The following is a 72,089-nucleotide window of genomic DNA, read 5'->3' as shown; positions in this document are numbered from 1 at the left end:
GTGGCCTCTCCCGTTGCGGAGCACAGACTCTGGACGCGCAGGCTCAGCGGCCACGGCTCACGGGCCCAGCCGCTCCGCGGCATGTGGGATCTTCCCGGACCGGGGCGTGAACCCGTGTCCCCTGCATCGGCAGGCAGACTCTCAACCACTGCGCCACCAGGGAAGCCCGAGACTTCATTTTTTTGATTTTTTTCTTAATTTACAGTAAGTTATATGTTTGTTGTAAGTTTATGTAGTCTTTGCACCTCATCTCTGATTCATATAGCATTTTACATTAAATCAGAAACAGACAGGATTTTTTTTAAAATATGTTGTTATTCTATGTAATAAAAAACCTAGCAAAAGTAATCCAACCAAAAATATAGCTTTAATTTTGATTCACTATAAACTCATATTATTTCTAGAAATCTCTATCATCAAGAAAAAGGATGTTATTTGAATTATTAAAGTTAATTAGCTCTGGGTCTATGATTCATTTTTGTATGTCAAAAAATAATCAATTGTTTAAACAGAACAACCTGGTATCTCCCATTGTGTCAGTGAATATATTTATTATTGAGATCATAAGAAAACTGTTTTTATAAATCCAGCATCATTGTATGAGCTATATAAACTTACTAGTCTCTGAGGTAAGGTTGCAAAACCAAAAAAGGAATAAAATGATATTTCTAAAAACCTTATGGGTTTTTGCCTTGCTGCATCATTTAAAGTGGCTTGCATTTACATGCTCAGGACATCCCAAGATAATTGCAATTCTCTCAGTTACAATTAAGTTCTCACTTTGGGCTCTAACATCTTTCTTTTATGCCTTTTATATTTCTTAACTTTTCAAAAAAATTTTTAAAGGAAGAATCAGTACAGACTATGAATTACCTTATTCCTGATCAACTAAAGGAATCAGCAGGTAGTGATCTTTTCAATCCAACAAAAAAGATATATGATTTGTGTGTGTGTGTATGTGTGTGTTGTGTGTGTGTGTGTGTGTGTGTGTGTGTGTGTGTTGACATGCCATTATGCCTCTATTTAGGTCATGTTACATGGATCATTTCATTTGAAATATTCTGTAAAAGTATTTTAAGTAGCAATTATAATAAAATAAAGCTTTAGAAATGTGTCTAAATACACATATTGCCCCTTACAATTGAAGTTTCACATTATTCAAGCTGCAAATTAATATGTTTATTCTCAAATTGAAGGCCATAAAATGTTCCTAAGCATGGGGATAAAGTAACATTTTCTGCTTTTAAATGTTTTTGTTTTCTTTGTTTTTTTAATGTTGTTGTTTAGTAAATTTTTTTTGTATAATATTCTTCTCATACAATTCTCAACAGCCTCAGTTGGGAAACTTTATTTTTTGTTTTCAGTTGTTTATAAATCCTTGCCATCGGCAGTTTTCTTAGTCTTAATCTTACTTGTCCAAAGCACAGTCTCATTTCTGAGCCTATCATCATGAGTGTTTATTTTAACTAGATCATTCAACACTCACTGTACTGATGTCAAAAATATTAGGCCATTTATATGGACCTTCAATCAAATACCATGAAATATTGATTTTTACATTCGTTTCATCATTCTGGAAATTTTTGATGTTCAGCCTAGAATCCCAATAGTGTTACCAATTAGTCACATTAAAGTTTTATGTCATTTGAAGAAAAGCAGATTTATAATTTTTGAAAACATAGTCAACACTTATCTACTTAATCTCTTAATTTTCTTAACGAGGAAAAAAAATAGAGACAAGGGGATAAACAAAGGAGGTTTTTTTTTTTGTTTCTTTTTAAAGGCTGTAAACCATCTTTTCTGACTCGTAAGGACAAATTGACAGGACCCTTTGCTTCTTTTTTTTTTTTAAATACATTTATTTATGTATTTATTTTTGGCTGCGTTGGGTCTTCATTGCTGCACGCAGGCTTTCTCTAGTTGCGGGGAGCAGGGGCTACTCTTCATTGGGGTGCCCCGGTTTCTCACTGAGATGGCCTCTCTTGTTGTGGAGCACGGGCTGTAGAGCGCAGGCTCAGTAGTTGTGGTGTACAGGCTTAGTTGCTCCACAGCATGTGGGATCTTCCTGGACCAAGGCTCGAACCCATGTCCCCTGCATTGGCAGGTGGATTCTTAACCACTGTGCCACCAGGGAAGCCCAAAGTAGGTTTTTGAAATGTGAATATATTTCATACTCCAGGAATCAGACTAAAAGAAATATATTTATATAATTCTTGGAATCTGCACAAATATTCATATCTCAGTGTGTCATTTCCACTATATTATCAATACTATGCTCCACTGAATATGCTTTTTCCTCTCACTTGGATCATCACAGAATACTTGATTGCATGAGCTTTGTTTCAGGTGACTCTCTTGTCTTAGTGATCCTCAGAAATTCAAATGCTTCAGATTAACTACCTTGGGGTTAAACTGAATCCTGTTTTATTGGCTGTCTTCAGGCCAAGGCAACACCCCTACCAAAAGCCTCCACTTAATCCTCAGGTCATTATATTCTCCATTCTCCTCCCAGAAGGAGAATGCCAAGACACCTTGGTCACCACCTGTTTGGGGAAGAGCTCAGCTTGCTATTCTTCTGGGAGGATTTGGCATTCTGAGAAAATTTTCACCTAAACCTGCCTCCTCTCTGTCCTCTTTGTGGCATCCACTTCTGCTTAGAAGCAAGGGATGCACAGCTTAATTTTACTTATTTGCACCTAATTAATTTTCTCATCTGTTAAGTTGCTTTTGTCATCTCAGCTTGGTTTTGATTGCACTCTGCTAAGGATAAGGATTCAAAGCCTGAATGTAAGCATGGGTACTCCTATGATCTTTACCACAGCAGCTCCTTTCCCATGCTCTTGGTGCCAAAACTTCTAAACTTACTTTGATATTTCTCCTTCTAATATAATGGCATTTCTTTCTGCTGACTCCTTTTCACTTAATACCCTTACTTCAACATATGCTTCTCTGCCTTAAGCATTTTCCCACATATTGCTAAAGGGAATGTTGCAGGTACTGCTCCAGCATTGTTGCTGCTGTGTATCCCAGGTTGGAAATCACAGAAACTGTGGATACCCCCAAGATACCAAAACTTATCCAAATACATACACATACACACATGTCTATGTATATAACTAAATGTTTTCCTGCTAGATTTATAATGCTAAGAGGTAAACTCTCAACCTCTTTCATTTATGTCACAGGCCAGAACATAATCTTCTAGAAGAAAAGAACTATTTGGTTATTTAACATTCTAAGTATTCACTTAATTTTTAATACCTGGGAATTAAGGATGGTCCTGGAAATGAAGAAATATTTAGCTCTTTATATTTTCACACATCCAAACAAATATCCAACAATTCCATTAGGTCAGGCATATTTAACACATCTGTTTCAGGACAAAATGTCTAAAGGAAACCAGTAGAAATACTATACTGTTACTTAAGAAACTCCTAAGTAGCTTAATACTAATTTTAACCAAAAATGATTTATGCTACTATTACAAAAATTAGTACCTGAGACCAACTCTCTTATACATAAGAAAGTATTTATCACAGAATTTTTGCAGTAATACGCTCGCTTGGCATCGTTCTCTTCTTTAGCTTTCTCAGGGAAGATTAATAGAAACTAGAATTTTTCTTAACTCTGCTGTCATCTTTTCCATGTCTTCATCTTTGACTTTTATCTATTTTTCTGTTATAGAATCCCTATATTGCTGACAACTTTAGAGAGATGTCCCTATTTTTTATGAAGGCAGTTTCTTGTAAAAGTGATAGTCTATTTCCCAGCTGCCCTTTTGCATCCTCCTCAGTCAAGAATAGTTGTCCTGGGAAGTAGGATTCCAACAACCTACTAGAGATTCTGACATTTAGGTTTGTATATTACCTTCCTAGTGAAAATGAACTCTACCTTCCTGGCATAACCTGTTTTCAAGTTCCAACTTCCTAAGTATTCACATTGGCTGAAACCTGCAGAGGGATCTCCTTACCTGAATTTTTTTAAAATTTATTTTATCAAGTCTAGTTGATTTACACTGTTGTGTTAATTTCTGCTGTACAGCAAAGTGATTCAGTTATATATATACACACACACACACACACACACACAGAGTCTTTTTCATATTCTTTTCTGTTATGGTTTATCTCAGGGTATTGAATAAAGTTCCCTGTGCTATACAGTAGGACATTGTTGTTTATTCACTCTATATATAATAGTTTGCATCTGACAATTGCAAACTCCCAGTCCATCCCTCCCCCACCCTCCCTCCCCCTTGGCAACCAAAAATCTGTTCTCTATGTCTGTGAGTCTGTTTCGTAGATAAATTCATCTGGGTCATATTTTTGATTCCTCATATAGGTGCTATCATACGGTATCTGTCTTTCTCTGTCTGACTTACTTCACTTAGTATGATAATCTCTAGGTCCACCCATGTTTCTGCAAATGGCATTATTTCATTCTTTTTTATGACTGAGTAATATTCCATTGTATATATATACACCACATTTTCTTTATCCATTCATCTGTCAATGGACATTTAGGTTATTTCCATGTCTTGACTCTGGATGTTTGATTTCTACATTTTCTTCCCAGCCGTTGCTAGAGCCAAACACTTGACAAGAATGTTTCTCCCCTGAACAATAAATGTCATAAAGATTAACTTTTTCTCCTCTAGAATAACTCTATTTCATCATTTAGATTAATGACCCTCAGGGACCATTTGGGGCATTAAAAGCACACCTACTCCATTTTTTTTAATGTGGCACTATTAAAGAATCAAACATGTATTGTCCTAAAATGTTAGAAATTGATGAGCTTTTCCAGAAATTCCTTCCCAGCTGTCATGCTTAACACTATTTTTCAGTCTAGCTGAATGTCCTTTTTGTCAGAGTCCCCACAGAAACTTGCTCACACTTCCTGCTGCTTTCTGGGCCAAATTCTTGACTCCCTATCTATAATCCCATTCTGCAGAGAGCATACCCCTCTGACATGAGTGTAATGAGAGAAGGAAAGGTAAATACCAGCTGCCTATGTTGTTCTGAACCACAATACGGAGTACGAGGTGAAGAGGATGCACTTTTTTCCTGTTTTGGGTCCTTGAATTCTAGGCTTTCTTTCCATGCATTGATGTCTATTAAGTTAGCCAAAGCAACATGTGCATTAACAATTACATGTTTATTACTTAGCACTGACCTAGTACAAAAAGATGAGCTGCGTTCCTGGCAGGGTGGTAGAGAGGTGGGTGTGGAGGGGTGGGTTTGGAGAGGTAGGCGGTCTCTCTCTTTCTTTAATATATATTAGTTATGTTTTTCCTACATGACCTTTAACAGAAAATCATCCCAAATCTCCATGAACACTCTCCAGGGAACAACTAACCAGCCTAGTATGGGTCTTATTTGCTGTTTACTTCATTTAGCTGTGTTTTTATCACCATGATATTACTAGCATAAAGTGGTGGTTCTGTTGCCAAGGTAACTGAGATGTTTAACTCCACTTGTTATAATCTCTACTGAGTTCTTGGCTGTCCTCACTTTTTTTTTTTTTTTTTGAGCAAAGAATGAGATCCATTTCTTATTTCTCCATACTTTCTTTGCTGATTATCTCTTCACCAAGGTGTTGTTCTCACTCCCATTCAAGTCTAAATGAACTATACAGTTTCTCATATGCATACTAATTTATTTACTTTAATTATAATTGCTTACCTTAATGCCTTTTGTCTCCTCCAATAGCATAGATATTTCCTCCAATCATTATTTCTCACTCATAAAAAGCCACCCATTATTTATATTTAAGGAATTAACAAAAGAAGGTGAGAAAAAATATGGAATGAAAAAGGATGATCAGAGTTTTGGAAGGCAAATCAAAAAGGCAATGGATCTCAAAAGGCAAAGGACAGGATCAAGAAGGAGGGATGATCAAGCTTAGCAAATAATAGAGACCAGTGATATGCTTGTAGGGAGGAGGGAATTTTAGTAGAGCAATTTGAAAGTTTAAATCCAATATGCTATATTTTCCAAAAGTTTATTTCATATTGAATATTTCCCCACACATACTCAGTAAATGGTTATTTTATAACTGACAGTGACTGTAGCGGTATATGTTTCACTTCAAAACCAAACCAAACCAAACATATGTTTTGGGTACAGTGTTAAATCTTTATTTCTCCTGATGACATTTGATTACTAAAATATCAACTAATTAAAAATAAAGGAAACAAGAAATAGAAAAGCAAGTAGAAATGGTCAGAAAGCATTGCCACTAGGGAATGTAGATGGGACTGAAAACATCTGAGGTGATAATCAAATTTTGCAGATCCATTTAGTTTTGAGCATTATTTTCAGTGAGAACAGTATTTATTTTTAAGCAGTCAAATAACAAAAAAATTCAAATGGCCTGTGAGTTTTCTGACTGAGGTAACTACCTTCCAAAATGCCACTTTCTCCCATACCTTTTTCCCAATGATCCACTCCTGGTTTTCTCATCCTTCCGTAGCCCCCTTTCACTTTAAATCTGGGCTGGCCTGTGGAACCAAGAGTGTGCAGTGCAGATGACCATGTGGCATCTCTGAAGCTGCATCATGGAACTCTGTGGCTTCTGCCTGGAATATTTGGAATCTTCGGTTTTAGAACATAACATCTTGGAATCCAGTCACCATGTCTTAGGAAGCTCAGGCCACATGTAGCAATTGTGTGGGCATCTGTAATTGACAAATCCACTGAGCAGCCAGATAGACAGCATCAACTACCAGCCAACTGAGTGAGCCTCCTTGGGCTTCCAGCACTGTCAAGGCCTCAGATAATAGCAGTGTCATCTTACAACTGATTGCAATTGCTTGAAAAACCTCAAACAAAACTGACTCAAATAAGTTTAGCAATTCACCAGTCATGAAAGGTAAAAATGGACTGCAGTTTAAAGCCACTAAGTTTTGAGTGTTTTGTTATGCAGCAATAGATCACCAAAATAGATCTTAAGAAGATGCTTCACTGCAAACTGTCACTTCTCTCTAGCCTCCAAATTCCACACCCTGTTCCAAAAAAAAGTATTTAAGAAAACCTCAGAAAGCTGAAAGACACAATTGCACTTGCATGAAAGAGATATTCCAGGATTAAACCACCAATTACTTTAACTCTGACATAAATTGTCATCTCACTGAAATTAACTTTAGTCAAAGTGTGTTGGCTTACATGAAGACACATCTAGATGTATAAGAAATCAACTCAACTATGTTGAAATTACAAATGGTTACTTTTAAATGTTTTAGTATTTCTAAAGTTCCCATTGCTTGTCCTAAAATAATAAAAGTTGTATCTTTTTGTCTTGATGTTGGCTGTCAAATAGATAATATTTGAGTAAATTTCCTTTTGGAATTTTATGGGAGCAGAGTTTGAATAGTTTTGTTTCTTAGTATATGTTTTAAAAATTTATTATGTTGGTTTTATTTTGTTGTTTTAGTTTGCATCATCATAAAAGTGACATATCTTCATGGAAGAAAGTACAGATCCAAAATTAGATAAAAAAGACTCTACAGAATTTGACTTTTTATGAGAAAACACAAATTTTGAGTGTGTATGCATTATTATGTATTTTTGTAGAACATTTGATTCTGCTGATATTTTGTTATATCTGTGCTTTTTATACATATTAATAACTATGAACATATTTTTTGACATACTATTATATCATAATTTTATTGGCTTCATGATTTTTTATTTTATAGATATATGAGGATATATTTAGCAATTCCTATCTAAGTATTTTTATAATCATCAAAAAGGTTGGAAACGATCAACTTTTGTATTTTAAAACTAATTCCATACGTAAAATTAAATAATTAGCTAGAATACTTGTACTTTAGGAATAATTATTATATGGCTAGCCAGTCCCCATCCTCATTAAAAGAAAATACCAGAATATATACCTGTTCATTTGGATATAAATGCATTTATTCTCTTTTGTCTATTCTAAGAACACTTACTCTATTAATGAGTGTAGGACTTACAAAGGCATATTCTGTCTCACTTATTCAATCAAAACAAGAAAGAAATGTATTTATTCAATTGAAATAAATGGCAGAGAAGAGGACGATAAGTGAATTGGTGTATTACAAAGTCTTTTAGAATGAGAAATTAACATTGAATTGCATATGTATTTTACTTTTAGTATGCTAGAGAAATACTGAATTGAAATATATATCTCAAAAGGTCTGTAGGAATAGGAATTGAATCATTTACTAAATTATTAAATTGTGCTCTAAGAGTCATTAGCTTAAAAGTTTATTATTGGGTTAATCTATGCTGTCACAGGATTCTTTCCATATTTAATATTCTTTTCGGACTCTTCTACATTTTCTGAAGGTTATAAAGGGCTTAAGAATGACATCGTAAGAGGACGGTTTTTCTTTTCTTCAGGTTAGTTTATACACAGGACTGAACTACAGGCAAAGAAGGAAGGATATTTCAGAATTTCACATGTCCACATTACAGTGATTTTTTCCCCTATAGTTCCTCTGTGAAATGAAGCCTTGGAACATAAGCTCTGTGTGCCTGCTTTTAGATAGGAGGGTGTTCACTTTATTCTTTAACTTGTTTAATGTATTTATTTAACTATATTCCCTGGTTCTTTGGTTTGTAGGGAAGAGTTTAGCTTTACTGGATAGAAAACAGGCCAGATTTCTAGTCACTCTGTTGATATCTTTGCATACAAAGAATGTTGACTACTGGTTATCAGAATTTTCTTCTTGAGTCAGGAAAAGCTGTATAGCTCTTCTTGAATATCCCATGGATACTCACTTTCAAAATATCTAAAGCTGAGCTCATTACTTTTTTAAAAAATGTGCCCTTCTCCTTTATTTCTCATCCTGGTAAATGTTACTAGTCAATTAAAGACCTGGGATCTTCCTAGATACATTTACGTTATTTCACTGGCTTTTACACTGGTTTTCCCGTTTGCTGTCTGGTCACATCCTAATCCATTCTACTATTATTGCAAAATAGCTCTTAAATTCAAATCCATTCATAATATTCCCTTGTTTAAAAGTACTTAATAGTGCCCCAATATTCAGAAGTTACAGTTCAAAGTATTTTAACATATAAGAAGGGCCTTCATCATATGATTTTTGCTTAAAATTTCTCTTTACTACTCTTCATATACACTTGCACTAGTTTAAATTATGTTTAGCTGCTATTAACACGAACTCAAAAATAGATTTTTAAAGCAAATATCATTTTACTTCTCATAAGAAAAAATAAGCCCAACTACCTGTATCCCAGGCAGCAGGATAGAGAAAGGGTCAAAATAGGTTGTGCCCCCTTCCTTAAGGATTCTTCCAGAGGACATAAAACTGATCTTGCATATCTTTGGCCAAAACTTAATTATGTATCCCTACTTATGTTTAAAGAAGGACTAGATATTCACATGATTAAGAGTCAGAGAGCATTGATAGAGGAATAAAGATAAGTAATATTTGATAGGCAGCTAGAAATTTTTCTTCAGCCTGTCTAACCAAGATGTATGGAATGATTTGCTTTCTGAACATGTGATGTTTCTTGGAGACTCATGGTTCTCTGTCTAGAAGGCCTTATTCCTTCTTCTTTCAGCTAAATTCTATTCATTCCTCAGAGTCAATTGGGGTCTCTAGGAAATTTTCTGTGACACTTTCAGTCTTATTTACTAGGTTAGTACTCTATTTATACCTATATTATTATCACTTCTCACTCTAAATACTTTATAGAACTATTTAATTTTTAGAATACAAATATGAATTTTTTGTTATCATTGCTTGTTTTACCAAATTTTATATTTTTATACATTTAGGCCCAAAGTCAAGTCCTTACTGGAATTATATAAATATAAGGATATATGAGATACCAGAAAAGTTGATGAGGAGGGAATTTTTTACCCTTATTTGAATCTAAGAGAAGACAATAAAATTCTGGGAAGTGTTGTTTTACATATATGATCTTTTTAGTCTTGCCAGTTTTTTTAAGATGGCCTCTAAGAAAAAAGATGCCTTTTAGCCATGTTTCATTTTTTTTCTATATAAAATAATATCTAAACTCTTTTGTGTTTCATTTTGTTTTTTGGTCTGAAAATTGTGATGTAAAAAGATTAAAATTCTCTACTGCCCTTTTCTAAGTTAAAATGTATGGAAAACTTACAAACCTCAAAGAATAAGTGTTTATAGACACTGAACATTTTACATAGATGCTTTATTTAGATTCTCAAGCCCAACTAAAAAGAAATACTTGATTATGTGTGACTTCATAGTATATCTTCCTGGAGAGAAAGCTATTAGGCTGCTACCGATGGTCATCCACAAAATGGGGGATGTGTGCTGACCCTAAGAAAAAGACTCATTGGGTTAGACATACAGCAATAGATGTATAGTAAAAAGCAGAGTGCTTCTAAAAGACAAATGGGAGTTGGGTAGAAGTAATTTTAGTAGTATGGAATAGGAATGTGACCCTGTCCCAAATCTGTTACATTTAGACGGCAGCAAAACAAAGTTTGTACTAAATACTCAAATAAGAAAGAAAGACAACTACGAGCAAAGGAAATATTAAAGTTTTCTTACAAAATAAAAATGGCATTACCATAAAAAATACATTTCTACATGGCACTCAGTCTTAAGAAGATCGTTAATAACTGTATTTGAAAATTACTTTTTTCATGTGTAATACTGGAGTAATGTTCAAATATTTAAACACATGAAGAATGAATCACATTTAAATCCTTGGTAAAATATCCGGTACCTAGACATCCTCCAGCAAGTGCATTTTTATCATGGGAGGTGTGAGTTTCCCTAAATGTAAAGTTTTCCCTTTTAGTGGTTACCACCTTTCTTTTTCATTCTTACTGATGATCTTAATAGTCTCTGAGATGTGTGTAATAACTTTTTTCCTGTACATTTTAATTTCTTTTCATTTTGACTAGTTAAAATGAAAATGAGGAATTACTGATGTTAAATGATATCACAAAAAAGTGAAAAATAGCCTTTAGACATCTCTGTTAATGGCCAGGACAAAAGAAATAAGATGAAAATACCTGATTCAATATAAGAAAAATAATTATAAATATGAAGGGTATTATATACATCAAAACTTTTCTAAACTTCAGCAATTAAGATTTGGTAAAAAGTAAACCATAATAGGCCAATTTTAAGGTTAACTTAAAACTGAATTTTAGTGGGTGGAAAAATAATGTGTAAACAAATACCAAAATAAAGTATTTCGAGGAGAATGGTCCCATAACTTTAGAGATTAAGCCACTTTTATAGTATTTTATGTTTCCTTTTATATAAGCCATACTTGGAGAACATGTTAATAATAATCATTTTCATTAATTATTGAAGATTCCCTAAGATCATGGGGTGTATTGTGAGCTGAGAATTTTGCAGACTGAGGGCTGTGAATTGGACTGTCTGTGCTCACTTAGGGTCTACCACTTAATATGTGTGTGACTTCAAGCAAATTTTTCAACTCTCAATATTTTAACTAGAACAACTCTCAATAGTTAAAGTTACTATATGTAACTGAGAATACTTATATATATATATATTTCTAAGTTTTTCCATAATTTAGTTGCCCCTTAGTTTAATTTCTAGAATAGTAGTTTGTCTCAGCTATATGTTCTCTTTCTCCTTCCCCCCAAAGTCATTGATTATAATGCAGTTTTGAGCAAACCCAATATTTGCAAATTTTATCAGAATTTATTCCAACTTTATTTAATGATTTCAGTGATAAATTGCATAAATGATTGATATCAGTGCTTCCAATCTGACAACTATTTCTACCAACATATTAAACAGTCTATAGTTACTGTATAGGAAGGTATCATAATAGAGCTATAAGATTTCAAAAATAATAGGACAAACTAAGATGACTTCTGAAATTCAAATGAATACAAATCAATACATCTTAGATAAGACATTTGCTAAAGAGCCCACTGTTTTCCTTCCACACTCCCACACCTCTGTGAATAGCTCCTTTATTGAAACATCATCAAGTTATCTTAATTTGGTTATATCATTTATTATATGCTGTGATCCTCACTGATTCAATAATTAGCACCAGAAGTGGCCCCATGCAACAAATTATGAAAATGGAAGTATAACTTGTTTTTCTCATATATTTAAGCAGTCTTGTGATAATCTCTTTGTTGGGGAAATGTGACACACGTAGTCCCTGGCATGCAGTTTCATCATAATTATTCAAATCATTTCTGGTGTTATATAGAGTGAAATGCAGGAGGAGGGCAAGGTGGTAAGAATTCAAATGACTGTGACAATTAGGTGCCATAGTAACAAGGATAAATACAAAATTGGATAGGCACTTGGCTTCTTCTGACATTCCCAGAGAGCAAATATAGGGGAAAAGAAAATTGAAAAGTTATGAAGGTACAAATTGCAATCTGTGTCAAGAGCCAGAAGGCCTCCACGGCTTTGTAGGAGTTTCTATTCACCTGTAGTCACCAGGCAGTTACAGCTAAGGACAAAGCCAGTATCTTAATTGTAAGGGTAGAAAAGTTTCAGTTTCTATTAAAGGCTAAATTCTACTGAATCTCTTATGCTAAGGTAGGGATTGGCTATCTATGATTCTCAGGCTACCACCTCTTTTTGTAAATAAAGTGTTATTAGAACAGTAATAACATTGGTTTACATGATATCAATGGCAGAGTTTGACAGAGTTGAGTTTTTCCTACAGAGACTCTATGATCCACAATGCATAAACTATTTATTATCTTGCCCTTTAAAGAAAATGTGACCTTGAGACATGGGATGGAGTCTTTGAGCAAATGCTGAGTCTGAAAAAGGCTAACTTCCAAAATCTATGAACTACCATTACCTGTGAAGGCAATACCACTCCCACTTTTCAGGAAACCATCCCTTTTCTGTATAAGAAACTTAGGTTAGGGAAACAGTTGCCTTATAAGCACCTCTACCACCTGTCATGTAACAACAAGACTTAGGTAATCCTGAAAGAGGAGTGCAGGGAGATATCGACAACAAGCTTTTACACTAAAACCAAACCAAACAAACAAACAAAAAACCTAAAAGAACATTTCAATTTGTATTAGTAAGACCCTGAAGAGCATGTGAGGAAATGGGAGTTAGATAAAAGTAATAAAATATAGCATTCAGTTTGGACAAATTCACTGGCATGGGTATACTTATCCATGTTTGGGGATTTCACATGTTGGTTTGATCTACTGAGAGTTCTGTTAATAGTCTAGTACGTTAACTAATTAAAGACACGACTCAGTGGTGACCTATAATCAATAAAGTCAGACTCTTGGAGGTTCTCTTATACTCAAGGGAGTTTCAAGGCTCAAGAAATGAAAATGTTAGAATTAATCTATTTTGAGCAACCTAATCAGCCTCTTGATAACCATAACTCCTAAGAGGGCCCAGAGCATACACCCTTCTCCAAGGTATTCAAAAAGTATTGACCTGGAACAATCACCTTTTTTGAAGAATTCCGTGGTGTCTATTATCTAGAATGCTGTAGGAATTAAAGAAATTAATGCCACCATAAAGGAAGATGATGATTCCTACCACAGTTTCATTTAAATTGCTGACAACCTGTGAAACTGAGGCACAGGAAAGTATAGTAACTTGCCCACATTTACCCAGATGGTTTATAAACAGAGATAGGAGCCTAATTTTGGCAGTTTGAATCCAGACTTCTTGTTTGTAGCAAATACACAATATTGCCCTTCAGACAATGAGGAAGTTAACCAGTGGAAATGGAAAGTGAGTGTTTGTGTCAGAAGAAACAGCATTATTTCCTGTACAAGTGTCAAATTTTCTGGTGGGGGAGAGAGGATGTGTTGTCATGTTAAGAGAGAATGAAATATAAAAGAGATAATTAGGAATTTCAGAGAGTTAACATACTATTTGACCAAAAAAAAAAAAAAGAAGATAAACTTGTAAATCAATTTTTCTGAAAGAGGGAGAACAACTTTCTGGTTTCACTGGCATGTCAAAATTCAGTTTGGTTACTTGGGCATTTGCAGCAGAAAATTGTTGAAATGTTGTTTCTTTGAGTCATATACATTTCCATGAAATGCCAGTTACATCATGCATATGGAAAATTGGGGGTGCTGATGACTATTAGGAAATAAGAAATGAGATATTTTAGTATAAGAAATAATTGGGTATCTCAACTATAAAAATAAGCTACCAAGTTTAGGGGACTGAACTATAGCTGTGGAATTGCATGTAGAGTGCAAAGATTGTTTATCTGTTTATAACTTAGGTAATGAGTTTTGCTACCCAGGGGTGGGAAGAAATTCTGTAAAGGAATTAAAAATTCCGAGACCTTCCTTTATGATCTTCAGGAATAATGATCCGAGAGCAATCCAAGAGAGGCCTGTGGCCTCCGTTATCCTTGGAGTGAGGTTAGATGAACTGAGGAAAAAAGCAGTAGTGAAATGACTTTGTCTCAATCATTGAGAGCAGAATTACAGTAAGGATTTTGGATTACCATGATTGGGCATTGCTACAGGGCCTGAGCACACATTAATCTTTGAATGAAAATGGGAATTAACACTATATTTAGTCTGTAATACACTATGTAATACCTAAAAAAAGGAAATTACATGTTAATATTTGAAAGTAACTGGAAAAGCTATGGATCAGCCCAAGCATTAGTCAAAGCAAAGAAGGATGTTTTAACTGTGCTGGTTCAAAAGGACAATGGTGATTCAAAAAAAAAAAGGTTGCTCTTGATTTACACCTTTTGGAGTCCAGTATATCAATAAACTGGAAAGGACTTTACCAGATGGAAAGCTTCAGCTGCATGGTTACCGGCAGTCCTTATAGGAAGTTCCTGAGTTATCATATTTTATGCTTAGAATGAGTAGTTTTCTTAAGAAAGTAAGGCTAATCATGGTTAATTTATTCTCTCGATGGGTGACAGAGGTTATCAAACATACAGCAACAATTCCGTGCCAGATTTCCCTGACTCAGCAAGTCATTACTCTATATTCTATTACTGTCTGATTGATATATAATCATCAGTATCAATCCTTGAACTCAACTGACCACTTGGTTATTTTAAATGTCGATGGAAGCAGTTGAAATAAGAGTCTAATGAATGGCACATTGATACTTAGGTATGAGTTTAGTCATCCCAAATTAGTGGAAAAAGGCAATATAGCATAAAACCTTGCTCTTAGATTGTTTAACCATTTTTTTTTTATTTTTTAAAAAAATTTTAACATCTTTATTGGAGTATAAGTGCTTTACAATGGTGTGTTAGTTTCTGCTTTATAACAAAGTGAATCAGTTATACATATACATATATCCCCATATCTCTTGCCTCTTGCATCTCCCTCACTCCCACCCTCCCTATCCCACCCCTCTAGGTGGTCACAAAGCACAGAGCTGATCTCCCTGTGCTATGAAGCTGCTTCCAACTAGCTATCTGTTTTACATTTGGTAGTGTATATATGTCCATGCCACTCTCTCACTTTGTCCCAGCTTACCTTCCCCCTCCCTGTGTCCTCAAGTCCATTCTCTAGTAAGTCTGCATCTTTATTCCAGTCCTGCCCCTATGTTCTTCATAACCATTTTTTTTTCTTTTCAGATTCCATATATATGTGTTAGCATATGGTATTTGTTTTTCTCTTTCTAACTTACTTCACTCTGTATGACAGACTCTATGTCCATCCACCTCACTACAAAAAAATCAATTTTGTTTCTTTTTATGGCTGAGTAATATTCCATTGTATATATGTGCCACATCTTCTTTAGCCATTCATCTGTCAATGGACACTTAGGTTGCTTCCACGTCCTGGCTATTGTAAACGGAGCTGCAATGAACATTGTGATACATAACACATTTTGAATTATGGTTTTCTCAGGGTATATGCCCAGTAGTGGGATTGCTGGGTCATATGGTAGTTCTATTTGTAGTTTTTTAAGGAACCTCCATACTGTCCTCCATAGTGGCTGTACCAATGCACATTCCCACCAACAGTGCAAGAGGGTTCCCATTTCTCCACACCCTCTCCAGCATTTATTGTTTGCAGATTTTTTGATGATGGCCATTCTGACAGGTGTGAGGTCATACCTCATTGTAGATTTGATTTGCATTTCTCTAATGATTAGTGATGTTGAGCATCCTTTCATGTGTTTGTTGGCAATCTGTATATCTTTGGAGAAATCTCTATTTAGGTCTTCTGCCCATTTTTGGATTGGGTTGTTTGTTTCTTTGATATTGAGCTGCATGAGCTGCTTGTAAATTTTGGAGATTAATCCTTTGTCAGTTTCTTCATTTGCAAATATTTTCTCCCATTATGAGGGTTGTCTTTTTGTCTTGTTTATAGTTTCCTTAGCTGTGCAAAAGCTTTTAAGTTTAATTAGGTCCCATTTGTTTATTATTGTTTTTATTTCCATTACTCTAGGAGGTGGGTCAAAAAAGATCTTGCTGTGGTTTATGTCAAAGAAAGTTTTTTTCTATGTTTTCCTTTAAGGGTTTTATAGTGTTTGGTCTTACATTAAGGTCTTTCATCCATTTTGAGTTTATTTTTGTGTATGGTGTTAGGGAGTGTTCTAATTTCATTCTTTTACATGTAGCTATCCAGTTTTCCCAGTACCACTTATTGAAGAAGCCGTCTTTTCTCCATTGTATGTTCTTGCTTCCTTCATCAAAGATAAGGGGACCATATGTGCATGGTTATATCTCTGGGCTTTCTATCTTGTACCATTGATCTATCTTTCTGTTTTTGTGCCAGTACCATACTGCCTTGATTACTGTAGTTTTGTGGTATAGTCTGAATTCCGGGAGCCTGATTCCTCCAGCTCCTTTTTTTTTTCTCAGTTTGCTTTGGCCATTCAGGGTCCTTTGTGTTTCCATATGAATTGCAAAATTTTTTTGTTCTAGTTCTGTGAAGAATGCCATTGGTAGTTTGATAAGGATTGCATTGAATCTGTAGATTGTTTTGGGTAGTATAGTCATTTTCACAATGTTGATTCTTCCAATCCAAGAACATGGTATATCTCTCCATCTGTTTGTATCATCTTTAATTTCTTTCATCAGTGTCTTATAGTTTTCTGCATACAGGTCTTTTGTCTCCTTAGGTAGGTTTATTCCTAGGTATTTTATTCTTTTTGTTGCAATGGTAAATGGGAGTATTTCCTTAATTTCTCTTTCAGATTTTTCATTATTACTGTGTAAGAATATAACAGATTTCTATGCATTAATTTTGTATCCTGCTACTTTACCAAATTCATTGATTAGCTCTAGTAGTTTTCTGGTAGCATCTTTAGGATTCTCTAGTATCATGTCATCTGCAAACACTGACAGCTTTACTTCTTATTTGCCGATTTGGATTCCTTTTGTTTCTTTTTCTTCTCTGGTTACTGTGGCTAAAACTTCCAAAACAATGTTGAGTAATAGTGGTGAGAGTGGGTAACCTTGTCTTGTTCCTTATCTTAGTGGAAATGGTTTCAGTTTTTCACCATTGAGGACGATCTTGGCTGTGGGTTTGCCATATATGGCCTTTATTATGTTGAGATAAGTTCTCTCTATGCCTACTTTGTGGAGGGTTTTTATCATAACTGGGTGTTGAATTTTGTCAAAAGCTTTTTGTGCATCTACTAAGCTGATCAGATGGTTTTTATTCTTCAATTTCTTAATATGGTGTATCACGTTGATTGATTTGTGCATATTGAAGAATCCTTGCGTTCCTGGGGTAAACCCACTTGATCATGGTGTATGATCCTTTCAATGTGCTGTTGGATTCTGTTTGCTAGTGTTTTGTTGAGGATTTTTGCATCTATGTTCATCAGTGATATTGGCCTGTAATTTTCTTCCTTTGTGACATCTTTTTCTGGTTTTGGTGTGAGGGTGATGATGACCTTGTAGAATGAGTTTGGGAGTGTTCCTCCCTCTGCTATATTTTGGAAGAGTTTGAGAAGGATAGGTGTTAGCTCTTCTGTAAATGTTTGATAGAATTCACCTGTGAAGCCATCTGGTCCTGAGCCTTTGTTTGGTGGAAGATTTTTAATCACAGTTTCAATTTCAGTGCTTGTGATTGGTCTGTTTATATTTTCTATTTCTTCCTGGTTCAGTCTTGGATGGTTGTGCTTTTCTAAGAATTTGTCCATTTCTTCCAAATTGTCCATTTTATTGGCATAGAGTTGCTTGTCGTAATCTCTCATTATCCTTTGTATTTCTGCAGTGTCAGTTGTTCCTTCTCCTTTTTCATTTCTAAATCTATTGATTTGAGTACTTTCCTTTTTTTTCTTAATGAATTGGGCTAATGGTTTAGCAATTTTATTTATCTTCTCAAAGAACCAGCTTTTACTTTTATTGATCTTTGCTATTGTTTCCTTCATTTCTTTTTCATTTATTTCTGATCTGATCTTTATGATTTCATTCCTTCTGCTAACTTTGGGGGTTTCTGTTCTTTTTTCTCTAATTGCTTTATGTATAATGTTATGTTGTTTATTTCAAATGTTTCTTGTTTCTTGATGTAGGATTGTATTGGTATAAACTTCCCTCTTAGAACTGCTTTTGCTGCATACCATAGGTTTCGTTTCATCGTGTTTTCATTGTCATTTGTTTTTAGGTATTTTTTGATTTCCTCTTTGATTTCTTCAGTGAACTCTTTCTTGTTAAGTAGTGTATTGTTTAGCCTCCATGTGTTTGTATTTTTTACACGTTTTCTGTAATTGATACCTAGTCTTATAGTGTTGTGGTCAGAAAAGATACTTGATACAATTTCAAATTTCTTACACTTACCAAGCCTTGATTTTTGACCCAGATATGATCTATCCTGGAGAATGTGCCATGAGCACTTGAGAAGAAAGTGTATCCTGTTGTTTTTGGATGGAATGTCCTATAAATATCAATTAAGTCCATCTTGTATAATGTATCATTTAAATCTTGTGTTTCCTTATTTATTTTCATTCTGGATGATCCGTCCATTGGTGAAAGTGGGGTGTTAAAATCCCCTATTCTGATTGTGTTACTGTCAATTTCCCCTTTTATGGCTGTTAGCATTTGCCTTATGTGTTGAGGTGCTCCTCTTTTGGGTGCATAAATATTCACAATTGTTATATCTTCTTCTTGGATTGATCTCTTGATCATTATGTAGTGTCCTTATTTGTCTCTTGTAATAGTCTTTATTTTAAAGTCTATTTTGTCTGATATGAAAATTGCTACTCCAGCTTTCTTTTGATTTCCATTTGCATGGAATATCTTTTTCCTTCCCTTCACTTTCAGTCTGTATGTGTCCCTAGATCTGAAGTGGGTCTCTTGTAGACAGCATATGTATGTATCTTGTTTTTGTATGCATTCAGCCAGTCTGTGTCTTTTGGTTGGAGCATTTAATCCATTTATATTTAAGGTAGTTATTGATCTGTATGTTCCTATTACCATTTTCTTAATTGTTTTGTGTTTGTTATTGTGGGTCTTTCCATTCTCTTGTGTTTCTTGCCTAGAGAAGTTCCTTTAGTATTTATTGTAAAGCTGGTTTAGTGGTGCTGAATTCTCATAGCTTTTGCTTGTCTGTAAGGTTTCAATTTCTCTGACGAATCTGAATGAGATCCTTGCTGGCTAGTGTAATCTTGTTTGTAGGTTTTTCTTTTACATTACTTTAAATATGTCCTGCCTCTCCATTCTGGCTTGCATAATTTCTGCTGAAAGATCAGCTGTTAACCTTATGGGGATTCCCATGTATGTTATTTGTTGTTTTTCCCTTGCTGCTTTTAGTATGTTTTCTTTGTATTTAATTTTTGATAGTTTGATTAATATGTGTCTTGGCATGTTTTCCTTGGATTTATCCTGTCTGGGACTCTCTGTGCTTCCTGGACTTCACTGACTATTTCCTTTCTCATATTAGGGAAGTTTTCAACTATAATCTCTTCAGATATTTTCTCAGTCCCTTTCTTTTTCTCTTCTTCTTCTGGACCCCTGTAATTTGAATGTTGGTGAGTTTAATGTTGTCCCTCAGGTCTCTAGGCTCTTCTCAATTCTTTTCATTTTTTTTTCTTTGTTCTGCTCTCTGGTAGTTATTTCCTCTCTTTTATCTTCCAGGTCACTTATCCATTCTTCTGCCTCAGTTATTCTGCTATTGATTCCTTCTAGAGAATTTTTAATTTCGTTTATTGTGTTGTTCATCATTGTTTGTTTGCTCTTTAGTTCTTCTAGGTCCTTGTTAAACATTTCCTGTATTTTCTGCGTTCTATTTCCAAGATTTTGGATTATCTTCACTATTATTACTCTGAATTCTTTTTCAGATAGACTGCCTATTTCCTCTTCATTTGCTTGTTCTGGTGGGTTTTTGCCTTTCTCCTTCATCTGCTGTGTGTTTCTCTGTCTTCCCATTTTGCTTAACTTACTGTGTTTGGGGTCTCCTTTACACTGGCTGCAGGTTCTTACTTACCATAGTTTTTCAAAAACCATAGTTTTTGCCCCCAGTGGCTAAAGTTGGTTCAGTGGTTTGTGTAGGCTTCCTGTTGGAGGGGACTAGTGCCTGTGTTCTGATGGATAAGGCTGGATATTGTCTTTCTGGTAGGCAGGTCCATGTCCGGTGGTGTGTTTGTGGGTGTCTGTGACATTATTACGGTTTTCGGCAGGTTTTGTGTTAGTGGGTGGGGTTTTGTTCCTGTCTTGCTAGTTGATTGGCATAGGGTGTCCAGCACTGTAGCTTGCTGGTCATTGAGTGGAGCTGAGTCTTTGCGTTGAGATGGAGACCTGTGGAAGATTTTTGCCATTTGATATTACGTGGAGTTGGGACTTCTCTGGTGGACCAGTGTCCTGGACTCAGCTCTCCCACCGCAGAGGCACAGGCCTGATAGCCGGCCGGAGCACCAAGATCCTGTTATCCACATGGCTCAGAATAAATGGGAGAAAAAAAGAAAGAAGGAAGGAAAATAAATAAATAAATGAATGAATGAATAAGTTATTAAAATAAAAAATATTTAAATAAAAAATTAAAAAGTAATAATAAAAAAGAAACAAAGAAGAAACAAGAAAGCAACCAAAGCAAAAAACAAATCCACCAATGGTAACAAGTGCTAAAACTATATTAAAACAAACAGGCAAATGAACAAACGGACAGACAGAACCCTAGGACAAATGGTAAAAGCAAAGCTATACAGACAAAGTTACACACAGAAGCATACACATACACCCTCACAAAAAGAGAAAAAGGAAAAAAATATATATCATTGCTCCCAAAGCCTACTGCCTCAATTTGGGATGATTCGTTTTCTATCCACAGATGCAGGATACATCAAGTTAATTTTGGAGGTTTCATCCACTGCTCCTGAGGCTGCTGGGAGAGATTTCCCTTTCTCTTCTTTCTTTGCACATCTCCTGGGGTTCAGCTTTGGATTTTGCCCCGCCTCTGCGTGTAGGTCGCCTAATGGTGTCTGTTCCTGCCCAGACAGGATGGGGTTAAAGGAGCGGCTGATTAAGGGCCTCTGGCTCACTCAGGCCAGTGGGAGGGAGGGGCACGGAATGCGGGGAGAACCTGCAGTGGCAGAGGCCGGCATGACGTCGCACCAGCGTGAGGCGTGCCATGTATTCTCCCGGGAAAATTGTCCCTGGATTACGAGACCCTGGCAGTGGCGGGCTGCACAGGCTCCCCAGAAGGGAGGTGTGGAGCGTGACCTGTGCTCACACACAGGCTTCTTGGTGGCAGCAGCAGCAACCTTAGCATTTCTTGCCCATCTCTGGGGTCTGCACTGATAGCTGCGGCTTGTGCCCGTCTCTGGAGCTCGTTTAGACGGTGCTCTGAATCCCTTGTCCTCGTGCACCATGAAACAGAGGCAAGAAAAAGTCTCTTGCCTCTTCAGCAGTTCCAGACTTTCTCCCGGACTCCCTCCTGGCTAGCTGTGATGCACTAGCCCCCTTCAGGCTGTGTTCACAGAACCAACCCCAGTCCTCTCCCTGGAATCTGACCTCCGAAGCCTGAACCTCATCTCCCAGCCCCCACTCACCCCAGTGGGTGAGCAGACAAGCCTCTCAGGCTGGTGAGTGCTGGTTGGCACCGATCCTCTGTGCGGGAATCTCTCTGCTTTGCCCTCTGCACCCCTGTTGCTGCGCTCTCCTCCGTGGCGCTGAAGCTTCCCCGCTCTGACACCCACAAGTCTCTGCCCGTGAAGGAGCTTTCTAGTGTGTGGAAAACTTTCCTCCTTCACAGCTCCATCCCACTGGTGCAGATCCCGTCCCTATTCTTTTGTCTCTGTTTTTTCTTTTGCCCTACTCAGGTACGTGGGGAGTTTCTTGCCTTTTGGGAGGTCTGAGGTCTTATGCCAGCATTCAGTAGGTATTCTATAGGAGTTGTTCCACATGTAGATGTATTTCTGATGTATTTGTGGGGAGGAAGGTGATCTCCATGTCTTACTCCTCTGCCGTCTTGAAGGTCTCCATGTTTAACCTTTATAAACAGATACTGTGCAGCATGTACCTGACCATATTACCTAGACTATATTTGATTCTGTACATTTAAAATCATATGCCACTTATGGGCACATTTCTATGCAGCACCAATTGTATCAGACATGAGAGCCTCAGGGAAAAAACATGTTGGTATTTTAAGAAAAAATTGTATTTAAAGTAAAGTGATGATGTTGAGTTACTATGCCTATATATATGAACACCATAAGAATGGTTTGTATATAACAACTGTTGTCATATTTTTAGCATGTGAATCACAAAATAACCTCTTTCAAAATGTGTGAATAAAGGATTCATTTTGAAGTCTGTAGCAGTTTATGTCAATTAAGGCATATATGCTGTATTGTATATTAACTATTTTACTCTCTTCTTAGCTACTTTGTTGCAATTTTATGTTTTGATTAACTTACAATACACAGTATGCACACATTTTCTTGCCATTATAACTGGTTACATCATGCTAAGTCATTATTCAGAATAATGTATTATTCATTGTATTTGGTTACCTATGTTGAAGTGCTTTTACTCTCACCGTGCATCTTAGCTGACAGTAATGGTTATTTAAAGGGGAGCCTTTTTTCATCGCTGTGAGTAGGTTGAATGAAGAGCAATGCAAAATAATATTGTTTTGAATTTTCACATAAAGTTCACAAGAAACTGTGGTGAGTAAACTGGTTCAGTAAACTGAAATGGGGAGAAAATAAACAAAATATCAGGGTGATTTTTTGTTTTTTGGGTAAGAAGTGGATTTATATATTTATTTAATTCATTTATTTCTCTTTGGGCTGCATTGGGTCTTTATTGCTGTGAGTGGACTTTTTCTAGTTGTGGCGAGTGGGGGCTACTCTTCATTGTGGTGCACGGGTTTCTCATTGTGGTGGCTTCTCTTGTTGTGGAGCATGGGCTCTAGCCATGTGGGCTTCAGTTGTTGTAGCACGTGGGTTCAGTAGTTGTGGCACATCAGCCCTAGAGCATGCAGGCTTCAGTAGTTGTGGCATGTGGACTCAGTAGCTGCAGTGAGCAGGCTTTAGGGTGTGCAGGCTTCAGTTGTTGTGGCATGTAGACAGGCTCAGTAGTTGTGGCACATGGGCTCAATTGCTCCACGGCATGTGGGATCTTCCTGGACTAGGGATTGAACCCATGTTCCCTTCATTGGCAGGCAAATTCTTAACCACTGCACCACCAGGGAAGTCCCAAAGTGGATTTATTTAGAGAGAAACATGCTCCACAGACAGAGTGTGAGCCATCTCAGAAGGTGAGAAAGAGCAGGGTGACTGTTAATCTGTTTTCATCTACACTCAGAAGTCTAAGTCCAATACTGGGCATATTCATTTATGGAAAATGTGGCAGAGATTGAGAGAGAATCTGAGAAGAGTAACAAAGTGATAAATACTTTAAGTGCCTGAAAGATTTCCTCTTTCAGGAATACTTAGTATAAGAAGGAAAGCAGAACATAGGACTTAATTTTGGGATTCAGAATTATACAGAGAATGTTAAAAAATAAGCATTGTTCATTTACTGATTTATTCTGCCATGTGATTGTCAACAGAGACCCATGGAAATTCAGGAATCACACATTTTAAACCAATCAAAGAAACAGTTGCTTTATGCTTAGTCATCCTGTTTTCCTGGAAATAAACCTTCCACACAATCAGAGATAAGTTTTTACAGGACACACTTAGATTTTTCTCTCCTTGAAAAGATTTAGAGTGTAGTGGAGAAAAAAATAATTTCACCATATTATCTGAATTAAAACTAAGATAAAACCTTTCCTTGAAAAAAATAGTATGTGGGGAAGAAAGGAGAATAGGGTAAAAGTAGACATAACTCACGAAGGATTCAGGTTTTCTATTTAAAAATTTTTCATGGGTCTTCAGAATCTCAGGACCAATGTCAGCCTATCCACACATCTGTATGAATTACAATAATGAATCTCTTCTGAAATAAAATGCCTCCTTATAAGCCGAGTAAGTAGAGCAGAGACTGAATATATGTCCCCTCTAACCCTTGGCAGACAACCTGAAAAACAGCAGATTATTCCACCTCCAGGGCCACACATTTTTCTCCTGACCCAAGCATTTTATTCATTTGTTAACAGTTATATTTAGGTATAATTTCTCTTTTAATTTAGACTGAAATACCATAAACATAGGAACTAACTATGTCTTGGGTTGTAGTAGAAAGGCAAAAGAAGATCTTTAATTACATAGTAATTTATTGTTGTTGATTAAAAAATATCTTCTATCAATACAAATAAGCAAACCTGTTGTAAACCACAAAATCAGAACAAATGCCATTCATAGGCATCAAATCACACTATCCTTTTCCCACGTAACATAATTTTTTCTACATATTTGCTAATTAATTCCAGTGTCCAATGGGGTGTCCTGTTCAATAAGTATTCTTGATGGAAACAAAACAACACTTCATTTAATGAAGTAAGAAAGTATAAATATCTCTAAATTGGTTTTTGAATATTGGCATACACCAATTTCACTATTAAGTTATTTAACAAATCCATATTTGACAAGTGTGCATATTCTAATGCAATATTCAAGAAACAGTTTTTTAAATCAATTTGACTTGGTTTAAATAGGCAGTGATATGTAGCTCACTTTGAAAAATGCAGTTAAAAGTACAATAAAATATTTAATCAATTTCAATGAATTCAGTTTCCCAAACTCTCTTTCAACAAACTGATTATAATTCATATCTCAGTCCTGACCATGTATCAGGCATTAGGTTTGGCTTTTGATGTTAGGGATTAAAAAAGTGAATAAAAGTTAATCTCTGACCTTAAAGAACTAACAATTGGCTCATGACAACATAATTTTTACCAAAACGAGTTTTTGAGAGGAGTAAGAATGATCTTCGCTCTGCTTCCCTACAACAAATTAGTTAGTTACTCAGAGTGCCAAATCCAGCTTCAGAGGTACAAGAAGCTAAATTAGAGATCTGTTTATACAGTTCTCCTGATTTCTAAATCCTTACTACCATAATACATGTGTTCATTTCATTCCCCATGATCCACAGTAGTAGCTTTAAAAAGCAGATATGAATACTTTGTTTATGAGAAAACATTTTTTTCAAAAATAATCAAATAAGCAGCAAGAACAAAACCTAAAAACCTTTCTAACACTATTGTTAAACATGAAAATGAAAAATATCTGGTTGAAACAGCTTCTTTCATTAACTGAAAAAAATACTTAATAACTTCAAGCTGATTATTTTTTTTCCTTGAGCTTCATACCATCAAATCAGATTAAATAGTATTTGCAGAACTTCATGGTTCAAAAATCATGGTGCTTTACATTATATAATTTTCTTTTTGGAAATAGTTTAAAATGATGAAAAGGCCAGTAAAATACTTTCATAAATTAAAAAAAAAATTTGTCTCCTTTAAAAATGGAAGGGCACATCCATCATATGGATGATAATGAAGGAATGATGAAGAATTGAAACAGGAACTCTTTACTCTCTGTCTTTGGTCCCCTGCAATGTGCCTGTGAACAGCAGTGTTAAAGGCCTTGGAGATATTTCAGAGGGTAAACCTCAGAGAAATATTAAACCTGATATGTATTCACACCCCCAAATCACCACAGCCGTCATCCAAACCAAAGTCATCTTCAAAATTCTTAGATTTCAGTGTCACTTTCAGGCTTTTGCCCCTAGACTTTGGGTGGGATTTTTGGAATCTCACCCTGGGGCTATAATCTGGTTTTTGGACTAAAATTTATAACTCTAGAGTGATACCTTATCCTGATGCTGAATTGTCCTTGAATATAAGTTTGTAGAATCTGTATTTGTTATGTGATTCTACTTCTCTTTTCATATTCTCTTTGTAATCCAGGGGTAAACCCATATCAATGCTTTTTTATCTATATTTCTTTATAGTGTCAGTGAATAAAACTTTAGGTATTATAATTTCTACAATAATGAATTTTGTCAGGGCTTTTGACTCTCAAAGAATTAATAGCTTATCATGGAGTGTCTGATCTTGCCCAGTATACTTTGTCTTTCTACATAGAAAACTCCTCCTATTTCTACAATCACCCTTAATTCATTGAAGTTTCCAGGAGTATGGAGAAAATCATTTTGTAAAAGATTAAAAGATATAATAAAATACAAGTAAGAATAAATTTACTATCTGACCTCCTAAAGAAACAGGGAAAATCTAATCATCAAATCACTTTTTGGATGATTATAACCTAATTATAAATTCTAGTCTCGTTTGTGGGATTCTCAAAACTGAGAACTCTATGAAATCATATTTAGTATTGACCTAAGGAATAAATGGACCTTTCTACTGTGCAAAAGTAGAAATGCCAGGAGAAATACTGTTTCTAAAATTATTATGAAACTTTCTCTACATCCTTTGGAAACCTGTTGTGTAACTTGGCAAATTCTAATTACCTATTTCATTTTCTTTGTAATTTCAGGCCTCTCTTCTTAACTTTGCTCCATGTAAAGTTATTCTTGATTGTATGATATTTAATTTCCCCCAAATGTGTTCCAGAAATCAAAAAGTGATTGTAACCTATCCTAACTTAGTATGATCAGGTTTTCTATGTCCTCTTATAAATGCTTTGTTAATGTACCTGATAACTTCTGTTGACCTATTGGAATCTACAACAATTTTACCATAATTTTTAATTGAAAGTATAGTGAATGTTTGAGAATTATTTTTTTCTAGTTGTGTTAGAGGAAGAGTTATCACACACCCATGATCTTGAACGTGATTTTTACTTCTAGAGATCACAAAATAACTTGGTCATTTCTGTTGCCACATTGCATTGCAAGCTTGTATATAATTTGCCTTCTTTTATCACCCTGGGTCCCTTTTGGTACTGAATACAAGTTTTATCTGCCCATTGAATGTGCTAGGTTTTTTTCCCCAGGAGCTTTATGTGTTTTGCATTTTTACAAGCTGACTCTGAGTTCGTACAAACTTTTCTGCATTTCTACCCTGTTTTGGTGCAGTTGTATTACATTATTTTTGCTCTCTTCTCTTTGTTAACTTGTCCAGATTTAGAATCACCTGAAAAATTATGTTTATATCCTGATCGAGCCATTCTCGCTGAGTTCTAACAATTGATTTAATATTTTTGACTTGTATAATATAGAATAAGAATTGAAATTAGTGTCTAGAATAATGTAACGACAAAAATAACTTTACACCTTTAAAATAAGAATTTAATTTTAAAGTCATGGCTATGCAATTATTGTGTACTCACTTAAACATTTTTTACAATGTTTTTGAACATTTTATATTACGTAGTGAAATGGGAAGTTGTAAATTGTAGTTTGTAACCCTTTCTTACTAAATGAGAGAATTCTATTCTTGAATTTGCCAGAATGATCATTGTCAAGTTAGACAAAATACTCTGTTAAATGTAATAGGTTACACCATACAGATAGTTTTTTATAATTGTTATTACTATAAGTTCATACAGATGATATCTTTGATACCAATTTAAATCTATTGTAAGATGTTCCTAGTTTGAAGCAGTTTTTAAGGCCCCATCACATTTTGAGGCAGTTTTTAAAGCCCTGTCGCTGTTTTACAGCAAGATTCCTTTGTGGCTTCATTAGAATAATCTATATTTAGAAATATTGTTCATATGTATACTATTTAGCCATACTTTTGGCATTGCTTTGCTAAAGTCAGTGTTGGTGGATGAAGGAAATAATTTGAAGAAAGCCTTTATCCAGTTTCTGTGGAAAAATTAGAATGTTCAAAATCACACAATTCATTTTCTCAGGAAAAATTAAGTCAAGACCATGATATAACTATAATTAAAATGTTTTGATTCAATCTTGCAAATCATTTCCCCGAACTACTGGGTCTTCCAAAGTCTGTGTGTCCAAATGAATTTCCTAATGTCAGCCCTTTCAAAACTTTTCCCATCTTCTCTATGTACTCGATTTCATTAGACTCCTCAAACCAAGTGTCTGCCTTCCATAAATAGATTTAGACTTCCCCCACAGTTTCCCATTAAAACAAAACCAGAACAGAAAGGAGTGTACAGGAAAGATATTACATTTCTCATTAGGCTCGCTGCTTTACTCTCATTAGCCTCCCCTTGATTTCCTTTTAGGAGCTATGCACATGGAGCAGTGTTTTTCCATGGCTGTCTTTGCTGGCCTGACTCATCATCTACAGTTCTTGTAGGTGAATGAAGTAGTAGGTGTTAATTCCTTTATATAATCTCCTTACTCTGAACTCTGATTTCTTCAAATTCTTTAATAAAAGAATACCGACAAAACAGAATTTTATCTTAACTCCTATTTTTTTCATATTTCCACATTTATCATATAAGGTCTACATTTAAAAAGAATTTTTACGGGCTTCCTTGGTGGTGCAGTGGTTGAGAGTCCGCCTGCCGATGCAGGGGACACGAGTTCGTGCCCCGGTCCGGGAGGATCCCTCATGCCGCGGAGCGGCTGGGCGCGTGAGCCATGGCCGCTGAGCCTGCGCGTCCGGAGCCTGTGCTCCACAACGGGAGAGGCCACAACAGTGAGAGGGCTGCGTACCAACCAAAAAAAAAAATATATATATATATAGAGAGAGAGAGAGAGGTACATAAAACTCAACATCGAAACAAAAGTATTTTAAATTATGTCCTAGGTTCTACGACCTTTCATGGAATCTACAGATTTAATTATCTTTTCTCAGTTTTCAGTTTTCTTGGAACATTTCTTGAATTGTATTTGTTCCTGCCAGATTTATAAAACTACCTTATTCCCTTTTGACTCTGCATATTCACCAATGAGATTTCCAGTATTTTTTTCCCATTTCTAAGCTTTATTATGCAACATAGGCATATTTATATGTTAATTTATAAAGGGTGAATTTTTCTTTCTAAATGCACATTTTGAGGGACATCTCAGAGTTCCCTTCTAAGATATTGTTTCCTGACAGTAGTGTCAACAGTGTGATTTTAGGAAAGGAATACTAAGAAACTATTTTATCCTATAAACACTTTCTTTGGAATTTTCTACAGCCTTTGCATTATGGTCACTAACATCTAAGAGTGGGTTTAAAGAGGAATACATTCTTTATCCGATAGTATTTCTATCAAGGATAGAAAATAATTAGGTTTACATAACCTTATTCTTTCTTAGAGACATAAAATTGTCTATTCAGGGAATCACCCATTTTCTTTTGCCTAAGTGCTTTGAGTCCAAGGTCAAGAGTATACTGAATTAATTTAATAAACCTTTACTGAGTGCTTCCTTTATGTCAAGCAAAGCACTTCTTGGTACTGTTGATGCAAGCCAGTCAACATTTTCTTGGAAGATTCTTTTGTTTTGTTTTGTTTTCTAGACACAAACACTGAAACCCCATTGCTCTATATGATCCTTTCCTATGTTTTAAAGAAAAAAGATGGCAAAAAGATGGCAGGAGAGATAGCAGTCTGCTCATAAGAGACTCGTTCGTTCATTTTAACAGTGACTTTTGGGGTGATAATAGCGCAATCTTTTATTGTTCCTGGAGCATGGAGTAAGTGTTGTTCCTGGAGCATGTCAAACTGTGAGAAAAGTCAAGTCGAAGAAGATGATACTAGACCTAGGTATTTGTGAAGAGGGAAGAACTTGTGGATGTCTTCTAAACACATAGGGCAAGGCTCAAATTTATGGAGTGCGTATCTTTCGTTTCAAGCAGGCATTTTGATCATAATGTTAAATAGGACAATTTTTAGGGCCCTTACTTTATATTTAGTTGAAGAAATTTAAGAAAATGTCTGAAGGACTCCATAGCTCAATATATCAAAAACTGATCTCATTACTACATTCCTTATAACACAAACAGACACACATATTCAAAACTAAACTGACTTTCAAACTGAAAAATATGTTATTTAAACTCAGTTATTTCTGGCATTAGTTAATACCTTCAGCTCAGTATTGCAATTTAGAATCTATGAAGTAATGCTTCCTTGTTACTGAAACCCATCTCTACCAAACTTTTCAGGCAATTAATACAACTCAGAAAAAATTCTGAAATCTGACTTCTCCTTTCTATTCTCATTGGAATGGAAATGAGTTTAGTTTAGGACTTTATTTTTTACCCTACACTCAGACATCCTTCTCAGTCTCTCTTTACTCTAGCCCATATTCCATGTTGTCTCTGCAATTAATCTTCATAAAACTATGTCTGCTGATAGCTCCATTACCTTGTAAATTATATTTGTTTAGTAAGGCTGCCATAACAAAATACCACACACTAGGTAGATGAAACAACAGAAATTCATGTTCAGAAATGTATGACTCCAGAGGCTAGAAGTCCAAGATCAAGTTGTCAGCAGGTTTGTTTTTTTTCTAAGGCTCTCTCCTTGTTTTGAAGATGAGTGCCTTCTAGGTGTGTCCTCACATGGTTGTCTCTTAGTCTACGTGTTGTCTATGTCCTAACCTTCTCTTCTTATAAGAACACCAGTCATATTGGATTAGAACCCACCTGTATGACCTTGCTTCACTTTAATTACCTCTTTAAAGACTTTATTTCCAAATACAGTCTCATTCTGAGATACCAGGAGTTATGACTTCAACATGAATTTTGGGAAGATACAATTCAGCCCATAACAATGACAGATTCTTTTCCCATGTACATGAGATCTCCTTAATCTGGGCCTAATGTATCTCTTTATTCTTGGCCTTTGACCATCCACTCCATTCCATTTACCTACATCTGTTCAAAGTGAAATTCTTTCTGCCTAAAGTGCCCTTATCACTTCTTCACCTGAAAAACATCGATTCTTTCTTCAAATGCTTTCTCAAATGTTACCTCCCAAGTGATAACATAATCCCTTTTAGTAATGCATTTGTTTACATAGAGAATAAAGTGTGGCGTCAAAGGTCATTAAAGTGTTTCAAAGCTGGTGTCATTTCTATATTCATTTTACATCCCTTTTCTCCACTCTTCTATTGTACCACTTTTGTTTTATGCTATTTTGTTATAAGTACCCTTCTAAATTGAATTTAATAGTTATTTGAGCAAGATGGGATATAAAGCTATTACTAATTATTAAGTACCTACACAGGCATTATGCTTATTGCTGAGAATGCAGTGATGAATAGACCAATCCCTACTCTCAAGGAGTTTATTCTTGCAATAAAACAATCTTACACATCTTTATTATAGAATGTGCCACACCGCAATTTGATTTAGCTATACACATTTACGTCTCTTTGGCTAGACAATTATCACGAATATTAGGAACCTTTATTATCCATCTGTTCATCCCCAGGACCTAGCATAATGCCTGGAATAATAAATATTTGTTTAAAAAAGCAAAGAAGACATGGTGAAAATAAGATAAGATCTCTTCTTCCTCAGAAAATACCAGCCAAGTAATTGATGCATCTAAGTTACTGAACTCTGTGGATCAGAATAAGAGCATTTCATTAATTTAGCGTCTTTTAAAAGTATAGAATCTCAGTTCCTCTGATCAGCAGCTATTTTATGTCTGCTCTAGTTTTTTCTAGCAAGCTCTACTTTTTAAAGTATTGAAATCTTTCCTTCATGTCTGTCAAGTTTAAAGAAAAGAAAACTTTCAAATGTAGGCCATTCCACCATAGATCATCTCATTCGAAAGGTCACTCTACCCCTTGTATACAGTAAGTAATTGGATCAAGCGTTTCAGTGAATGGTCACTACTTAATCACTCTCATTTGGTCTCAAAATATGTCAATTTGTCTTGCTCATTTGACAAGAGATAGTATGATTATCCAAGAGCATGCCTTCTGCCATATTTCAGTAATGTTATAGCCAACAGGGGTGATGAATTAGTTTCCTGGTAATGTTCTTACATGTTGTCAGTCCTCTGGGTTCTAATTTAGTTTCTTCTTCTCTTCTTACTCTGTATACTCTCCCTGAGCGCTCTCATTTACTCTCCTGACTACAGTTATATGCTATACACAGATTATCCCCCAAAATAAATCTCCAGCTAAGACCATCCACTTCAGATTCTAACTTAGAGAGTCAACTTTTTATTCTACATTTCTCACTGGATGTCCAATAGGTAATATCAGTGTCTTTAACATCAAGATCATCTTTTTTGACTATACTAATCTGCTCATCTTCCTTGTCACTTATTTCAACAAATGTTACCATTGTGTTTTCAAACTTAAACCTTGAGAGTCACTATTTTCCCCTGTTCTACCTCTCATATAGTACATATTCTATTCTATTAATTATACAACCTCATATCCCTTGAGTCTGGCAATTTTACTTTATTTCTGCTCCTGCTACCTGAGTCTAAACACATCTGCAACAAATTAAACAGCAAAGTAGTTTAGTAGTTCTAAACTAATTTTAAACTGTCCAGCCAAGAACACACTACCAAATTATGTTTTTCAGTTAAAGAGCATAAATGCAAACTGAAGATGCATATTGTCAATTTTAAGTCTTTACCTCCTTGGAAATAAGAATAATGTTAAATTAATATTTATTCAACTATGTGAGGATGATTTTAAGGAAATAAAATGCCTTATCTTTCATATATAATTACTAAATATACACATATACATTTTTCTCTATATATATACATATATAGAGAGAGCTGTGTGCACGTATAGATGGCTTTATAATTTAAACATGTTTAGTAATGATATATGTACAAACATACATATTAGTCCATACACTAATTTTCATGAAATAAAGATATATTTATTGTACAAGTATATCAGCTGAAATACTTCAGGTTGTCATCAATTAAAACACCAAACTCAGTCCATATATTAAAACACTGGTTTTTTTTTTTTTTGCGGTACACAGGCCTCTCACTGTTGTGGCCTCTCCCGTTGCGGAGCACAGGCTCCAGATGCACAGGCTCAGCGGCCATGGCTTACGGGCCCAGCCGCTCCACGGCATGTGGGATCTTCTCGGACCGGGGCACAAACCCGTGTGCCCTGCATCGGCAGGCGGACTCTCAACCACTGTGCCACCAGGGAAGCCCTAAAACACATTTTTTACAAGTGTGCCTTAAAGAGAAATTCACAGTGATAATTACAACTTATTTAAATATGAAAAAATGAAATAATGTATTACAAGTTTCTGATAACATTTCACAAAGACCCAAAACATACAAGTTTTATGAACTGGTTTGGTCCACCTTCACAAATTTCTTTGCCTACACTTAAAATTCTGCAGTACACCTTTGAACATGACTCTCACAGTGATATGATTTTGTTCTTCAATGAACATTATACATTGTTTAATTTAAAAGATAAAGGGAAGGCATTATTCTAAAAAAAAGACAAAATGAAGGGATTTCAATGAAAATGTCAAATTGCCTATGTCTAGGATATGAAGAACTTGTAGTTTTGAATTTTCTTTTCTTTTCACAGATCCATTAATTAAAGATAATGTTTAATCTGTTACCAGAGTCACATCTGACTTTTTGAACATTTCCATCAGTGGCACCTGCAAGTCATACTTAACACTAAATAGGAAGATAGGATCATTGATTACAGGTCTCGGAAAGAAACCAATCCACAAACCCAGAGGTGATTTCACAAACACAGCTGTAACAAGCTGGACATATGCCAGAGTTAGATAACAGTAGAATCATTGAGGAAAAGCTGTGAATTGAGGTGGGTGAGATTATCAGGAAGCATTAGTGTTTGCCCTCCCGCTTTAGGAAATTTTCATAACTTCCAGGTAATAGACAAAATTTTCATCCATCTGTATTTTTCGTCAGATGGCAATAACAAATCAAATGCTTCCAAAATTCAGATGTCTGTTGCAAACATAGAAAACTTAGGGTATTTAGCCAACATTTTGCTTTCAGAGTTTTCGAGAAAATATTCATGCAATGTTGTGTCCCCAACAGAGAGCTGCCATTTTTAAAATATACACTGTTGTTTTTCCTGCCATGTTATAATAGAAACACCAATATTCAAAACAACTACATACATTGTGACATAAAGGAGAAATTAATATTTGAATAAGCATTAAAATATCCAACTCAAAATGTTATTGCTGTAGTATATTAACTTGTTTTTATCATTCATATTAATACCATGCACATCTATATCAGTCTGTGCTCTCCCTTTTAGAGCAGGTGCTTTGCCACAGCACCATCTTCTGTGAAATAACTACCTCTTTTTTTAGAGAGTGGATACCCTAAACGTGTGGTTAACCACCTTAATCTCCCTGGCTCATTTAATCTTCTCTCTTCTCTTCTCTCTCAACAGAAGTTCACTTCAGTGAAATAACTTGCACCAGACCACACAATTATTAAGTGGGAAAGTAAAGATCAAAAGCCAGAGACTTCAAATTATTGAGTGGGCATTGTAGTTTTCTCCCTAAGCATGCAATTCATCTCACTCCCCTTATGTACCTGTCACACAGTTTGAGTGGAACTGATACATACAAACTCCAGGATGAGCTCTGATAGCTTAGTGTCACAGGACAATGAGTCTGGAAAAGTTGACAAAGGTCTACATATTCCCTGCCACAGAGACTAGGCTTCCTTCTTTTCAGTGTGTGTTTGGGGGTGGGAGGGGCACTTTCTAAATCATTTTAACCAGAGGAAGTCCATTTTTAGGCTCGTACTTCAGTGAAAATAGTCTGGTAGTGCCATGTGTGATGGATATGAAAGCATATAGCAAGAACATAACTGATGATGTGTTGATGTATATATGAATATAAAGAGGTACAAAAAGTCTTATCTGTATTATTTGAACATTGAGAATCATCTATAGAAGAGTGAATGTTATGTCACTCACTAAAGGAAATATTCTGTTCTATTAAAATGCTTTGGTGATATAAATATTGTAAGTGTATGTATGTTATGTTACATAACTTTATGTGACATAGTGACACTTAGCTGTAACCAACTATTTAATAATATTGACTAGTAAATTCAGTGCAAATTTAATAATTAACCTATGCAGAAAACAGAAATTTAGACGTACTCGTCTATGTTGGAAATTCACAGAAGAGGAAATACATATGCCCAGTAAACATATGAAGTTAGATATTCAACCTTATTTGTGAGTAGGAAAAATGCCATTTAAGATGAATCTAAGGTTCAAATTTATACCCATTTGATTGGCAATACATATATACACACATACATAAAATAAAAATAAAATCTGATAATGGTAAGTGTTGGAAAGGATGAGTACTCACAAGGTATGTTGGAGAAAAATTGGGACAGTTCCTTCGGAAAACTGTTTGACATTATCTGCTAAAGTTGATCATATACCTTATGATTCAGTGCTCCAACTACTAAGAATATATAAAAAGGAAAGCTCTTGCACATGTTTGATCGGAAACATGTAAAAGGTGTTTCCAGGCAGCGCTAGTCACAATATAAAAAACCTAGAGAACACTGAGTGTACATCCACAGAAGAGTGGATGCGTACACTATGATATATTCACACATGGCATGGTATACAACAAACAAAATAAGTGATCTACAGCGGCATGCCACAATGCAGAGAAATCTTAACAGTAAAAGAATAAATTAAAAAGTACGTTTCCAAAAGATCTTTTTTTATGAACCACTTACTCTAAATCTTATGTATTTTTCAAAATATAGAAAGTATATGTATATAGTTCTCAAAAAACCATATAGATGCAGTAGGTCTATAAAAAAGGAAAGCAAGACAATGGAATGGAGAGAGTGTACATTAAGGCAGGTTTTTGTAGGAGTCCTGATTTTGTTTGGTGTTGTTGGTTCATAGGTGATGCCACTACTAAGAGATAAATAAAAATTAAACAGGAAAAAAAGTAATAGCTTAGCTTCACTTATTAAGTATTTTCAAATTGTTTATAATGATAAAGAGTCAGAAGTTGAGATCTGGAATCTCTTAATTACCTTATACACATCTATGGAGAAGCTAATGTATATTTCACCATGTAATGTGTATCAAATGTAAACCAGAGGTCATGTTCATAAATTATTTTGTCACTTTCATAAAGTTCTGAGTTAAAAAACACTGTTTTCCCTACATCTATACCATACTATTTTACATAGAAACTTAAATTTACAAACTACTAAATTAAAATTACAATGCTTAGGATTGGAAAACCAAGTATACAGCATTTCTCACACACACACAAAATAATGAAAACTTATTTCTGATTGGGTGTGTGGATTATGGATATGTACTAGGCTTATGATTACACAATTTACAGATTATATTTTTTAATTGTTAATAAATATGTCCATATAATATCTAACATCTAATTCTCTTGACTGGGACAACTGAACTAGATTAATTTCAGATTGCCATACCAAAATCATGTCAAAACCAACTGATTTATTCATTTGTCAACCAAGTCCTCTGGTAAGAAAAACGGCCAAATTCATATTTCTTTTGAATGTGTTATTTTGGAATTAAGAAATATAGTCCATATTGACTTCACATATGGAATTTTAAATCACAAAATAAGAAGATCCATTAAAAGTCATGGAGATATTAAAGTAAATATTCAATACTTTTGTCTGAGAGTGCCATGGAATCTATTTTTAGTATTGTTTACAAAAGTTACAACACCCACCCTCCCACCTTCCCCCTGTCTTCATCTAACACTGAAAATATTTGTGCAGTGTTCATTATGAGCAAAGGCTCTACAGATGCTGCCTGAAAAAGAAACAGAAATGAGACACAATCCCAGTTCTCAAGGTACTCACCAGTGGGGAAGTTAAAGCAACAAAACAAGGAAGCGGAAGCATGTGTGGGGGGCTCTATTTGAAGAACAAGCAAATTACTATGAGACTATTTTGGAAAGAAGAATACAAATGTAGATTGTTTCACTAATTTTTTATGCCTTCATCTACTAAGACATCTCTTTTGAAGCCTTGATAATATAGTGAACTCCATAAAAAGGTTGGAAGCTGTCAAAGCCCAGTGCATTCATGGAAGCAAAACTTCTTTTTATACAATGGAACGTCCTTACCTGTGCATTCTCGTCTTGCCCTTTGGTCTGAGAGCATAATTGTACAGGGAAATGTGGAGTATTTATAAGAAGAGTTGACACCCTGTCACTTGAAGATACATATATCTTGTCTTATGCAAAATATACCAGAGTAACTTTTGAGTCAGATCAGCAGCCTGTTAAAAGGCCAATGTTTCTTGTTAATTAGAAGCAGATTAAGAGTCCTCTGAGTTTTCCTGTCATGGCATATTTTCCAGAAAAGGATTTTGGAGTGAATTTCCTCACATATAGTTAGAAAAAAATATATCATTCTAGTTTCATCCTTCTTTCTTTTTGAGGAAACAAGAAACAAGGTCATAATAACAGGATCCTAGATAATTAACAAACTGATCATTGTGCTTCGTTCCTATATTTCTATAGTCAAATTTGGGAGACGGCCGTCGTGTTTTCATCAGAGCCACATAATGCATGAGTTGGGACTGAGTTCCATCCGGGTGAGCAGCCAGCTTATAACAACTTTGGAAAAGGTTGCAGCTTTCTCAAAAAAGCCTCAGGTACTTTTTTTGCAAAACCCAGGTCTTTTGTAAGATTTGTTTTCTCAGCTTAGTTTGTCTCAAAACCCATTTTTCTGGAGTCTGTTACAAGAATTATGGTGTGTCAAAGAATCAGAATTAAGTTTGTTTTTGTCAGGTAACTTAGAACACATAATGTCAACTAATAGATTATTATTTCAGTGTAACAGTGTATATGTTCATAAAATTATGGGAGGGTTTTAAACACTTTTACATACATAATCATTGCAGTTCTCCAAAAAATGACTTTTTCGGAATTGATTAATGATGAACAGATTGGAAACAATTTGCTAGGTGAATCTCATTTTATAATTAATATTGATATGTTGGGTATATATACTGGGAGATATATAATGGGGAAATAGTTGACTCTACCTCTGTCTGTAATAACGATTAGATTTAATAATGCAAAAATTGTAAATTACATATTTAAAGGTAAATTTAATACTTTGAATAAACTAAAATCAATTAAACTACATAAAATTTTACTATTTTCTTAGTAATAGTAGAACAAAGTTACCTAAATTTTGTCAACCTTAAATAGTATTACCTACTTGAAAGATGTAGTGTCTACTTCTTGAATGATAAGATCACTTAACACTGTTAAATTTATGAACATAATCCGGTCTATGTTTTCAAATGTCTCCTCTCAAACACCACTGTCGACTAAAAAATGCACAACCTAAAAGTTCAGAATTATTTATTTGGTGGACTTTCTGAAGACTTCAAACCCAGAAGACAGCCCTCAGAATAGTTCTGAGGGACTGCTCCAGGTAAGGGAGGAGCCAGGATATATAGGGGTGTTTGCAACAAAGACCAGGTAGCTGGAACATCAGAAAATTACTGTTAATTAAAGAAAACCAGATATCTCAAGTTAATGAATTTAGTACTTTTCTATGTATGAAAAGTACTTTTCTATGTATGAGAAGATGCAAGATTCTGGGCTCATTTAAGTCATTCTTCAGATAGCATCTTAGCTATCTAGGGCCAGTACCGTGTTCTTTCCCATCCTGAGTCCCCTAAGGGTGAACCATTGAGGTTGGCTGCAGTGGCTGAGGGCTTGGCAGTGGGCAGCCCATTTGTCTCCATCTTGAGTTCCCTCAGGGCTCACCATGGGAGGTGGCTCTAGTAGCTTGATGGCTGCAAATTTTATTTACTGATACTGCAGGCAACATTTTTTATTCACACCACAGGCATATAGACACACACACACGCATTATAATTCCTTGAATTTTTTGGCCTTTCTTTATACACCTTAACTTTTCTAAATAGCTTATAATTAGCTGCAACACTTTGTGAGCACAAATATAAAATTAGAACGCCTGGGTTTGAATATTGGCTTTGTAATTTACCAGGTTTGTGACTTTGATTGAATCCTTTAACATCCCTGGGCTTCATGTATGTCATCTACAAAATAAGATATAAAAAAACATACTTTCCATATATGTATAATCGAATAATATTCGTAGGCCATGTTAAAGGGCAGTATATATTGTAACATACTGTGTGTATTTTTTATCTGTAAAATATCTATTCTCTATTATGAGCAAACTATAGTGTTATACTTTGAAGTAAACAGAAAAGAAATTTAGAGCACTGTAAGATACAATAAATCTTTATCAAGGAACTGTAATCTATTTCAGAGAGAAGAAGTGACTAGGTCAAATATTCAAATAGTAACACAAATGAAAGCAAACAGCCTAAGACTGTGCCCCTTTACAGTAATAAATGCAACAAAATGTCATAATTCAAAGGACTGAGGACTCAGTGTCCCATGGAACTATCTGGGAGCATATAACAGAGGTGTAGATTCTGAACTGGACCACTTAAAGGACCAGTATGATGGGAGCAGAAGCACTTTAGTGGATTATAATAGCCAATGAATTAGATGAGTTAACAATTTAGAGTCTTGAATAGTAATGGAAGCTGGGCCCATTCAGAAGGGAGTGGGTTTCATTATAAGCTTCTGAACAGGAAAAATGTCATAATCCAATTAGGCCCATCTAGGCAAATAAGTTTGGCATGAGAATGCCAGGTGGATTTATAGAGCAAGTCAGTGGCTTTGGAAACCTAGCCCAAATTTCATTATTCAAAAATGCATCTTTTTGGGGGGGCCTGCATTCCATGAAATAAATTTGCAAAAAAACTGACAAAATCTGAAAGTCATTCTGCCAAAAGCAACTGTCTATGGGGCAAACAAATGCCTTTGCATTTATATACGTCAATGAGTTATGATTAATAAATTCATAATGTATTGAATATTTGTCACCTTTTTCTTTAATTCCACTTAATTCTTCTAAGCTAGACTTTCCTGTTCCAATGCTAGCACTCTATAAATTATTATGTTTTAGAAACTGGAGCAGAGACTTTATAGTCACTATTCTGGTGAATTAGAGGTTATTATAGGTTTGAGAGGCAAGGCTATGCTCTCCTCAATTATTCAGCATGAGAAAAGGAGTTAAATAACTAAGTTAAGGGATATTTAATAGAACTCTCAGAAAGTCCTAACTCTGCCTACACTTAGGAAGAGTAGAAAGAGGAAAAGAGGGAGGAGAGAAAGAAAAAAATTGAGGAAAGAACCACTAGGTATGATCATTCAGTCATTCCAGTTTAGTGGAGAGTTCAAAATACATCATATGAACATTGGACTATAAATTATCTAGTCAAATGCAGTAGCTTTCTTTACTTTGTCCTATTATGTAAACTCTGATAAGAATCAAGCTATCTTTAGTGTGTTTAGACTACAGTGTTAGTATTTTAACATGAAAATAAAGCTGTTTACATTCTTTCAATTTTGTCAGATGTTAACTATAATTGTCAACTATCCATTATCTTTTGGATTCTCAGAGTTGATCATCATTGTAAATAATCCTACAAAAGAATGGTTAAAAATTTTATATCTCACTATGTAATGTAGAATATGTGGTATATTTTCTTTAACACTATATTCTTAACACTATCTGGTGTGGGCTCATATTTAATTAGTTTGGATTCTCTGAACACACTTAACCAAGGCTAAAAGAAAAAGACTCGGAATCGCATGGTCAATCATGATTAAAAGTTTTGAGGTGAAAACATTCTGATAATATTCCACAAAATGGAATAGCTGCACACAATATAATATTGAGTTTAAAATCCTCTAGAAGATTGTACTTCAGTTACTGCACTAGAGACATACACAAAATTGAATCCTTCTTTATTTTAGTTCTATGATATTCATGGAGAAAATTAGTATTTTCCCTTTACTTCCCTAGTTAAGGTTAGAAAAGAAGAGACTAAAAAAGTTGAACAAAACCATTATGTACCAATTAATGAACAAGTAAAAGTAGGTTAAATTCGTAGTCTAGCAAGATCAGAATTGTGGAGGGTCATACTTATTAAGTAATCTTCGTCACTGAGGGTGTGCTTGCAATTATTTTTATTATTTGACTTACTCATTGGAGGCTTGAGTGGATTGTTTAGAACTCTGTTTTGTTTCTTTCTTTTGATGATTTTTTAATGAGTGAATTGACTGACTTTTTTTTAAAATAGATTGTGAAAATATGCAATATGTCATATTATTTATTAATGAAAATTTGATACTGGTTAAAATGAAAAGAATATATGTGGACCTCCATTTATATATACTCTTGCCCAGGGTTCACAAATGATAGTGATGAGGCTGGATCCACTATAGTCATTCTCTCTTCTCTAAAGCTGACTCTTTTAGTGAGGTGTGTTTTGTTAGGGTCTGAGATCCTGCCTTACGAAGGACAACTGCCACCTCACTCTGCAGCACTCTAGTGGAGGCTGAGGGTGGAAACGTCAGGATATAACCTGTCTTCTTTTCATACCCTGCCCCTCCACACTAGGGATGAAAGAAGAGCCTATGTGCTACCCTTAGAAGCTGGCGACCCTGGTCTAGAAAAGATGTGTGTGGGTAGCTTTCTCTGTAGAGGACCTTCATGGTTCCATGGGCCACTTGAAAGGATGGTGAATGAAGCTAGGAAGAGGCTGTGAACACTCGGGCCTTCATTCCAAAAATTGTCAGTATGAGGAGCCTTGTGGGATGTAGGAAATGGTAGCATACTTTATTCTTCCCATCACTGGGAATGAGCTTCCAGTCAACAATGATGGAATCATCCTTCCTGGCAAATAACTTCCAGTTTCTATCCCATATCTATCTGACTGGGTAGAGCTTCCAGTCAGCAGTGAGTTCACCTTCAGGATCCTTAAATGCTGGCTGTGTGGAGTTGGAGAAGGCAATATGATAGGCATTGGTCAGCTTCTCCTGGTACAGATTGGGATGTGAGTCTGAGGATATCTAGTTGTATTAGTCAGTGTTCTCCAGAGAAACAGAGCAGTAATATTTATACAAATATATAAGGCAACTTATGAGACTGACGAGTCTCATCATCTGACATCTGCAAACTGGAGACCCAGGAAAGCCAGTGGTATATTTCTAGTTCGAGTCTGAGGCCTAAGAAGCAGAGGATCCAATATTGTAAATCTTAGACCAAGGGCCAGAGTAGATGAAACGAGATGTCCCAGCTCAAGAGTGAGGCAGAAAAAAATTGGCAAATTTCTCCATCTTTATTTTTATTCAGGCCCTCAAAGGATCAAATAATGCTGGGCCACACTGGGGAAGCCAATCTACCTACTGAGACCACCAATTCATATACCAATGTCATCCCAAAACACTGCTCAGACATACCCGGTGATAGTGTTTAGTCTGGGAACTCTAAGGCCAGTCAAGCTTCCACATAAAATTAACCATCTCACTAGTCCACCCTGAGTCTAAACTTTTCAGTAGTCTATACATAATCTAATAATGTCACTAAGAGAAAGTGTATGTCCAAGTGTACGTCCTCAATTTCAGACTAAGCAAAAAAGGCAGTAGATCAAAATGCTGCCTGTTCCTGAGAATAAGTATGTGTCCCCCACAGAAGCGGTGATGTTTTGTGATTTACCAACCACAGGCTGGGATAGAGTATTTCCTCCTTTGGCATTTGGTGAAACTTCAAATATTTAAGGGCACTCATTTCTCCTCTTAGTAACCTGTTCCTTTGGGAATCATAAAAACGTTGAGAAATATCAAGCTTCCTTTTCATATTTTTTTCATTAAATATAAGATCTCTTTTTTTTAGCCCTCTCAATGAATTTGGGCTATTATCTAATGCCTAATACACTGGAAAGCCAATTTTTCCAAAATGCTGACAGTGTGTAAGATATTCAGTCAACTAGACAGTCAATTAGATATTTTGTACTCATTTAATATATCTTAGTAGTTGAACGTGTAGGCTGTGTATTCAGGCAACCTGGGTTCAAATCATAACGCAACTACTTAGCCAGTTATCATTTTTTTCTTAAAATTTGAATGACCACTAATCTACATCTTTATTTACTTATATTTGAATATTATTATTTTTGTTATTATATTTATGTACACAAAGAGGTAAGAGCTTTTAAAGATAAATACATTTTCAAAATTAGTCTCATGAAAATATTTGATACATTTTATTCTTATAATAAAATGCTGTATAACCTTGGGCAAGGAAATTATCCTCAGTGGCATTCTTTCTGCCTTTTTTTTTTTTTAAGAATTTGTGGATGTTTTATTTTATTCTATTTTTATTTTATTATTTTATTTTATTATTTTACTTTATTTTACTATTTTATTTTATTTTATTTTATATTTTATTTTTCTGGCCACACCACACGGCATGTACGATCTTAGTTCCCTGACCAGGGGTCAAACTCTCGCCCCCTGCATTGAAAGCATAGAGTCTTAACCACTAACAGCCAGGGAAGTCCCTCTTTTTTTTTTTTTCAAAAAACTTTTTAATTGAAGTGTAGCAAACATACAGTGTAGTAAATTAATCTACAGTGTATAGCTTGATGAATTGTATATACGTAATCACTTCGATTATTGTTGCATTTCATTTCTGGAAAAATAAACATTTAAACGTCTATTGAGTGGTAGAGTTTCAATATGTGAAGCATACAAGGAGAGTTTCACTACAATCATATCTAGAATAATTTACTATAGTTGAATGTGAATATTCAGATATTAACAAAAATCTTCATGATAAATCTTGTTTGTACGGCTGACACTGTTACACTGATTATATATGATATTAGCCTATATGATCTTGAGATCAAGTATACTATAATCTCTGACCAAATATTTCTTCTTACATTTGTCTGTTTTATTTCGCTCAGATATGTGATCTGCAGAGTCTTAAGTGTTACTATAAAGCCATTATCATATCAAATCTCAATAGCTTATATTACAAAAAAAAAGTGAAGGATTGGCTGTAGTCCACTTCCCCAGGCAGCCATCTATTGTACGGAACCTGGACAATGGAAGATATGCATTGCATAAAATAATGTCCTACAGGCTGACATCAGCCCTTGGCCAAAAGAGGAGATTGAGAAAAATTTAGCTTGATGCTAAACCTTTGTCTTACCTTTCATTTCACTGGAATAAAAGATGGATAAATCTAGCTGCAGATTTAACAGGAAACAATGTTTCTCCCACGGACATGCTACAGCCATGACGTGCCTTAACAACTACCTCCTTTTGAAATTGACTGCTGTTTTCTTACTCGCTGAGAAACTTTGCTGTTTGAAATTATCTTACCTTCACTTACTCATTCTCTGATGCTCCTCTTTTCTTCATGTAGTTCTGAGTTTCTGATCCATATCATTTTCTTTCTTTCTGAAGAACTTCTTTTAATGTTTCTTAGAAAGTAGATCTGCTGTCAAAAAATTTACTCAAGTTTTGTTTTTGTAAGACAGTTTTTATTCCTCCTTCACTTTTGAAGGATGATTATGCAGAGTACAGAATTGCAGGTTTGGTATTTTTTCCTTTCAACACTTTAAATGTTTTACTTCACTCTATTCTTGCTTATGTGGTTTCTGAGGAAAAGTTGGATGTAATTCTCATCTTTGCTCATCTGTGGGTAAAGTGCTTTTCCTCTGTCTTTTTTCAAAACTTTTTGTTGGGCTTCCCTGGTGGTGCAGTGATTGGGAGTCCACCTGCCGATGCAGTGGACGTGGGTTCGTGCCCCGGTCCGGGAGGATTCCACATGCTGTGGAGCAGTTGGGCCTGTGAGCCAGGGCCGCTGAGCCTGCACGTCCGGAGCCTGTGCTCCATGGCGGGAGGGGCCACAGCAGTGGGAGGTCCGTGTACCGCAAAAAAAAAAAAAAAACCATTTTCTCTAGAATTGATTTCCTGATGTTTGAAAATTATATGCCTTGGTGTTGGGTGTAGTGTATTTGTTTTTTGTCTTTTGCTTTTTGCCATTTATCCTTCTTGGTGTCCTCTGAGGTTCCTTAATCTGTGTTTTGGGATCTGACATTAATTTGGAAAAACTCTCTATTGTGTTGTTGTCTCAAATAATGCTTCTGTTCCTTTGTCTCTTTCTTCACCTCCTGGTATTCCATTATGTGTACACCATATACCTTCTGTAACTGTACCCAAAATTCTTAGAACGGTTTTCTGTTCTATTTTGGTTTTTAAAGAAATTCTTTTCAGTCTTCTTTCTTTGTTCCTTTCATTTTTGGAATTTTATGTTGTCATATTCTCAAGCTCAGAGATTCATTCTTCAATGTGTCCAGTCTAGTAGGGAGCCCATCAAAGGTATTCTTCGTTTCCATGTCCCTACTTATATTATTAATCTGTTCTTGCATGTTGTCTACTTTTTCCATTAAAATCTTAGTATATTAACCATAGTTCTTTTTTTAATTCCTAATTTGATAATTCCAACATTCCTACCATATCTAAGTCCAGTTCTGATGCTTGCTCTTTCTTCTCAAACTGTTTTTTTCTTTTTAGTATGCGCTATAATTTTTTGTTGAAAGCCATATGTGATGTACGGAATAAAAATAACTGGGTAAATGAAATAGTGGTAAATATGTCTTCAGTTATGTGTTGGTAAGATGTGGGGAAGGGAAAGAATTCTATATTCCTATGGTTAGGTCTTAGTCTTTTGACGAACCTGTGCTCCTGGACTATGAACTTCACTAGTGCTTCTTACTTTCTTTCCCCTACTCCCACCCTTAGGTGAGACAGGATGGGTGATGGCCAGAGGGGGCTGGAGTTGTGTATCTCCCTTCCAACACGTGGAAGACTAGAGTGGGCTGAAGTTGGGTATCTCCTTTCCCTCAGTTAGATTAGGCTCTGATGGAACCCTAGCAGGTTAGCTGCTGGTAAAATAGTTTCTCCTGAGGGCAGAACTTGCTGAGAAAAACAGAATGCCCTGTCATATTAAAACATAGTTCCTTTTTCCCTCCCCCTGCCAGAAACACAAAGGAGAACTTAGAACTCCAAAAGGTAAAACTCAAAAATGTAGGGGTTCCCCGAATGACTGGATCCCCCTGGAGTTTTTATCAGACTTGTCCACTCTGATGCTTCAGCAATTCATCAATTGTAATTCATGTTTCCCTTCCCAGGGACACTGGTTCATGTTGAAGTTTCTGGTTGTGGGTTTTTGCTCTGTTAAGTTGACATTCTTACAATTGATGTTAGATATTTGCCTGTCTGTCTGTCTGTCTGTCTAATTGTTAGGGGCAGCAGTTCGCCCTGTGACCTCACTTCTCTGATGGACTTAAGAAGAGTTGTTGATTTTTCAGTTTGTTTAGCTGGCTTTATAGACCAAATAATGTAGAGCATGGGAAAGAGGCTGCCTAATTGTAGACTCTAGAGAGGCCAGTAGCAAATCCATGGTATTGCAAAGGATAAGAGTTCAGAACAGGCAGACTAGACCAAAGAAAGATAAGGACACAGAGACCAGGATTGGTGTGAGAGCAAGGAGCATCTGCAAGTAATTAAATAATCCCTCTAGTAAGTTTATGTGATATAACTGATAATTAAAAATTGAAAATTGACAAGATTGTTTTCACATGTAACAAATTATTGACAGTGGTGGTTGGTTGTTTTTGCTGTCCCTTTTTTGGGAGGGTGTTTTATTTGGGTTTATGAGGCTTAAAAGTATTTGGGATTTGCGCTATACTGTATCTGGGTTTAGTGGTCCATATATAACTAGAAAGCAAATTTTAAGCTATAACAAAAATAACATGAAGCCATTTTAGCAAGATATATCAGGATGCTAAAGTTTTATTTTCGTAAGTTTGTGAATATTGAGAGCAAAAAAATCACATTTTATATTTCTTTATATCCCCTTCTAATCCCAGTATAAGACTTTTTACAAGGTAGTTACTCAAAAGAACTTTAAAAGAAATTTTTTTTATTGAAGTATTGTTTATTTTCAATGTTTTGTTAGTTTCAGGTATACAACATAGTGATTCACTATTTTTATAGATTATAGTCCATAAAGTTACTGTAAAATATAAAATATTGGTTATATTTCCTGTGCTGTACATTATATCCTTGTATCTTATTTATTTTATGCCTAGAAGTTTGTACCTCTTAATCTCCTTCCCCTATCTTGCCCCTCCCTCAAAAGAACTTTTTAAATGTATTTTTATCAATTGGATAAACAGCAAAGTAAGGCTTGATACAGTAACTTGGATAATGAGAAGAAGGTAAAGTCTACATATTAAAAACATATGCGATATTAATAACATTCATAAAATTTATTTGGAGAGGAAAAAAAGAAAATCAACATGGACAGAAAATGAACCTTTTTTTAAATATTTTAATTTAAAAATAATTTAATACACAGCATTTACAGCATGTATATATAATCTAGAATATTGATATAACCAAAGTCATATACCCATTATGGTACCTAGTGGACTAGATAAAAGTTAGATAATGTACATTTTTGCAAGATGTATACTTTAAAAATTGCTTCTTTTGTTCAATATTACCTTCTGTAGTTTCATCCATATTGACACGAATTTTAATTCTTTCACTTACACTGTTCCATAATATATTCTTATGTCCATTGTACATGTTGTAAATATCTTTACCCAGTTTTTTTTTGCAAGTTTCCTTTTTATTTTTTAAAATTTTCATCATTTAATGTCTTTACATAAACAGAAGTTCTTAATTTTAAGTTAGTTCAAGATATTTGTCTTTTTATTTATGTTTTGACATTTTCATGTCTCATTTAAGAAATCCATCCATATTCTAAGGAAATAAAAATAATCATTTATTTTGTTTTTTGAAAATTTTATAATTTTGTCCTTCACCTTGGGCCTTGTACTTCAAATGGGATAAAATTTTCTGCATAGTATGAGATACATTTCAATTGCTCTTATCTATAATGTCATTCAGACATTTCCAGACAATTTATTTCTAAGTTCACTCTTTCCCCCAAATCTATTATATCTGCTCTGTCATAATTTAGGAGTCCACATATGCATGTTTTTGTTTTCTTGATTTTATATTGCTTTTTTTTTTTTTTTTGTGGTTCACGAGCCTCTCACTGTTGTGGCCTCTCCCGTTGCAGAGCACAGGCTCTGGACACACAGGCTCAGAGGCCATGGCTCACCGGCCAAGCCGCTCCATGGCATGTGGGATCTTCCCGAACCGGGGCACGAACCCGTGTCCCCTGCATCGGCAGGTGGACTCTCAACCACTGCGCTACCAGTGAAGCCCTACAAAGTATTTTTTAATATTTAAATTTCAATGTTGATATCTTCCTGTCTTCATAACTATATTATTAGATAAGTGTAATTTCTCTCACTTTGTTTTTCTGCTTCAGGAATGTTTCAACTATATTTTGCCCTTTCCTCTTTCACATAAATTTTTCAATCAGCTTGTCAACTTCTTTTTCAGAAAAAGCAGGTGATCTCTATTATTTAAGGAAACAATAATGCCAATTCCACACAAACTCTTTCAGAACATGGAAGAAGAGGAAATATTTTACAACCCGTTTTTAGAAACCAACATTATGTACTTATATCTCATTATGGTATCCAGTAGAGAGCATAAAGAGAAAAGTACTAACCAATATCTCTCCTGAAGTTATAAAAATTTTTAACAAAATATTAGAAAATCAAACCTAGCTATATAAAAAAAAAGCTAGTGCCCCATGAACAACTGGGGTTTATTATGGGTGTGCAAAATTGGTTCAACATTCTTGAGTAATCCAGTATAATTCACTATAAGAGAATTCATATGATTATTGCAATAAATCCAAGTAAATAGATTTAGATAAAACATTTGACAAAATTATTTATTTATTTATTTATTTATTTTGCGGTACGCGGGCCTCTCACTGTTGTGGCCTCTCCCGTTGTGGAGCACAGGCTCCGGACGCGCAGGCTCAGAGGCCATGGCTCATGGGCCTAGCCACTCCGCAGCATGTGGGATCTTCCCAGACTGGGGCACGAACCTGTGTCCCCTGCATCAGCAGGCAGACTCTCAACTGCTGCGCCACCAGGGAAGGCCTTGACAAAATTTAATATCCATCTCTGACTTTAAAAAACAATTAAAATATTTCAGAAAAAATAACACTAAAAGAGAACTTTCTCCACCAGATAAAGGGTATCTATGAAAAGCCTACAGGTCACATAATAATGAAGGTGAAAGACTGCATACTTTTCCACTAAGAATAGGAAAAATGCAAATATATCTATTCTTAGAATTATTTTTCAACACAGTATTAGAATTACCAGCCAAGAATCAGACTAGAAGAAACATAGATGGCATACAGACTGGAAATAAAATAAAACTAATAAAACTGTCTTTATTAGTAGACAACATGGTTTTCATTATAAAATAACAAACAAGGAATCTACAAAGAAGCTATTAGATCTAATAAAGTGAGATAACACAGTTTCATGAAGTGCATTTTTATATACAAGAAATGAACACTTGGAAATTTAAATATAATTAAAAGTACCAAACTTTCACTTGTAGTAATGATGAAGAGATAGGATTGGATTTACACTCTTGCCTTAAATACTCAAAGTATATATGAAATACTGTTTTTTAGGCATTGTACAATAGGCAGCCACATGACAGTCATCCCTGAAAGAGTGATTCAAATCAGCAGAGCCCTAACAATTGCCTGAGCTTACTGCCTGAAGAGAGTTTCCAGGTAATTGTTTGAGGGTGTGGAGTGGAAGACCTAACATGAATCATTGAAATAGAATTCATAGAGACCAAAGTTACTAGTATTTTCAAGGCAGATCAACAAAAATGAGAGCTGCATAAAGCAAAATACTTCTGGAAATCTAGAGGTTACCCCTTGGATCTTCAACTGCACATTGATCAGCGCAAGATTATGAAGAAAGTCTCTGAGGCTGGGTAAAGAACCACTGAAAAGGAGAAGATAAATCAATGTCTGGAGCTCATACAGGGCTGGGATAGTTCATATTTCAGCAACTGGAACAGAAAAACCTTTTAATACCGAGCATTCAATGAACTACTCAAAATAAGATTGCCTTATTAATACACAAAATTAGACCTAGAATAAGGGCTGCTCTGGTCCCACCTAAAAAAGTTTAAAAGCAAGTCTCGAAAGGACCAAAGTCTTTCAAAATATATATTAATAGAAATACAAAAACATCCAGTATAATACAAAGTAAATTTTGATAATTTTATAATAGTATAAAACAACATAAACTTAAAATATCCTAGTATTCCACTCAAAAATGTCAGGCAGCCTCATCCACCAGAGGGCAGACAGCAGAAGCAAGAAGAACTACAGTCCTGCAGCCTGTGGAACAAAAACCACATTCACAGAAAGATAGACAAGATGAAAAGGCAGAGGGCTATGTACCAGATGCAGAACAAGATAAAACCCTAGAAAAACAACTAAATGAAGTGGACATAGGCAACCTCCCAGAAAAAGAATTCAGAGTAAAGATAGTGAAGATGATCCAGGACCTCAGAAAAAGAATGGAGGCAAAGATCGAGACGATGCAAGAAATGTTTAACAAAGACCTAGAAGAATTAAAGAACAAACAAACAGAGATGAACATACAATAACTGAAATGAAAACTACACTAGAAGGAATCAGTAGCAGAATAACTGAGGCAGAAGAACAGATAAGTGACCTGGAAGACAGAATGGTGGAATTCACTGCTGTGGAACAGACTAAAGAAAAAAGAATGTAAAGAAATGAAGACAGCCTAAGAGACCTCTGGGACAACATTAAACGCAACAACATTTACATTATAGGGGTCCCAGAAGGAGAAGAGAGAGAGAAAGGACCCGAGAAAATATTTGAAGAGATTATAGTTGAAAATTTCCCTAACATGGGAAAGGAAATAGCCACCCAAGTCCAAGAAGCACAGAGAGTCCCATACAGGATAAACCCAAGGAGAAACACACCAAGACACAAAGTAATAAAATTGGCAAAAATTAAAGACAAAGAAAAATTATTAAAAGCAGCAAGGGAAAAATGACAAATAACATACAAGGGAACTCCCATAAGGTTAACAGCTGATTTCTCAGCAGACACTCTACAAGCCAGAAGGGAGTGGCATGATATACTTAAAGTGATGAAAGGGAAGAACGTAAAACCAGGATTACTCTACCTGGCAAGGATCTTATTCAGATTCTATGGAGAAATCAAAAGCTTTACAGACAAGCAAAAGCTAAGAGGATTCAGCACCACCAAACCAGCTCTACAACAAATGCTATAGGAACTTCTCTAAGTGGGTAACACAAGAGAAGGTAAGGACCTACAAAAACAAATCCAAAACAATTAAGAAAATGGTAATAGGAACATACATATTGATAATTACCCTAAACGTCAATGGATTAAATGCTCCAACCAAAAGACACAGGCTTGCTGAATGGATAGAAAAACAAGACCCATGAATATGCTGTCTATGAGAGAACCACTTCAGACCTAGGGACACATTCATACTGAAAGTGAGGGGATGGAAAAAGATATTCCATGCAAATGGAAATCAAAAGAAAGCTGGAGTAGCTATACTCATATGAGATAAAATGACTTTAAAATAAAGAATGTTACAAGAGATGAGGAAGGACACTACATAATGATCAGGGGATCAATCCAACAAGAATATATAACAATTACACATATATATGCACCCAACATAGGAGCACCTCAATACATAAGGCAACTGCTAACAGCTATAAAAGAGGAAATCGACACTAACACAGTAATAGTGGGGGACTTTAACACCTCACTTACACCAATGGACAGATCATCCAAAATGAAAATAAATAAGGAAACACAAGCTTTAAATGACACAACAGATCAGATGGATTTAAATTATATTTATAGGACATTCCATCCAAAAACAGCAGATTACACATTCTTATCAAGTGCACATGGAACATTCTCCAGGATAAATCACATTTTGGGTCACAAATCAAGCCTTAGTAAATTTAAGAAAATTGAAATCATATCAAGCATCTTTTCTGACCACAACGCTATGAGCTTACAAATCAATTACAGGGGAAAAAAACGTAAAAAATAAAAACACCTGGAAGCTAAACAATACATTACTAAATAACCAAGAGATCACTGAAGAAATCAAAGAGGAAATCAAAAACACGTAGAGACAAATGACAGTGAAAACACGATGATCCAAAACCTATGGGATGCAGCAAAAGCAGTTCTAAGAGGGAATTTTATAGCTATGCAAGCCTACCTCAAGGAACAAGAAAAATCTCAAATAAACAATCTAACCTTACACCTAAAGGAACTAGAGAAAGAAGAACAAACAAAACCCAAAGTTAGCAGAAGGACAGAAATCATAACGATCAGAGGAGAAATAAATAAAATAGAAGGAAAGAAAAAAAGAATAGCAAAGATCAATAACACTAAAAGCTGGTTCTTTGAGAAGCTAAAGAAAATTGATAAACCATTGGCCAGATACATCAAGAAAAAGAGGGAGAGGACTCAAGTCAATAAAATTAGAAATGAAAAAGGAGAAGTTACAATAGACACCACAGAAATACAAAGCATCCTAAGAGACTACGACAAGCAACTCTATGCCAATAAAATGGACAACCTGGAAGAAATGGACAAATTCTTAGAAAGGTATAACCTTCCAATACTAAACCAGGAAGAAATAGAAAATATGAACAGACCAATCACAAGCACTGAAATTGAAATGGTGATTAAAAATCTTCCAACAAACAAAAGTCCAGGACCTGATGGCTTCACAGGTGAATTCTATCAAACATTTAGAGAAGAGCTAACACCCATCCTTCTCAAACTCTTCCAAAAAATTGCAGAGGAAGGAACACTCCCACACTCATTCTATGAGGCCACCATCACCCTGATATCAAAACCAGACAAAGATACTACAAAAAAGAATATTACAGACCAATATCACTGATGAATATAGATGCAAAAATCCTCAACAAATTACTGGCAAACAGAATCCAACAACACATTAAAAGGATCATACACCATGACCAAGTGGGATTTATCCCAGGGATGCAAGGATTCTTCAATATATGCAAATCAATCGATGTGATACACCATATTAACAAATTGAAGAATAAAAACCATATGGTCCTCCCAATAGATGCAGAAAAAGCTTTTGACAATATTCAACACCCATTTATGATAAAAACTCTCCAGAAAGTGGGCATAGAGGGAAACTACCTCAACATAATTAAGGCCATATACAACAAACCCACAGCGAACATCATTCTCAATGGTGAAAAACTGAAAGCATTTCCACTAAGATCAGAAACAAGACAAGGATGTCCACTGTCGCCACTATTATTCAACATAGTTTTGGAAGTCCTAGCCACGGCAATCAGAGAAGAAAAAGAAATAAAAGGAATACAAATTGGAAAAGAAGAAGTAAAACTGTCACTGTTTGCAGATGACACGATACTATACATAGAGAATCCTAAAGATCCCACTCGAAAACCACTAGAGCTAATCAATGAATTTGGTAAAATTGCAGGATACAAAATTAATGCACAGAAATCTCTTGCATTCCTATACACTAATAATGAAAAATCTGAAAGAGAAATTAAGGAAACACTCCTATTTACCATTGCAACAAAAAGAATACTGTACCTAGGAATAAACCTACCTAGGGAGACAAAAGCCCTGTATGCAGAAAACTATAAGACACTGATGAAAGAAATTAAAGATGATACAAATAGAGGGAGAGATATACCATGTTCTTGGATTGGAAGAATCAATACTGTGAAAATGACTATACTACCCAAAGCAATCTACAGATTCAATGCAATCTCTATCAAATTACCAATGGCATTTTTTACAGAACTAGAACAAAAAATCTTAAAATTTGTATGGAGACAAAACAGACTCCAAATATCCAAAGCAGTCTTGAGGTAAGAAAACGGAGCTGGAGGAATCAGACTCCCTGACTTCAGACTATATGATAGAGCTACAGTAATCAAGACAATATGGTACTGGCACAAAAACAGAAACATAGATCAATGGAACAAGATAGGAAACCTAGAGATAATCTCACGCACCTATGGTCTACTAATCTATGACAAAGGAGGCAAGGATATACAGTGGAGAAAAGACAGTCTCTTCAATAAGTGGTGCTGGGAAAACTGGACAGCTACATGTAAAAGAATGAAATTAGAACATTCCCTAACACCATACACAAAAATGAACTCAAAATGGATTAGAGACCTAAATGTAAGACTGGACAGTATAAAACTCTTAGAGGAAAACATAGGAAGAACACTCTTTGACATAAATCACAGCAAGATCTTTTTTGATCCACCTCTTAGAGTCATGGAAATAAAAACAAAAATAAACAAATGAGAGCAAATGAAATTTCAAAGCTTTTGCATAGCAAAGGAAACCATAAACAAGAGGAAAAGACAACCCTCAGAATGGGAGAAAATATTTTCAAACTAATCCACAAAGGATTAATCTCCAAAATATATAAACAGCTCATGCATGTCAATATTATAAAACAAAGAACCCAATCCAAAAATGGTCAGAAGACCTAAATAGACATTTCTCCAACGAAGACATACAGATGGCCAAGAAGCACATGAAAAGCTGCTCAATATCACTAATTATTAGAGAAATGCAAATCAAAACTACAATGAGGTATCACCTCACATCAGTTAGAATGGGCATCATCAGAAAATCTACAAACAACAAATGCTGGATAGGGTTTGGAGAAAAGGGAACCCTCTTGCACAGTTGGTGGGAATGTAAATTGATACAGCCACTACAGAGAACAGTATGGAGGTTCCTTAAAAAACTAAAAATAAAATTACCATATGATCTAGCAATCCCACTACTGGGCATATACCCTGAGGAAAACTATAATTCATAAAGACATATGCACCCCAGTGTTCATTGCAGCACTATTTACAATAGCCAGGTCATGGTAGCAACCTAAATGCCCATTGACAGGCAAATGGATAAAGAATTTGTGGTGCATATATACAATGGAATATTACTCAGCCATAAAAAGGAACGAAATTGGGTCATTTGCTGAGACGTAGATGGATCTAGAGACTGTCATACAGAGTGAAGTAAGTCAGAAAGAGAAAAACAAATATCGTATATTAACGCATATATGTGGAACCTAGATAAATGGTACAGATGAACTGGTTTGCAGGGCACAAAGTGAGACACAGATGTTGAGAACAAACTTATGGACACCAAGTGGAGAAAGCAGCGGGGGGGGGGGTTGGTGTGATGAATTGGGAGATTGGGATTGACATGTATACACTGATATGTATAAAATTGATGACTAATAAGGACCTGCAGTATAAAAAAATAAAGAAAAGAAAAACAAAATAAAATTAAAAAAAAAAAGTGTCAGGCATGCCAGGAAAATCTGCTCTATAATGAAGAGTAACATAAATCATAAAAAGTGACCCAGAAATGAAATAGATGTTAGAACCAACAGACAAGAACCTTAAACAGTTTAAAAAATATATTTTTTATATATTCAAGAATATAGAAAAATATCATGACCATATTATGGAGAGACATCAAAGATATATAAAAATTAAACTTATGGAAATGAAAAATATAGTTTGTGAGATAAAAATGCACTGGATGGCATTATCAGCAGATTAGATAACCAACAAAGGGTAAATTAGGTCACTTGAAACAGAGAGAACACAGACTAAAAAAAATAATATTGAACAGTGTACAGTGAGTTAGGCCAAGGCTTTTTATATAGAACTCAACTCATAAAATGAAAAAAATAGATAAATTAGACTCCATAAAAAATAAAAATGGATTTGAAACATATTCTAGAGGAAATGGAAAGATATGCTATAGACAAGGAGAAAATATTTGCAAATATATTTGAAAAAGGAATTGTGACTGCAATATACAAAGAACTCTCAAAATTCAGCAAGAAAACAAACCTAATTTAATGCCCATTTTTGTAAATAAGCAAACTATTTAAACAAAAAATTCAACAAAGAAGAGAGAAGAATGGCAAATGAGAACATGAAAAGATATCCGAAGTTGTTAGACATTGGGAAAATTCGAATTAAAACCAAAATGAGATACCACTATGTTACTATTACAACTGCTCAGAAATTTTTGAAAAGCAAAATTTTAAACCCATTACTGGAAGAATGCAGAGCAATTGAAACTCATATATTGCTGGTAGAAATATAAAATGAAACAAGTACTTCATAAAATGTTTCTTTAATAGAGTATTATAAAGTTTTGTTCTGTTTTTCTTAAAATTTATATATTACTACATTTATTTATACAAGATTTATTTAAATATACTCATGTAAATCAGAATCTTTGCTAATTTTTTATCATCTCAGATCTTTTATCTGAGCTAATCTTTTTTTATTTATACATTTTTAATCAATGTATTTTGAAATTCTTTTTATATTAGTCTGTTTTAATCTGCTGTTTATTTTGCTTTAGCTATAGAATAATTTTTTTAGAATTAGAATTTTAGATCAAAAATATTTTCTTAGTACAGTAAAGACATTATTCTAAGGTTTTCTGGATGTCATTGTTGGTGTTACATAGTTAATTTTTAGCCTGAGTGCATATTTGGAAGTAGTGTATTGCTGTTTTTGCTGGTTTTCCTACTCTAGTTTCAGATATTTTCTTCTGGAATTCTGCAGTTTCATTCTGATGTGTTAAAGTTTGAGTTTTACGGCGGATAGTTTAGGATTCCTAAATTAAAGGATTAGTTTCTTTATATAATTTAAAAAATTCCTTAGCCACTTTATCATTAAATATTCTATTTTTCTCCATTCTGTGATCTCCTTCAGAAAACCCAGCTATATCTACTTAAGACCTTGTCATGCTATCCTGCAAGTCCTGAACCTCTATTTCATTTGTACTTTGTTTCTCTGAGATGCATTATCTTAGTTTTTTTCCTATGTAGCTTCCACACCTTACTTGTCTTCTTAACTTAAATTTGATTTTTTGACCCATTCACTGAATTTCACATTTTACTTAATAGTTTTGATTCTACAAGTTTTATAGGGGCAGTTATATACTATTTACGTTTTTATATAATTTTTTCTTGTTTAAATATTCTTGGTTTTCAAGCTTAATTTTAAAAATTTAAATGTATTAAGCATAGCTATCTTATATTCCAGACATGATAGATTTGAAAAAAATGTGTAATTGAATTCCTCTGCTTATTAATTCTTCTGTTTTATCCCTGAGGCATTAATTCTTTATGTACATTCTTTTAAAAGGTAAGAAGCTAATATTCCTTGAAGTTTTATCTTTGGGTAATATTTAAAGCCTAAAGAGAGTAATTGACATTATGTCTTCCTGTCATTTGGGGGCAACATAAACTTAGGTCCGCTTAGTTTGTTTGAGGCTTTTTGGACAATACAGGTGGTGTCATTTTGGGCTACAAACCCAAATGTGTTCCAATTCTGGTTGTAAAATCTCAGCCTTTTAAAAATATTTATTTGGAAGTGTTATTCTGGATATATAGTCGCCATATATTTCTTTAAAACATGTTTATCAACCTTAATATATTTTATCAGTTAAAACACACTTCAGCAAAATATATTGTATTTTGTCTCAAGTTCTCAGTCTCATTTTGTTATGTAGACATAAAAACTAATTGCTGAAATTTGTAGGAAGTAATTCTGTTAATTTTTAAATTAACAGAAAAAGAATATGTCTTTTTCTCCTTAAACTCATTCTGTTAATAGTCAACATAAAATCCTGTTCTGCCAGAGTACAAATGGAAATTTAAGACCAAAGGTTACAGATAATTAATTGAATAACCTTGAGATGAGCAAAAATCACTGCTATCAATAGTTTTCTAAGAGATTTTATATATCCCAGTGCTCTTGAAAGGACTATATCAACTGGAAAATATAAATTAGCATATCATTCTATCAGCATTAGCTTTTTAATAGGGCAAAGGACTGAATTATTTACATAAAACAGAAAAGCATCTACAAATAGTTCCTCAGAACTATTTTAATTTACACATATATTAAACATTTTGTTTTAATATACAAATATATTAAAAGAGTATTGTATATATTGATAATTTGAACTATATTTCTTTCAAATTTTAATTATTCTACAATGAACAAGTATATATTTTTAAATAACAAATACAAAATATATGCAATTAAATGTTCAATATACTTTTTTACATTGTTTTGGCAGAAGCATGCTTGTTCAATTCACAAACACAAGACAGGCAGAATGTTTAGAATCCAGTTTGAGGAAAAAAGATCTTTATATTCTGAGAACACTAACAGTTCTGGGACAACTTTCTAACAGTTTATTGTTAGAGAATACAAAAAATAAAATTTTTACTAAAGTATTTTTGATTTTAAAAACTTGGCAATTTATCCAACTTTTAAGGTAAATACAATTCACTAAATAGGTTGAACTAATTAATCATGTTCCTTATTTGAGAGTCTGTAGAAATTTTTCTTACATTTGTGTCTGGATCCTAGAATAAATTTAATGTGCTTGAATGATTCTACTGATTTATGACATTTTGTCATGTGTTTTTTTTCAGAGAAATTTGTATCAATATTTGAATAAAATTTGTACATTTCCTATTTGAAACCAGAAGTCTAGATGTTTATTTCTAATTAGAATCAGAAAATGACATGAACAAATTGACGTAAGAGGAATATTAGCTTCAAAATATTTTTAGAAGAAATGTTATAGATATTTATGAAAGGGAAGCAGAAGAAAGAATGTGTCTGAACTACTAAATTCTAAATGAATATTTCAGGATATTCCAAGGGCAGTTTAAGTACTTAATTGATTTTCCCAATTCAGCCTTAAAAGGAGCCTTGGGGCTAGTTTGTACTAGTAGTCTTGCTTTATGGACCTAAAAGAATAAGTGTATAAAATATCACATATTCCAAAGAATTCTGGTCATAAAATGAGACTATCAGATAAAGAAATGAATATAGTATTTCATGCCTTAAAGACATGATGTTAAAAAATGTATCAAGCGTAAAAATTAATTTTAAAAAATTTTAATTATGTTAATGTACACAATTTTTGAGACTCAAAATGTGAAACTTATGTGTTTTAGGTCAAGTTCCTGGGGGAGCAATTTCTGAGCCAGAGATCATTTTACAGGAAGTAATTTGGGGAACTCTCTCAGGATGTAGACCTATTGGGAAAGGGAAGAAAACAGGACTGGACAGAAAGTGAAATTGGGCTGCACTGTAGTCTCAACAAAGGCCTCAGCTGAGCTTCCATAGAATTCTGGAGCTGGGATGGCCCTTCACAGTGTTGCCTTTTAAGCCGTGGAACCAGGCCTTTATATCCTTGTGTCAAGTAGTCGTAGGATTCGGCTGCCTTCATTCAGAAAGGGGGCATGACCTAGGCGAGGCATCTCTTCTAAGCTGAGGACAATCGGAGAAGTCTGACCATTGAGCTATGTGAGGCAGCAACAGGGGAGATGTCATTCCATTTTGAAAGGGCTTAAGGAGTCCTCAGAACATCCTCCACATTATCTGACACTATGTATTATGGTGTCTCACTGTGCTAAGTTCTAAATAGGTATATTTCATGTTATCCTTGAGACATCTCTAAGCCCATCTCTGAGGCTCAGAAAATGAATAAACTTGCCCAAGCTACTGGCAAATAGGTAGCATAGCTAGAATGTTGAAGTTTCTCTTAAGAGCCAACACTTAACTACTTTGCAACTCTGCTTTTATTGGTAAGTTCAGAAGACAATTTTCTCATCAAGTTCTAATTTATATTATTCCTATCCATAGGAATATAGATATAGGGAGACCTATTTCATGGATTGCAAGCTCTTGGATAACAGAAATAGTTCTTGCAAAGCAAAAGGACATTCATTATATATATACCAGGTACCAGGAGGCAATACATCTTAAAATGTGTTGTCTGATGACTATAGTAATGGTGAGGTTCCTCAGGCAAAAAGAAGTGGAGAATGCATTCCTCCTTTCCCCCATTTCATTCTTTCTTTCCATAATGTGAGCTTACAGTTTCTCATTGCTGCCCAACAAGTGGGTCCCTCTGCTGTGGCTGATTAATGGCATTATGAGGATATGCCACACATTTGAAGCTGTACTTTAATGTGTTATCTAGGATTTTTCCTTTTCTTTTTATTCTCTCTCTCTCTCTCTCTCTCTCTCTCTCTCTCTCTCTATATATATATATATATATATATATATCTGCCTATAATACCTAAAATTCTTCCGTAATTGCATATTCTTTGGTATTTTTTTGTTTTCATTCTCTCTGTGTATAATTTTTCTTCACCAGTGTTCTAAGACCTGTTAATGGGGAACATGTCTTTTATTGATATTATATCCTCAGTGTGGGCCAAAATTTAAACAATGACAGCAGCTTTTTTTTTTTTTTGATAGATATTTGTAAAATCCTAAGTCCAAACCAGGGAACACTGTGTGATATAACAGGATATGCATGATTAGGGGGCCCTGGCAGCTTGATTTAAATCCCAGGCCTGACTTTGAACAACTCTTTTAAGTTCATTTAATTTCCTTTATGGTAAAGCAGCAGTAATATTATTTTTTTTTTGACCTCACACTTTTGCTCCAAAGCAGGGGCTGATATAGGTTAAAGTGTAAACTACTGTAAATTACTTAAATATAATAAAGTAGAATTATTATTACAATTATTAATTTGGTTAAAATATTTTATATAATTTATGTTTTTGTCCAAGCTGTTTCTAAAAACTGACCAGGTCACATCTGCACAAATTATCTGGAGTCAGGCTATTGCTACCCTCTCTATATGAACTTGTGCTCTCCTGGTCCACTCAGTCTCTGCTACACACACAGCACTGGTTTATACACCTAACCATTTGACAACATTTGACATGTTGACATGTTGTTCTGGCTTGTTTTCTATGGGCATTTGGGTTTACAACTTCTGCATTATATTCATTAACTCTACCTAGTTATATCTTAGATTCCAGAAAGTAATATTCTTACCCAATATTATGCATGATCTCTACAATATTTTATTCACAAAACAATGATTTAAAATTTTGCTTATGGTTTTTGCACTGAATTGATATGCTCATTTTAAAAATGTCTTCAGCATTAATTAAATTCCAAATATTCCTAATGGATATTTTTCAATATTTTTTTGTTATTCTCAAACTTTTTATAAAGACTTTTGTAGGAAATATTTCTGATTTAGTTCAGAAAAAAATAATAGCATATTATTAAAACTGCTTCCTTTTAATAATGGGAGTTGTGTAATTTCTAAACTCTCATTCTTGCTTTTGGTACAAACAAACTCAACTCTGTTGTTAAATATTTATGCTATAAAATGTCTATGCTTAGGAGAGATTTTGACAAAATTATTCTCATGATTTTTCCCTGTTACATGACTCAGCATGTAACAGGGAGAAATCAGATGTACTAAATTCATGTGTCTGCATTGTCTGTTCACAGATCTTTCAAGTTTTTATTATTTTAAATTATCCAATTCAGAAGAAGGGAGAGAGGGGGAAAAAGAGAGAGAGCAAGGAGAGATGGAGGAAGGGAGGAAGGAAGGAGAAAAGAGGAAAGGAAAAAAGAAATGCATCATTTATTGATGTTTTAATCTGAAGTACATGCTCTTTTGGTAATATAATGAACCATTCTTTGTGAAAAAAATAACATTAACTTCTTCACTGTAGGTGATTAACTGATTTTACAGATTTGAAAAGAATAAAATAATTAATAATCCTGGAAGGAAATTCATAGATTATTTGCTCCAACCTCCATAAGTCACTCAGAAAGTTTTAATAACTTGTCCAAGACCACTAGCTGACTAATGTTCAAGTGAGAAATAAGCCAGTTAATTCTACATCCTTAGATTCCCAGACTAGATTTCTTTCTGCTATTCAGTCTGATAGTCTTTAAATTTACACAGCACTTAACATCTCAGTTCTCATTTATACCCAGAATGATCATAATGTAGAGAGGTTTTATTGGTAATCTCATTATCATACTTACTTCCTCAAGTGAAAAGGAAAATTCAAATCAATAAATTTTTACTTTACCACTTTCACAGAGAAGTGATAAAGAACTTTGCTATGAACTTTGGAATAATTTTATTTGCTTGAAAGTCATATTTCTGTGTGTGAAGATACTAAATTTATCCTTAAGTTAGTTACATCTTTTCTAGTGAGGGAATGTATGTTAATTATCTGTGACATATAAATTAGTGATTAGTGATCATTAACAATAACTTTAGAATATGTAATACGTAATGATGCTGTTGAAGTTATATTGATGACTATGTTGGTAAAACAGAATTCATCCGTAGCATTTAACTGACTTTAAAGTATATACCATATATAAAGCACCAAATATTTTAGCACAGAGCCAAAGGAAATATATGATTTTTTGACTTCTGTAACTAATTCTTGTGTAGAAACATATATAAGCAATCATGTTCACTTTGAGGCCAAAGCCCAACCAGCTAATATAGAAAAAATAGCAAATAATTTACAGAATTTTTTGACTATTTTTCTGTTTCTCATTATTGTTGGTTTATATTTACAACTGCTTGGGCTCATAAACTCCCCTAAATGGCTTGCTCCAAGGTAAAATGTAATCTTTCTGTACACCACGTATTAAATATATTTGGACTTGTGCAATCCTATGTGAATTTTCAGCCTATTCATGTCTCTAGTTACTTAATAATATTTATTAAACAAGGAAAAAGACAGGCAATACAGATAACTATAGAAAACATATCTCTGACTTAAAGATATCACACACTCTAGGAGAGAAAACAGACAAGTAAACAGAGAATTGCAATGTGAATATGATAATACAAGAACGTATAAGCAAACTACTGTAATATACAGAAGAGAGAGTAGTTAATTCTGCTCAAAGTAATGGAGGGAAATTTGCCAAAAACCAGACTGGTTCAAATCAGGGCACAGAACCCATCAGTGACTTAAAAGGAGAAGTTTTGATATAAAGAAGTATTAAGTTTTAATAGTAGAGTAACTAGATGTAAAGATAATTCTAAAGGGCAGTCCAGGGATGAGGGAGGATACTCGGAAAAGTACAAATGTGGAAGGTGGGAGCCCTTCCAAAAGATGTGTTCACTCCTTACTGGTATGGGTGTTTTTGCAGCCCACTGGATGGTCATGAAGTCACCGGATTGCCCAGGCTAGAATATGTCCACAGTCACTAGGCAAACAGGAAGCAATCCTTTGAAGTATAGGTGAGCTGCTGCCAATTGGGTGGTTATCAACAGGAAGTTGGCATGTCTCTGAAGTTGATGGCCTGAAACTTGTTATGTCCACATTGGAAAGGCCTCAGAAGACAGATTTCCAGGGCAGTAGCCACGTAGAGAGAGTCAAGACACCATTGTTGACACGAGGTCTAGAGTGACAATTTTCTTGTTGAGAGGATCACAGAAAGGTGGTCATCAGTCTGAGCCAGTTTTTTGAGATTGCCAAGGGACCATGGCTGGACCAGAGCACCACTGACCATCTTCACATCCATACTGCTGACCAATTGTGCAGCAGCAGGAACCTGCAGCAGAAGCCTCCTTCTTCCTGCAATGTCTCTCCAGTACCCTCTACTATGAAAGTGACATGTGCACGCTTTAAAGGAGAAATTCTGAAAGGAATTCCAGCCTTTACTCCAGAGCAGATATTGAAGGGTGAAGTTGAAGTTGAGATACAATAAATTAATAAAGGAAAAAGAGGAGCAGGAAAGAAATTAACCAAAACATATCTGACACAAGGAAGACCCTGTTTAAGTGATAAATCTACACTTTCTGCTCCAAGTCCAAATGAAACACACAAATCTCTTTTAACGTATATAACAAACCTATGTAATGAAAATTCATGGCCCTATTTTACTTTTGATAATAAAATAATGCCTAGATATATCAAAGACTTTTTCTTGTACCTGAAGATATTAAGATGAGGAAAGAGTCTGGAGCCTTGTTTCCCTGGCTCAAAACTATTAATATTTGGTCTTAAGAAAAGTGATACCATACCTTTTTAGGCTAATATATTCAGATTTATTATGGTGTCTTTAGATTAAAGAGTCATATTCTCTGATTATTGAGAGGTTAAGAATCTATCACTTTAAAATTTCAAGGTAATTTAATTAAAAATAAGGAAGGGAGAAATATAAACAACATTACTAACTCAATTATTACTCTAAGTTTGAACATTTAAGTTCAGTAAAGTTACTATTGGGCATTAAAGTTTTATATATTTATATATATGTTTTATATATTTGTAAATTATATTTATATATATGTTTATATATATATATCTCTACACCCACATATGTATATGTATATACATAAAGTCTTATATACAAATTTGTCATATATATTTTATATTTATATATGTTTATATTTATATATAAGTATAATATATAAATTTTTATATATAATTATATGTTATGGATTTATATATTATATAAACACAAAATTCATATATATAAAACTTTATTGTATATATGTAAATATATATGTATATATAACTTTAATGTCACTTATGTGGTTGGAATGTTACTTCCGTGACTGGAAATGCAGAAACGACACTTTATTTTGAGGTTGCCTAGGGAATGAAAAAGTGTACAATTAGAAGAGCCTTCTTGACAACTACATGCACACTGGTCAATGTTCAGAAACTTTTAAAGTACGATCAATATAATCTATTTTTGAAGGTTCAAAGGTTAATCAAAGTATTCAAAGTATTGAATAAAAAAGTATTGCAAAAAATGAAATAGGCATTATAGTTGAAAATATTTTAGGCAGATGTGAGGATAGCAAATGTATATTTGAAATAATACAATATTCAAACTTTTCACTTCAAGAAAAATGACAACAGTGATGTTTTGACAAGCAAGACTGTAATGGATGCAGCTTTGTTATGTGTAAGAGATCTTCACTTCTCTTATCTGCTACTCAGTTTTCTCCCCTGTAAAATGTTGAATCCTATATTTGCTCTCACATAATTGTGAAGATTAAATGAGATTAAATATGCAAATATATCTAGAACTGTGGATATATGTAATATTTCTACCTTAAATCTTAATCTTGGAGAAGTCAATGACTAAAAGCTTAAAAAGACCTTTCCAACTTCGATTCCTTAGAAATTAGGCCTTACTCATTCTTGAAATAAATATTTATCAAGTACCTAATATGTACTAGGCCATGTTTTATGCATATGGAGCAAAACAGAACCAAAACAAGGCCTTGAATTCATGGAGCTCATATTCTGGAAATCTTCAGTAAACAAAGTTGTTGTTTTTTTAATTCCTTATCTGAGGCCCCGATTATTTGAATAACACTTTGCTCATTACTGATGTCATACAGATGGGAAACTGGATAAGATCACATTCTAAAACTATTAGCTTATAATCTACTTGTGAGATAAAATGTATATCTTATTATAAATTATTTGAGTTTTAAACTTGAACAAAAATTCTATCTTCACTAGTTTCTATGTAACATTGAAAACTGTATTAACATCTCTAAAACTCAGTTTTTAAAGTGTAAATTGTCACTAAAATACTTGACTTACAGAACTTTAGTGAAGATAATATGTGGTATTACCTAGAATACTGCCTCACAAATACTGTATGTTAAATACAGATGGCTGCTTTCATATGAATTTCTATCTCCATAAAATGTCAGAGGTGAGATTTTGTATATAAATAAATGTGAGATGACTTGAGTATTCACTCTGAGAGCTGACTCATTCACAGTCTATTTTTAAATATTTATTGAATTTTAAGATTTCTATAGGATTAAAAGAAAGATGGATGCAAAGATGATTGTCTCATCCAGAATTTATATACATTAATCCTTAAAAATCCATAAATTCTCAAATGCCATGAAGAATAAATTAGGCAGCTTTTCATTATCCATCTGATTACATTTAATCATCCTACAAGAATTCTAAAAATGTGTATGTGTACTTATTACTGTGTTGAAATGTCTGAAAAATGCAAGATAGAAATATGGCTCAAATTTTTTAAATTTAGAAAATGAATTATGATAATGAAGATTAAACTTAAAATATATAGCTTTTTGATGTCGTCCTTGGGTTTATAATCTTTAGTCTGTCATGGCAGAAGTTCTTTGGTCTTCCCAAAATAATACAATTAAGACTGAGCCTTTAATATAATAAAAGATAATGTGAATCAAAACAGATGCATCCTTAACATGGCTAATATAAGAAAATCTATAATATAACACATGGCAAAAAGATATTGGCCAAACCATACATCAGTTAAAATAATATTTCTTGATAAATTATGTTGATTAAACAGAATGGTATAAAAGCAACATTAGATCAGCCCTCAGCAGTCAGGGAATTTACAAACTAATTGGGAAAAGGAAATGTAGGTAGGTTCCTCTTTCCAGACATAATGTGCTTAGGTTAAGTATGTAGAAATCAAGTAATAGGCTTAGAGATTATTAAGGGCAACTACTGAAAAAGAATATTTTAAACTCTAATTACCCCTCACTCTTAGAGCATGAGAGTACATGAATTTTAGCTTTAATTCCAGTTCTGGTGACAGCACCTCTTCAATTCCAACTCAAGAGAGCTACCTACATCTGGTGAGGGCATTTTTCAGTGCCAGTATATTGGGGGTCTCTAAGTTGCATATTCAAAACACAGCAAGATAGGTGTGGGTAGCAGAGTCAGCATCAGCACTAATCAAACCAATGATTAACATCTTAGGGTTTTCTCATTTGCATATAGCCAATCACAGACAGGATATGAAAAACAACAACCCTAGGGCAACCAACCACAGAAAAGTTCCCCATTACAGCAAATAAGAATCCTGAGCTTCCGTGCTTTGTGTCCACATAGAGGGGTGGGATAGGGAGTGTGGGAGGGAGACAAAAGAGGGAGGACATATGGGGATTTATGTTTATGTATAGCTGATTCACTTTGTTATACAGCAGAAACTAACACACCATTGTAAAGCAATTATACTCCAATAAAGATCTTTAAAAAATTAATTAATTAAAAAAGAAAAGAATCCTAAGCTTTCATGCTCAGTGGCACTTGCTTCCACAACAGAGTGCATGCTCTCCCCTTTCCTAATGCTTCATGGTTTGAGAAAACATCTATTCCAATCAGGTGACCAAAGCTACAAGTGATTAAGATATTGTGGTCTTGAAATTGTATCACAAAGAAGTGTGTATGAGTGCCGTACATATTAAGAGGGTTTATCTAGATTATAACATGGTTCACTAAGTGCCTTAAACCTAAGAATGAAAATACCTTTAAAATATAATATTTAATATTATGTATCTGACACTTCATATATGTTCCTTAATATGTGTTGGCCTGAATAAATAATCTGGCAGATATTTGTCCAGAAAAAATAGAAACGGGATCAGCAAAGAACTGTAATTCAGTGTCTGCAACCATGGTGAGTCACATGCAAGTTCCCAAAGGGCAAGAGAAGGAGAACGCTTTTGTAGAAAGGAAAAGGAGGTTGGGAGAGCTAGAGTAAACAGTCTATGGCTTTTCACTGGCTGAGTCCTTGCGAGGAAAGAAGAGTCTTTCTTCTTCCTGTTGAGTTCTGTTATCATTGCAAGTGAAGGTTTCCCAACTTTAACTGAGGTTTCTCTTCATTAATTTTTTACATATGCTACATATCCTTTCCAATTAAACACGAGAATCTGAAACTTTAGTGATTTCTATCTTTGTGTAGATTGTAGACACGGTTTCAGAATATTTTAATAGGCTCTAAGATAACGCACATTTTAATGTGTAATTGTATATATTGAAATATTTTAAAGTGACAGAGTGTATAGCTACAAATAGCTACAAAAAGTAAATATATTTTAAGTGTTGATAATCAATATTAATTAACAAAAAATTTTTTAAAGTTTACCTTATTTATTACAGGTAAAATATGGTAGCAATTGTAGCTCAAATATTAATTGTTTTGCTACTCTCTCTGGAAATATCTGTATAGAAACAAAATAATGGACAGGAAAACTCAGCAGAGCTTGAAAATATCAAACAGCAGTGATCACCTTGTAGTGAAATTAAACTACTGAAAACTCTCCTTGAACAATGTGAAATCTGTATGAGGAGAGACTGGTGTTTTTAGTTTTAAAAAATTGAACTCATATCCATGTCTGGTTAATGTATGATAATAATTCATAATAATAATATAGTTAGATGTATTCCTCTTCAAAAATTTAGTAAAAATTTGAAAGTCTACAAATGCTCGTGAGTGCATTAGCTTTTACTGCCAGACAATACATCATAAAAAAAAAAAACTCAACTGAATGACTTTTCAGGGCAGACAACGAAAAGCTTTTATAAACACATTAATGACAGAAATAGTGTTTTCCACTCAGTATGTACTGAAGCATAATGAAGTTAGGTCTCCAAATCAAAATATATTTTCCCTCAGGGAAAAACAGTCATGTAAACAACCATTGATTTGTTACCTAGTGCCTTGACACTTTATGATGAGCCCTTTCAAAGCATGCTGATCTTACATATCTGATAATGAATAATGAATATAGGAAAAGAAAAAAAAATATTGTCTCCCAGGCGATATTTGCCTTATCAAGCACTGAAATTTTTTGTGCTCACAGATCAAAACATCATTGCATTATAAATGTTAAAATATTCATAAATTTGTTTTAATCACGTTTACTTAGGAATAAACAGTGTTCATGAGACATGTTGCAGACTACGTTATTCCCCCCAGCTCCAAATTGTAGCATTTGCTATTCTCTTAGTACAAAATATTTTGAAAATTTCATAGAAATTTTGACACTTTAGAATAATCAACATCTATATATTTACGAGAGCTATTTTAGCTATTAAGAAATTATTTTCTTAATTCTTGTAGTGGAATATAAAATATGAAACAACATACGCTAAGTTAAAATGAGCTATTTATTTGATAGAAATAGAAACTAATGTTCACATCACTTAATCAACAAAGTATCCTTGATACTTACTCCTGAACCCAATGGGAACAAATATACAATATTCAGAAATCATATAATAGCTTGCGAATATAAAATATAAATGGTAACAAATCAAAAATAGAGGGTAAATTAAATGTCCAAATAAGATATGAAAATAATGAAAATTGAAAATTTAATTACTCATAAAATATAATGTGCCAACATTATGTTTTTTTCCTTACAAATGGTTAATACTTTGCAAAAGACTGGGAAAAATTCTTGAAAGCTCATTAAGACTCTTAAAGGATCATATTACTAGTGAAAAATATGGAGGTAAGCTTGTAATTTTTTATTACAACTTCCATTAATTTATTTTACAAAAATTTGAAATTTTCTTACAAATTAATTTTGGAATTAAAAAAAAAAACACCTATAGGTTTTGAGGGTGAAAACAAGGTGTGAGAAACAAGATATTTAACCTATGCATTGGATGATTACTGGAAAGAAGTTCTGGGTACTTAGACGTCATGCCTTACTCTAGGGAAGACTCTATGTTTGATTATAACCAAGTCAATAAATGAAGGAATTAGACTAAATGTTTTTCTAAATATAATTTAAATCTATGCTTCTATGGTTGCTAAAGTAATTCTATGGCATTTGGGACATCTGTTAACTTTTTCCTTGGGCCTGTTGTTTTGACTGTGTCTGGGTCACTTTCAAATAATTCTGAATAAATAAGCTTTATTCTATACACTAGGGAAATTAACATTAGAAGCATCCTAATCAGGATACAATTCAGGAATGGTTAGATAGTTTCTGAAAGACCTATTCAGGTTTCTTAGTTCAGGATAGATAGGGAAAAGTTTAAATATCATGATCTACATCTGTGTCTAGAAATTTATACATGGCATAATGGCAGGGATGTTAGAAACTATTTTCCACTGATAAGACTATATTGTTATAAGATTTACTAGAAAGATGATCCAGGTCCCAGTTTACAAACAGGGTATGAGTTCAGTGAGACCAGTAATAGCCTTCTGAGTGATGTTCTAGGTTCTGAGTTTCTTGTGTTCAGGGCCCTGGAACTTCAGCCTAATGAAAATTGCTTGTCACCATGCTATGGGCAGAAAGCAGGGACTTCCTTAAGTTTATATCAAAAGATAAAGCAGCTGTTTTTGTTTTGGTTTTTAATTAATGTTTGTTATTTTAACAGATTTTTAAAAAAAATTTAAAAATCTTATTTTCAACATAGTATGTCAACTCCTAGCAAGATATGCAAAAGGAGCAATATAGCCTCTACCTATTTCTGATTCTGAGGGCTCTTGGCTTTCCTCAGAATAACCTGACAATTCCAGGCCTTGTTTAAAGCAGTTTTTAACAGGCCCCAAAGCAGCACCAATGTAAGAGTTTTATATGTAATAAAGCTCATGTTACTTCAAAAAGGTAACACATGAACTGAATATGTGTGCTCATGGAGCAGTGAGAATGCTTTCTGTGTCCAGATTTGAAATATAGTGTCAGATTATTGAATGGGGGCTGTGCTAGATCAGAGGGTATGAATTAATGCTTAATAGAATTTAGGGGTTCTTAGGAGTTAAGGGGAAGCCGGAAAGTTTAGTGGGTGAGGCTGTAAACCTATCACCCTCATTTCAACAAAACAGCTTTGCCACCTCAACATGCATCTAGCTTCTTAAAAGTTAGATTTTAGGTATTCATGAGCACATACCCAGAGTGAAATGGGAGATACTGATTAAGGTTATTTTTCTAGGTTTCTGTGTCCTGTTTATTCTGTGGTATCTTACAGCAAGTGTGATTCCAGAATTTGAAAAAATACATATTTTTATATGGCTTTTCAATTAAAGCCAACCACTAGCGCACAAAGAAATGGTACTTATCCAATGATATGGCAAAATTTGTCTCTGTTGTTTATTAAGAAATTATGTGTTGACTTGAAGAATAGACTTTCATAAGTGATTTTTATGATAATTTTGATTATTCAAAATTCACTTTTTTTTTGCTGATTTGGAACCTAAAGTCCACATATGATTAGTCTCTATTGTATATTCTACACACTGAAGTCCTGTATTCACTATTTGTTTAAAGAATTTTGCAGTTACAACAACTTCAAAAACCACTGGGCCAGGTCAATTGGAAGCTATATACAATCCTAATATTAGTTGATATTACATTTCCTTTTTCAAATTAAAAAAACCTCTAGACTTAAGTACGGAGAAACTATACTGCAAAGGATGATTGCAAGAGTCAGACAAGGGACTATTGTAATAGGGGAAATGCACTGACCAACTGACCATGAGATGTAGAAGATTCTTAATGGTTAGGCAGAAAAGAAAAGGCTTTTTTTTTTTTTAAATAAGGAGGAGTTACCAAGTCTAGAAAGAACCAGATTTGAGGAAGTGAGATGAGCAATGGTGGCATGATGGGGTAGTAGACCAGAGAATGATTTACCTTGAATTCAGCCTATTCTTGGGGAAGTGGTAGGTAATTAAGGAGAGGTTGTATGCTGGTTCAGACTGTGAGTGAGTCAAAATTCAGGGGTCTGAGAGAGGAAAGGAATCTGACCACAGTTTGGTTAACAGGGATTTTGTTTTGATTGATCAATAAGGACAACACAGTTCAGCTATTCATTTATGAAGAAAAGAAAGGGTATTTATAGGTCTGAGTCTGACTTTGTCATAGGTAAACAACGGGGGCACCCTTGAGCCTTATCTAAGTCATCAGAGGAAGAATGTTTATTTTCAGTAAGCCATTTCCAAACATAAAAGGGTAAGGGGATTTCATTAACCTTCCCTGTTTTCCAGAGTCACAGGGCTTGGATAAACTCCAACTTCGTCAGTCCCTCCTTTTTTACAAGCCTAATGATATGTACTAATTGCTTAACTCAGAGTAGTCACAGATCTCTCAAGTGGGGCAAAGTAGAGTCTAAGAAATAGTTTTCTGAAGATTCTTATTAACATTGTTTCTGAAAAATCAGTTGAGCCATCTACTAAGAAGTGGT

This window comes from Orcinus orca, chromosome 4, assembly GCF_937001465.1.
Source record: "Orcinus orca chromosome 4, mOrcOrc1.1, whole genome shotgun sequence".
NCBI classification, from domain to species: domain Eukaryota; kingdom Metazoa; phylum Chordata; class Mammalia; order Artiodactyla; family Delphinidae; genus Orcinus; species Orcinus orca.
Note: the sequence above shows the minus strand (reverse complement) of the source record.